This window comes from Panicum hallii, chromosome 9 (assembly GCF_002211085.1).
Source record: "Panicum hallii strain FIL2 chromosome 9, PHallii_v3.1, whole genome shotgun sequence".
Taxonomy (NCBI): Eukaryota; Viridiplantae; Streptophyta; class Magnoliopsida; order Poales; family Poaceae; genus Panicum; species Panicum hallii.
Window position 1 is genome coordinate 63,236,633 of NC_038050.1, and position 60,948 is coordinate 63,297,580.

General features: G+C 46.5%; 7 protein-coding genes, 1 long non-coding RNA gene and 1 pseudogene across 9 annotated transcripts; 5 read left to right on the forward strand and 4 right to left on the reverse strand.

The window, feature by feature from the left end:
* The first annotated feature begins 7,862 nt into the window (after positions 1–7,862).
* On the forward strand, positions 7,863–11,269 carry LOC112876675 (WUSCHEL-related homeobox 6-like). Its single transcript, XM_025940833.1, has 3 exons — positions 7,863–8,980; positions 10,252–10,427; positions 10,791–11,269. The coding sequence occupies exons 1-3, from the start codon at positions 8,029–8,031 to the stop codon at positions 10,806–10,808; spliced, it is 1,146 nt and encodes a 381-aa protein (XP_025796618.1). The 5' UTR covers positions 7,863–8,028; the 3' UTR covers positions 10,809–11,269.
* Positions 11,270–18,677: 7,408 nt separating this feature from the next.
* On the reverse strand, positions 18,678–21,855 carry LOC112876587 (myb-related protein 2). Of its 2 annotated transcripts, none has more exons than XM_025940731.1 (7): positions 21,154–21,367; positions 20,995–21,071; positions 20,856–20,913; positions 20,687–20,774; positions 20,549–20,618; positions 19,442–19,686; positions 18,678–19,360 (listed from the first exon to the last, which is right to left on the reverse strand). In XM_025940731.1, the coding sequence occupies exons 1-7, from the start codon at positions 21,365–21,367 to the stop codon at positions 19,138–19,140; spliced, it is 975 nt and encodes a 324-aa protein (XP_025796516.1). In that variant the 3' UTR covers positions 18,678–19,137. The 2 variants fall into 2 exon arrangements, with proteins under 2 accessions (XP_025796516.1, XP_025796515.1); XM_025940730.1 differs by adding an exon at positions 21,679–21,855 and having other exon boundaries at positions 18,714–19,686.
* LOC112876588 lies at positions 21,820–24,309 on the forward strand. The gene is made up of 3 exons (XR_003225339.1): positions 21,820–21,957; positions 22,647–22,766; positions 23,797–24,309. It is a non-coding gene; the product is annotated as an uncharacterized LOC112876588 (long non-coding RNA).
* Positions 24,310–26,119: 1,810 nt separating this feature from the next.
* LOC112878073 (pyruvate kinase, cytosolic isozyme-like) lies at positions 26,120–29,800 on the forward strand. The gene is made up of 3 exons (XM_025942473.1): positions 26,120–26,374; positions 28,201–28,662; positions 28,746–29,800. Exons 1-3 carry the CDS (start codon positions 26,120–26,122, stop codon positions 29,559–29,561), a joined length of 1,533 nt encoding a protein of 510 aa, XP_025798258.1. The 3' UTR covers positions 29,562–29,800.
* Positions 29,801–30,579: 779 nt separating this feature from the next.
* On the reverse strand, positions 30,580–32,437 carry LOC112873500 (E3 ubiquitin-protein ligase SIRP1-like). Its single transcript, XM_025936457.1, has 2 exons — positions 31,855–32,437; positions 30,580–31,763 (listed from the first exon to the last, which is right to left on the reverse strand). Exon 2 carries the CDS (start codon positions 31,715–31,717, stop codon positions 30,755–30,757), a length of 963 nt encoding a protein of 320 aa, XP_025792242.1. The 5' UTR covers positions 31,718–31,763; positions 31,855–32,437; the 3' UTR covers positions 30,580–30,754.
* A 1,624-nt stretch (positions 32,438–34,061) lies between these two features.
* On the forward strand, positions 34,062–37,121 carry LOC112876495 (RGS1-HXK1-interacting protein 1). The gene is made up of 8 exons (XM_025940618.1): positions 34,062–34,255; positions 34,668–34,734; positions 34,816–34,905; positions 35,904–35,956; positions 36,179–36,315; positions 36,401–36,465; positions 36,614–36,672; positions 36,756–37,121. The coding sequence occupies exons 1-8, from the start codon at positions 34,172–34,174 to the stop codon at positions 36,843–36,845; spliced, it is 645 nt and encodes a 214-aa protein (XP_025796403.1). The 5' UTR covers positions 34,062–34,171; the 3' UTR covers positions 36,846–37,121.
* Positions 37,122–37,991: 870 nt separating this feature from the next.
* On the reverse strand, positions 37,992–40,400 carry LOC112876494 (probable arabinosyltransferase ARAD1). Its single transcript, XM_025940617.1, has 2 exons — positions 39,372–40,400; positions 37,992–38,886 (listed from the first exon to the last, which is right to left on the reverse strand). The coding sequence occupies exons 1-2, from the start codon at positions 40,203–40,205 to the stop codon at positions 38,323–38,325; spliced, it is 1,398 nt and encodes a 465-aa protein (XP_025796402.1). The 5' UTR covers positions 40,206–40,400; the 3' UTR covers positions 37,992–38,322.
* Positions 40,401–41,248: 848 nt separating this feature from the next.
* LOC112873327 lies at positions 41,249–48,864 on the reverse strand (annotated as a pseudogene).
* Positions 48,865–51,261: 2,397 nt separating this feature from the next.
* Positions 51,262–53,913, forward strand: LOC112873328 (putative disease resistance protein RGA3). Its single transcript, XM_025936309.1, has one exon. It carries the CDS (start codon positions 51,262–51,264, stop codon positions 53,911–53,913), a length of 2,652 nt encoding a protein of 883 aa, XP_025792094.1.
* The last annotated feature ends 7,035 nt before the right edge of the window (positions 53,914–60,948 follow it).

The window sequence follows — 60,948 nt, forward strand, 5'->3', positions numbered from 1 at the left end:
TGAATGTATTTCAAGATTTCAATTCAGCTGATGATCTTTATCCACCAATTAGGTTATGAACTCGTGGATTGTGGAACGCAAAATTTACTACCACTAGATTCAAATTTGAAAGTACTTTCATGATGTTGATTCTATAGTAATTAGCTAATATAAGTAAAACAAGAAAAATTAACAACCCAAGTATAACCCTGGAGGCTACATTACGAAATGAACGGAATAATTCTTTGCTACATCGATCTTACATTATGTAAGAACACGTATCAAAGCTAGAGAGTATTTCGCTATTTTTCGGAAAACAAAAAAAAATAGGCAGTGGATTTTAGCATTTTCGTAAAAGTACTCGTATGAATAGGGCACTCATTTGAAATAATGATAAAAGCACATGGTTGTGATGGTTGCGGTCATATGTTCGAGTAGCCCATCTCCTTCCTTGCCAAAGTTTTAAACTTTCTTGATATCCGTGCCCTCCTTTTTCCTTTTATTTGTTGACATGGACCTGCACACGGACACTACCAGCATTATATTTTTTAGATAAAGAAAGCCTTATTTGGATAAAGAAATAAGAACACTATTGAAATTATTATATATCTAGCACGATCATTAGAAATGTAAAAAGGTTGACTCCGACAAGGAGCCAAAAGTTTACAATGACTCATGCTCCATTGTTCTCCTCTATCGTATTTTTCTCTCAGCTTATTGCTCGCGGAAAGTCCACGGCAAATGCACTTGTCGCGCCGTCGACGTGAAGCTCCTTTAAGAAAGAAAAATACTAGGTCAATTTAATCAGATCCTTTTTATAGTGTATGTATACTGTACATCATAATTAAGGATAAGTACGTGCTTTAGGTAAGTGACGTTCTCGACACTTCTCTTGGTTTGCCTTTACATGCATGATAACAATATTTTTTTTCAGGTGTGCAGTTGAGTGTGTATAACTTATAATTAGCTCCCCCACCCTGGTACAAATAAATAAATGCTATTTTTTCCCCATCAAATAGGCTTTCAAATTGTGACTTTTAAAAATATAGTACAAACACAAATGCTCATATACACGCACGCACAATCACCCCTATAAGCACATTCGATAGACTAAACCAATAAATTCTTGAGATTGATGAAGTCACCGTAGGTGTCGTCTACCGCTAAAAGGATAGCATCCTAAAATAAATATAGGAAAAATACGAACACCCATGCCAATGCAAGTCAAGAACTCGAACCTAGGTGGATAGATTCACCAGCTGAGCTATATTGTAACTTTTACCGTAAACTATTTTTCAAGATGTATTATTCACTAGCAAAATATAATATTTTGGAACAACTTTTCGAGGCAAATCTAACCATGCCCCTTGCAAATATCCAAGCTCAATACAGAAAAAGGACATCTACAACAAAAAATAGTTGGTACTAAATAGTATGGCTTCACACAAACCCTAATCCCACTTTTATGAGTGGCTCTGGCAAGCTCTAACTACAGGAGCCGGTGAATATCCATATTTATTTCTAAGAATTCTCAAAAGGAGATGCTGGGTATCCCTAGAATTAGGAGTATTTAGAAAACAAAATGAGAAATTATATAAACCGAAAGATGCTCACATACACATGTATGCACTAACAATATACGCCCCTTTGTCGTCATGCACATCACTAAATGTAAATGCTCGTGCCGAGTCAGAGACTCGAAATCCAGATGGACATGTTTCTCTATAAAGAACTTAAACCAAATAGTTCTGAACACATCCATTTTGGAACCTGAAAGAATGGAGGAGTTGGATCTTTTCCAACAGTACAAGACCCAGTAGATACAAAGCATAAAGAAAACTTTTGCAATCTTGACTTACTGGCTTGGTAGGAAAATGGATAATGGCGCATGCATCTCGATCATTCAGGCCTACCTCGTGCCCCCGTTTCTAGGGCTGTGTGGGTGAATAATCGATCATTATTACATTAGGCTAACCCTACCCACCAACTTTTGGAGCAAGATTCCGTCGTCACTGGATCCGGTAACAACTTTAGGAGCCCGGCCAGCCAGAAAGGTCAAGTGTGTTAGGCATGTTTGCATCATTGGTTCGGTCAGCCGGTCAGGGATTGGGACAGTGAGCAGCTGCAGCAACGGGTAGTACACGCGATGGAATTCCTGTCCTGGTCGCAGTCGGTTTGCCCACCTTGCACGGCCGAACTTTTGGGCCGTCGGTCATGCAGCATGCATGCGGCAGAGAGTTTGGAACTGTCAAGAATCTGAGTTCATTGACAAATCAAGGACTTGCTTGCATTGTGTCTCCCTGCAGGCAGTAACTTGATGTGTGTTGCATCGCATCAGAGTATGAAGACACGCGCACCATGAGAAAAAAAAAACCTGTAAAAATCTAAGCTGCTGCCAGTATGCTGATTGTGATCGACCAACGTAACTATCCTCCATGAGCAGCCGTGTGCATGGAACCCCACTTGTCAATACAATGTCAACATGAGCATTTACCTAGGTCATAGTGAAGGATATATTCCATTCATACCCTGGCCATGGGAAAAGTACGTGTAGCAAACATGCCTCGCGTCAAACTAGGAAGAGAAAAAAAATGCAAGCGTGTTTCCAGGGAAACGGATGTTGTGTAGCAGTGAAAAGGGCACGTTGCCACCGCCTGCATGTACGTAGCAGCTTGCATCACAGAACCAGCATCGTCGTACCGGAAGGCGACAGTCCAGGTTCTCGCAAACATTTCAGGTTGGAAAAGTAGCACCGGCCTGTAGCTACAATAGTGCGATCGTCATGCGTGCCGTCACGCCAGGAGACCTACCTCTCAATCTACTACCAGTACGAGTGAAATGCATGTATGCAGTGGAGTGGCACGGTGCAGTGCGGCTGGCAGCCGGTGGAGTAAAAATTCGTGCAGTGCAGGAGGAACCGAGGAAGCAAGCAAGGTGCAGTGGGGAATCGACGGGACGTGCCGGCTCTGGCGCATGCGCACGCATGATTGATGCCAGCGAGCATCGGGATCCCCACCACCTCATCGATCGACATGAGAATCCCAGCCAACGAGAGCACAAGCCGGAGTGCTACTGCTTCGTACTGCGGGTACAAACGCGGCGAGTGGTCAAACTCTCCTCGGCGCGGCGGCAGTAACTTTCGCTGGATCGATCGGCCGGCGGATCCCCATGCATGCAGGCGTGGGCAGCGGAGAGGCAGAGGCCGGCCTCGGCGGTCGGCGCCCCGCGCAGCCGTCGTCGGCTAGCCGGCGCGTCGGCCGAGGCCGGAGCCGACGAGAGCCGCGGGGGCAAGGAAGCGGCAGCGGGTGGCGACAGGCGTGACGCGGTGCCCCCCGGCGGACCCGCGCCCCCGCGCGCGCAGTCCCCGCGTCGTCGCCCTCCCGGGGCGGCACAGCATCCCTGGGCCTGCCTGCCTGCCTGCCGCACTGTCGCTTTCCCTCCCGCCCTGTGCGTCGTAGCTGATGCGCGGCGCGACCGACCCGGGAGGCCAACCCGCATGCGCACGCCGCTGCGCCCCTTGTCGCCTACCTCGGTCACTCGCTCGCCGTCGCGTCTGCGGCTGCGCATGCGCCCCCACTTTTTTTTTTGTTTGTTCGGCTTCTCGTTCGCTTTACGCGGCGAGAACGTGGACGGCGGCGGTGGCGGAATGGGCCGCGGGAGGGGGTCGATCGACCTCCGTCGATCGGTGCCTTCGCCGCGTTGCACTGCTGCTGCCGCCCGCCTGCAGGAACTGACCCTTCCGCCTGCTACTGCCAGGGCCGGCCAGGGTACTGTCACGTCCACTCCGCACCACGTCAGCCCTAGTCACTCTGACGGTGGGACCACACAGGCTTGGATCCTCTGTGCTTGCATTGGAGCTAGCTACTCCACGATCTCTAGGCTTCATACTATACTAGTATGGACTCCACTTCTATTGGCTAGGATGCTTCGGCTGCATTATACTTCGCCTGGCAGACTGTTAGATTGTTAATTACAGTCTGTAAGCTGGGGAGAATCAAAATTTTGGATCATAAAAAATATGGCCTGGATTGTTATAATTCAGGAACAATCAAACAGGTACTAAATTGGCCTTGATTGCGAACCTCCAAAGCATAATATTCGTCATCAAATTTTTTTCTTCTTCTAGGAAAAAATATGTATCCTTGGGTGCACCAATGATCAAAACCAACATAATGCACGCTTATTTTCAGAATAATGTTCCGCTAAAAAAGGTTTCGTTCTGCCCTCCCTTCTTTTTTATAGACTCTATAGTCAACAGCTCGCGATATTTTTAACCGGTCTAACCCATGATTACGCTATGAAGCAATGATTGTATCATCTCACCAGATGTCTCAACGCCGGTTGATGCTTGAGATGTACTTAAACAATGAATCCGCCGTCCAGAATAATATCGCGTAGGCGACCATGTCCATTGTGCCATAATCTGAGGCTTCCGTTCCACCTGAATTGAAGGCCGGCCACAGAGGCTCAATCCAACACCTGCAAAATAGTGTTGCACATGCACTCTAAAATTTAGCATCGGAACCGAACAATGGCAAAAGTTTGAAAAATTCGAATCTGACTGATCAAGCCTGGGCATTCTTAGCAAAAACATATTAATAGGCTCGGGCATCTTTTTCACCTCGCCTCCTGCTCATGGCCAGAGAGGAGGAGGCCAAAGGAACTTAGGCAAAGACTGGAGAGATACTGCCTATAAGGAGAAAAAAAAAAGCTTGCAGGGACCCAGCACCATCCCTAATAAGGTCAAGGCAAGCCAAATTGTGGGACCCAGCTGTCCCCTCCTGCCTTCTAACACCACATGTGATTTGGACTCTCTTTGAGGGTGACTGGTAGGGAGCATCTACCCTAAAGAATGTAGAGATGGGTAGTAAGAGAGAGGTCACTTTCCTTAACACGATGAGGATATATATATTATGGTGACACGCTGAAGCTAGATTTTTGCTATGTTGGATTCATATCCAGCAGTTAGTTTGAACAGCTTTAAAATATAGTGATAGACTGAATTTCGTAGACAAATACTGCCTGAAAGCTGGGGACTCCTGCTTGAAATTTATTTGTCTTACATCGGTTCGTAGACAAGTAGGGGTACTACTTATCTTCAAGTAACCCCAACCTGCAACATAACTAGCTTTTGCCTTCTGGCCGGTGACAAGGACACGACAGTTTTGGTCCATGTTGTATGGGAATTCGTTGTATGGTTGATGTAAACTAATCCAAATTGAAGAATATTTCTATTGTTGGTTGTCAGCAAATGACCAGCACATCTTTTAAAAACACTAGGGACAAGCTCAGCCCGTATGCATTGCAGTTAGCACCGAAAAACGGTTCAAACCAGTTTACATCATCATTTTGTTTGGCTATCCCCGCTTGCATCTTGGCAGGCATGCCACAAAACCCAATCTATCATCTGGATACCTCACATGCAGAACATAGCAACATATTTTTCTAATATGCTTATATCCAATATTAAAAATAATAGCACAGAGGATCACACCCCGCTTTGTTAGCCTTTGTGGAATTTGTACAACAGTAAAGGTAGGTTTGGTAAAGTTATAATGCTCATAACAGCGATGTCTAACACTTAACAAGTGGTGTGGTTGCATACTCTATATCAATAGAGTACTAGGGTACTAGCTGTTAATAATTGGGTTGCCCACAAATTACGATAAGACAATTTGGCAATGATAGTGGAAACTGAGGTGCTTCTCTTTCCATCGTTGAACGAGAAACGCAATCACGGATGTCTGTTCTTATTTGTTTACATATTGGCCGTGTGATTTGATGGCCGCGAACCGAGCTCTTTTTGTGATGTTGATCGATGCAACTCACCATGCCATTTGATTGGAGAGGAACCTAATCTGTCGTGCCATTAATCGTGGACGGTAGCTACAAAACTATACATGGCGTGTATGTATACAAAAATGAGCCAATATTTAAGGCGGGTGATGCATTACACACACACACACACACACACACACACACACACACACACACCCCTTACCCCCATCATCATGTATTTCTGTACGAGCTAGTAATTTTAAGAGATGCAAGTGTTAGAATATTAAGATAAATACGTGAACTGAGCTAGCGTAGTTCACAGTTAGCTAGATTTCTTGTGGTGAAACATGCTCATGCACTCACGTTAGAGTTTTTTTACTCAATAAGGGTGTTCCTATTTACAGCTAATTATTCTTATTGCGGTAGACAACATACTCGTTGATAATAAGAGCAAGATGCTTATGGTGACTTCGTTAATCTTGAGATGTACCTGCCCAAGTCTCTTGGGACAAAAAAAAAGTTCGTGAATAAACTTAAGGCCCAAAGGCCACAGTTAATCAAAATTTCTTATCTTTGCTTCCAATCATTTTGTTCATATTCTAACAATACTTACATGATACCTTGAAATATTTATCCTATATATTGTAATAACTTTGTATTCTTTTCCATCTCCATTTGTAGTTTACCCTTTTTGCATGGTACGCCCATGTGTGTTTAACATGTGTCTAGTTGGAACCTTAGCTTTAACTATGCGCTTAAATTAATATACACTTTGCATCGTGCACACATGTATACATGGCTTACATGGTGATAAATATAATGCATGTTTATATTGAGATGAAGTGGCTATCTAGAAGAATATGTAGAAGTACCCTTTTTTTTACACCAGCAGAGTTAGACAATTTAGATGCAGATTTTTAGTACAAAAGGTGGAATATACAAAGGGTTAATTTATATAGTTTTTTTTATAAAAGCATATATGTGGGTAATATAGATAAGTTGTAGGAGGTACTTTAGTTCATTAACATAATGGTAGAGGTGGATAATGTAGATATATATTTAAGTGTTACTTGAGACTGGGTAACCCTTTCCAGAAAATAGAATAGATCCAATGTCTAAAGTTGTCGATGATGATTAAAAGCTACTAAATTATGGTTGAATTTTTTTTCTATTTTTTCTGAGAAGTTTGACGGTTTATTTCTTTTTTTCTAATTTTTGTGAGAATGTTGACGGTTTATTTCTTTTTCTTGCATGTATCATGAGAATAATTAACATGAGGCCTGAGCATCTAATCAATAATAGTTATTACAACTTGTTAGCAACGGCTGTGGAGAGAGTCACTATAGCTAGAGACCAAATCATCCATGTAATTCAAATAAAGGAGGCACCAAGGTAATAACCCTGCAGGAAATTATTCTGCATCTAAAATATTTGCAGGCTTAGATTAAGTAGGTAGTAAGCAACAATTGAGTTCAGATGCAGAGCACACCAGGGAAAGGTTCTTTTTTTCCCCCCTTCATGTGCTATTTAGTCATCCTGACAATATATGTTGCTATCACTAGAAACATGGCACTATCCCATAAAACCAGCCAATAGTAATCAGTGGGCATCTTAGTCATCATGCCACCTACTCTCTCCTGGTCTTTCCTAAACTGTAAGGTCTAATCCAATTATACATCACCTCACAAGTACTCTAGCCAAGAGCACAATTAGCACTAGTTCAATCAAGCTACATATAGATCGATTGATGCGATCAAATTATGAGTAGTATCTATCTGCAGCAGACAGGCCAGTGGGTTCTCCACCAGTTAGTACCCTTGCAAAAGCAAGGAATTTCCACAACAATGCAAACATCAAGAAAGCTTCACATGGAATGTTCATAGTACATAATTATTCACCTCCCAAAGTGTCCACCTAGTGATCTTTCCTGAGATAGAACATGAGAATGTCAAATGTTCCTCAGTATTTCTCTTCTCTTAGTAAAAAAAAAATATATATGTACAGTGTTTGATTACTGGTCATCATACCAGACAAGTAGAGATGAATTCATTAAGCTGCTGGCACCTAACCAACACTAGCAAAGCGCTTCTTCTCCAGTTCTCCTAACGAACATTTGGACCTTTTTCTTTTACAAAGACAGCCTTGCAGTAAAAAAACAAAGGCCCTGCTCCACTCTCCACAGTAGATAGGCTCTACTACTACTCCAGGACATTCTTCCCTATCTAGCCTGCCTGGTTGCCCCTCCTATAAGTACAGCCCCTCAACAAAGACATGAGTGCGCAAGTGTGGTTGTCTCCTAAATTGGGCGCCTCTCTCCCTCAAGCTAGCCACTCCTCTGTCGATCGAAGCACAAACCTACTGCCCTTCACACGTAGTGTGTGTGCTAGTCGTGTGTCGCGCACACCCACAACCTTACAGAACCAAAGATTCCAATCAACCAACGTTCTTCGCCTAACCCAGTTCGATCGATCGATGGAGGGGAGCAGCAATAGCCCCGACAGGCAGTCGTCGGGCGGCAGCCCGGAGGAGCGCGGCAGCGGCAGCGGCAGCGGCAGCGGGGGCCGGGGCACCGGGGAGCCGGTGCGGTCGCGGTGGACGCCGAAGCCGGAGCAGATACTGATCCTCGAGTCCATCTTCAACAGCGGCATGGTCAACCCGCCCAAGGACGAGACCGTCCGCATCCGCAAGCTGCTCGAACGCTTCGGCGCCGTCGGCGACGCCAACGTCTTCTACTGGTTCCAGAACCGCCGCTCCCGCTCGCGGCGTCGCCAGCGCCAGATGCAGGCCGCGGCCGCGGCCGCGGCGGCAGCCGCCGCCTCCGCGGCCCAGAGCTCTCCGGTGGCTAGCCCCACCGTCGGCCTTCCGTCTGGCGCCGTACGATACCCCTTGGCCATGGGTGGGAGCGCGAGCGTCTGCCAGTATGAGCAGCAGGCGAGCTCCTCCTCTTCGTCGGGAAGCACGGGCGGCTCGTCGCTGGGGCTGTTCGCGCTCGGCCCGGGGGTGCCCGGTACCGGCGCTGGGTACTTCCAGGCGTCGTGCGGCGCTTCCTCGCCGCTGGCGCCCGGGCTGATGGGCGACGTGGACAGCGGCGGCGGCAGCGACGATCTCTTCGCCATCTCGCGGCAGATGGGGTTCGCGGAGAGCCCCGTCGCCTCGTCCTCCGTGGCGCCGAGCACCACCGCCGGCCACCAGCAGCAGTATTACTCATGCCAATCACCTGCAGGTCAGTACTACTGCACACTGATCCAGCTCAATTGTTATGAGTGTTCTTGCCTTCGAATTTTGGATCGGTTGGTTCGTCTATTTCATGCATGTGTTTCTCAAGGTGAAGAATTTCTTAATTTATTGTCTCGTTTTCATCCAAAAGTCTCCAATTTGGTAGCGTAATGGTTCATGTGCGGTTTTTGCTGCAGTGCATAGGAATCAATAACTGAATTAAGGAACTTAATTGTACAATTTTGTTCGTTGGTATTGAAGTGTAGTAATGAAATGATGCAGACTTCGAGGAGATCTAGCTTGGATCTTTTGGACGCATACTCTATGTTGGTCTTCCGATCCCTTGTTCTTTAGTTCTTCAGTATTGTTCACCTCTCCCAGTCTACTGGCGTTGCATAAGATCATACCACATGATACACTACATGTTGTCTAGTATGCATAAATACGTGATTGTTCTTTTCTTTTCAGAAATTAAATTGATCATCTTGACTGGTATGGGTGATATGCTTTTCAAATTACAACTGTAACTAGTAATAAAACTAAACCTGAACATTAGCACTCATGTACCGAGCATACAAGCATGCATCAACCTCTACTTAAATTTTTACTTTTCTATCTACTTAATTAACCCTGTCTCCATGCGACACATGCATGGAATTTAGCTTTTTGAGTACCATCCAACTATATATATTTGATGCCTACTATGTTGAATAACAAGTTCAATTTACATATGCCGCCAAAATAATCAGGGCCGAAATAATCAGCTGGCACATTACAATTTCCAGCCAAGGTAAATTAAGCGTCAGGAACCATATGCTTCTACGTACCCTACGTACATCTGCAGACAAGTTAGGATTACTTCCAGCTAGGTTAAAACAAGGAACGATATGGTGCAGAGCTAATGGTGCCGTAATCCAAGCATGCATGCAACTGACCTATTTTTCATGCATGCTATGTAGCCTTTTGTTCTATCTCAGGAGAAGAACACTTGGACCCAAAATGACTTGGCATGCTCATAGAGCAGGCCCTAATAAACGTGAGGAGAATGTGTCGGAGTAGTACTAGTGTATATCAACGACCAAATGGCATTATTAATCTTCTCAAATTTAGAAGTTCGTTTGGCCTCCACATCCATTTCTTTAATACTTTCGTCAATGAGAGCGGCTAGCTAGATATCAATTCTGAGATGCTGGTATATATATAACTTTCTTGAGTGGATTCTAAACTAACTGGCTCATCTGGCTGCGGATTGATTGGCGGATTGCCTGCTAATTCCAGCGACGATCACGGTGTTCATCAACGGAGTGCCAATGGAGGTTCCCCGGGGTCCAATAGACTTGCGAGCCATGTTCGGCCAGGACGTGATGCTCGTCCACTCCACCGGGGCCCTCCTACCCGTCAACGACTATGGAATTCTAACGCAGAACTTGCAAATGGGCGAAAGCTATTTCTTGGTAAGCCTCCATATAATAAGGTCTTATCTGTCTATATATATATATATATCTCATCATCATCTAATAACAAGAGATGGTTTAGACTTTATCCTCTCGAGCCCTCTGATTAATTAGATGCATGTTAGCTTACGTATATATGCGTATGCATGCATGCATGAATTTACTATGTATGAGATGTGGTTGAAATGTTAATGCATCTCCATTCCTGGTTGGTTATAGTTTTTTTTTTCTTCTAGCCATATATCTTTTGCCCCTGTACGCAGACGCTCACGTACACGCGCACTCACCCACGCACATCATTGTTTTGCTCAAGTACTTATATGATTACTTGACAACAATTATTTTGTTTGTTGATCCACACAGGTGGCAAGGCCAACTTAAAACTGCCCGTAGCAGCTAGATATGTAGAACAGTCTCTCTACTCACTATTCATTGGATCGGATGGGATGCAGTTAGGTCTTAATCAGTCAGGACGGGACTTTTGCACTCCATCGTCCATCGAGAAGAGAGAAGCTAGCTAGTATCAAGAAACATATATATACATATATGTATATTGCACCTCGATCAAGAAGTACCTGTATGCATGTCCTCAGAACATACGAAAGCGTGGGCGGTCGATTGATTTTCTCAATTGGATTATGAATTACAGAATGCATGTGCATGCATGAATCTCCTAGGCAGTCGAGCTATAAATGTATTCTTTTTAATTAGCCGCCAGACAGTTTCACCTTTGTACTGGTTTAGAATTGCGATGTAATGCCACATATGTCGGCTGGACGCGCTTGGAATGTCTGTCCTTAATCTAAGGCCGAATGGAGGTTTAAAATATGGTCTTATTTGTATGCCCTTTTGTCTTCTTTATTTGCGGATTTTCTCGTGTACGTGAGCTGATGGGCTTGATCCGAGGAAACAAATTTTAGACGGATCATGAACTTGTGAACTCTTCTTTTAGCAAGGTGTAGTTATATTGATTATTGTGTCGATTGTTTAAAACCATTTCGAAAAATCTGCATGGCCACGTTATTATTTGCATTACTGTCGAAGTCGTAGAGCACTTTTGTTTCATTATATGATGCAGCCAGGACTTTCCACGAAGCTTACTCCTATGTTCTTTTCCCCGCAGCGTCTAATAGTTAATTAAACCGGCCAAATATAATGCACCACCATTATTTTAGCATCTCTCGATCTTGTAAAGTCGCTCGGCTTCTAGGTGTCGAAATGTGGCGCCAAGCACATGCCCATTGCACATGAGCCCACATGCACGCAGGAGACAAAGGCACACCGTGCCTGCGCACGGCCGATTCGTCGCATGGCCAAAAGAAAATTCTCTCGGCATGTAGTAGCTAGTACTGCACAGCCCATCACAATACATAACACCAGATCAGACATGTATAGCGCCATGTAACAGCAAAGGGTGCATTGAACATTGCTCTCATTGCTTGCAAAGCAAAGCAAGAAGAGAATAATGATCGGCCGGCCGGCCGCGGCCGCTCGCTCGTGCAGAGGTTCCTGCCTGGGCTCGGCGCCGCTAGCTAGCTGTACCGGGCACGGACGTGTCAAGCGCGCCTGAAGCCGGCCGGCCCCGGCGCCGGCAGGCGGCACCTGCCCCCCGCCGCCCCATGTAGCCTATCCGGGAGAAAAGCGCGTCGCCCCCTCGTCATCTTCCCCGAAAAGCGCCCATTCTTACACGGTTTTTTTGGGGGCCGCCCTGCGTAAGCACACGGTTTGGAGCCTTGGATCCTGTAGCTAGCAATCTGCGATCCCTGCTGCATCGGCATCGCCATTGAGTAGGTGCTGTGGTTGATCAGGGGCTAAAGTATTTCGAGTCTGATCTGTGGACGTCGGCCAGCGACGGGTTGTTCGTGACAAGGCAGCTGGGAAGAAGATGCATGTCGGCGGGTGTCCCGTTCTGGCACGCACGTCGTCCCGATCGAGCGAGTGATCGGCGCGTCGTTCCATCGTTCCTTCTCCCCGTCTCACCAAACAAAGTTTGGCGTCACTCCAGACAAAAGGCACCTCCCGCTCGGCCCGGCGCGCGAGTCAAATTATTTAAGACTATACTCTCACTGATGATCACTTGCGTTGAGACTGAAGAGAAGACCATCCAGTAAACGTCCGTTCAGTGTTCACGCACTACCTCGCTAGCTGTAGCAACAAGTTCTTCGCCCCTGCCTAAATTGAACGTGGAGAACAGCGGACTGTGATCCGTCCAGCACGCAATCTGTGCGCATCCAGCGGCGATACGCACAGTACTATAGCCTAGTCTACATGTACGTGTTTAAGCTTGTTCGTGATTCGAATCGCTTACCCAAAAAAACCTCATGTTAGTACAGTATATGACCACCTTAGTTACGGACAATAACGGACATGCCCCCACCATTCAAACATTGCAGTGCCTTGCTCAATCTAGTTAATATCAGGTCTAATAGTTGGTTGATCCCCCTCTTGTACCATTCACCCTCCAATGTGTGTTGCCTTGCCTCCCTCTAAATTTGGGATCAAGCTCCACCGATCCCTTCAACATACCTGCGCTTAACAATCCATTCAGATTCCAGAGCGTGTACTATAAGTTTGGGTGATGGTGTCGAGCCCGGCCACCACTAATTAAAAAACGATTCGCAGGGATGTTCTGTTTTTATCCAGAAACGGGTCAAAAGGTAACCTGCTCCTATAAATAGAAAAATATTTCGAGGACGGGTGACGTCATGACCTGCCTCTAAAAATGGTTCCACATAAAAAAATTCATAACTTTTTTATGAGATCTCGGATGAAGTCAAATTTTATATTAAAATTGTAGAGAATGACGAGATCTAAAAACTTTATAGTTGATAACCTTTTTATTGAAAGTTATTTAATGGTCCAAAAAATTATTATAAACCTACGTATAGCTATGACTATATAGTTTCTCATATAACTCAAGTCATACTTTGAGATTTCAACAATCTTAACGTTTATATACACTAAAATATATTTGGTATATTTTTTTATCTACGGTTCACAATAACCAAAGCATAGAAGTTTTATTTTTTTGATTTGTTTTGCTATATGGAAAGATTTAAATGAATTTTTGGAATAAAATTGAAAAATATTTTTAGGGGCAGGTGGTGGCGTCACCCGCCCCTAAAAATAGATTTCTAGAGACGTGGGTCACCCGCCCCTAGAAACGGATTTCTAGGAACGGGTGATGGTTCACCCACCCCTTAATATAAAAGAATAGCATACCCAATAGTCACGTACGACTGTGTGGTGTGGTGGAGAGGAAGGTGCGCGTGAAGCTTGAGGTATGCGGTTCGAACCCCGGGTGACGCAAGTATGCTGGACCACGGCATATGATTTGCACCTAGAAATCGATTTATACGGGGGCGGGTCACGCCGTGACCCACTTCTACAAATTATTTTTAGAGGTGGGCGTGTTGCCCGCCCCTAAAAATTGCATTTTTTGCTGCGAGAACTAGAAGCGGGTGCAGGGTTGCGTGTGTGTGGGGTGGGGAGGGGGTAGATTCGAAGTATATGTATTTTTTTTAAAGCGTGAAGTATATGGTCCACTTCATATTTGATTGTCTCTATGTGAGGATGAAACTCTACGAGCCATATCAACCTACTGGCATCGTAATTTTAACATATTCATCAAAATAATATCCTAAACACACTCTTATTGTCATGTCAAAACGTATTTCTTTTCCAAATAGGACGACATGTGAATATTTATTATATTAGTCAATTTGTCTACCGCACACTAATTCTTTTCGTATAGGACAGTACAAACCAATCTGAATGGGACACCAAGTGTATTATACATATAGCAATTTGAGGTTTTTTAGGAAAATCCTTTACTATCTTACGAACAAAATAAAAAAAGACCATATTGCGCTCTAGACAAATTTCTAAGGTTTCTTCTATTTAAATCATACCAGATAACTATATCTTAGCTGGTTGGACACACCTAGCGGATAATGCCTGACTAAATTTCTTCTAGTTAGTTGGATAATAACTATCTAACTAGTTGGTCCAACCTAGCTAATCTAGCTAGCAAACTAATGGATCAGTTTGCTGGATGGATCCAAACAGATCTTATATAGGGGAGGGGACATGTGCCCCACTCTTTGGCGTTACATCAGTTTGCGCTCTGTTTAGTTATGTTCTATTAATACGGCTAACACAAAGCTATATAGTTTTCTAGATGATAAGGCACAACACATCTATCTATTATTAATAGAGTGTTAAAAGAAGTTACCACGTTCGTCGAGAGGATCTAGAAATTTTTATATTAATATAAAAAAGAGAAAGATTCGCACCATCGAAGATCTAACGATCTAAATTAATCAGAAGAGTCCATATCAAATACGTCTAATATAAATAGCATATATAAATTCAGAATTTTACAAAATAATAAAACTAGCATGTGATTCTACACCAATTGAGAAGCACAATAGCTAAATAAAGAGTCCATACCAAATATAATTAGTAGATACCTAATTTCATGATGAAAATAACGAAAAAAATATCATTATCAAGCTTTGGAACAAGGGAAAGATCTATACGGCAGATGAAGCTTGATTCATCTTAAATATGAGATAATTTGATAAAAGTCAATAGCAGAAATAAGATAAAGACGAGGAGCAGATCAATACGCTCCAAGCCATATATGCACTTATCTTTTTGCTGTCCGGGAAATGCAATGATGCCAAACGAATGTATGTCACCTCAGTTGATGGATTTGGGATTAAAACTTGTAACAATACCATGCACCTCCTCCTTCGTTGCCAAGCTGCACAGCGGATCCAATGGCTCATCGTGTGGGATTCAGCCTCACACCTTGCATCGTTTAGAGACCTTTGAACTATATATACCATATCTTGATTCATCTTAAATATGAGATAATTCAGTAAAAGTCAATAGCAGAAACAAGATAAAGATGAGGAGCAGATCAATACGCTCCTAGCCATGTATGCACTTATCCTTTTGCTGCACAGAAAATGCAACCATGCAAAACGAATGTACGTCACCTCAGTTGATGGATTTGGGATTAGAATCCGTAACAATACCATGCACCTTCTCCTTCGTTGCCAAGCTGCCCAGTGGGTCCGATGGCTCATCATGTGGGATTCAGCCTCGCACCTTGCATCGTTCAGTGACCTTTGGATTATATACGCCGCAGCTCGACTTTAAGAAGTGTTAAAATAAGTCAGCATATTTGTTGAGAGAGTGTATAAATTCAATTAGTAAATAGATAAATTTGAAATTGGAAAAATAAGGAAATCCAAGAGTCCATATCAAATACAATTAAGTAGTTATTTTTGGTTTTTAAAAAATAAGAAAACTAGGATATGACTAAGGTATCCATGCCGGATGTGATTAGTAAATAGATAAATTTGCGATGAGCTATATTGATCTGCGTTTAATAAAAACTTTAATAAAAAATTTAAGGTTAAACAACATGTAATTATTGCAAAGTATAATTAGGTGACAGGTAAAGCATAACCGGAAGACATTAGATATGTCCGGCACAATCTCACCAGACAGTGATAAGAAATTGATGAAGATGTGGATTGGCTGCATAAAAAATTGATGAAGATATGGATAGGCTGCACTAAGCTATTTTTTTAAAAAATAAACTTATAACATATATTATAGAGGCAACAATCTTACAGAAATACCCCTAAAGAGGAGCCAATTACAAACTAGATCCAAATAGCCATACACACGTGAACACCTCCACGCATCGCAGAAGCGAGAATCCGGATGAATCCACGGGCAAGCTACAAAACACTATTATCACTGCCGTGAAGCTCGCCTACGAAGGCCACTAAAGGGACCTATAATAATGCTTGGAGTTAATAATGCTTGGAGTCGAGACGGAGAAGCCTTGCTAGGAGTTTTGAAGAGAAAGAAGAATCTATTGATGAAGACCAACATCAAGACCAAAGAATGCACATGAAAGTGGTGCCAGCGAGTAGAAAAGTAGAGTCCTCAAATCCGGAGGAAAACTTGCAACACAATAAACGACGGAGATCTATAGGGACCTAGAGAGAAAGAAGCTCAATGCTGCTTCAATAGAAAAGGCGTCAGAGGAAGAGAAGAAGCAAACTGGAATCACGATAAAAATCAGCAAGCAAAGATCGTACAAATCCACTTCTGTGAAGAACATAAGCAAATTCGCAGCACAAGCAAGTAAATCTACCGTGACTCTAACCAAAACAAAAACTAAAACAAGTAGATCTAGGTAGAAACCTGGAAGCAAGATAAAGGAGGGAGAAAAGAGGTAGGAGGAATGAGGAGGTAGGAGGAATGAGGAGGAAGAGGAGTCGAACTATGGGGCTGAGAAAATAGAGGAAAGAGGAGGAGATTCGGTTGAGCATAGCAAAAATAAAAACAAGAGGGAGGGAAGGAACCTTTATTCGGGTCTGCACTGTAGCCACCACAGCAAGCCAAAGCAACGGAGAAGGCAACGCTGGTGGCACCGGCAGTGGCCACAACATCAGGAGAGAGGCGACGCAACCGCCGAGCACCCATCTGGGCATAACAAACCACATATAATATACCATAATATACACTAGAAGAAGGGGCCATCCTATCTCCCTCTCACCACTGGCGAGATGCCAGAGGAGGAGAGGGAGGGAGCCAGAAGTGATGGGATCTCGGTGAGCTACAGTAGAAAGGGGATGGGAGAGGATAAAAATAGGAGAAGCTTCTCGTGTGAGGGTTGCGAACCTGCACTATTCTATTTAGATAGGCACCGGTAAGGCATTGCCTGCAAATGAATGGTGGTTTAGTGATGAGAAAAATTTAGGATCATACAATATCTATATTTTTTTTATGCAATTACTTATAGACACTTCGATCGATACGATGATCTATGAGAAAATATTTAGGTTGATTAGATCTTAAAATTAGAAATATATGAACTACAAATAGATCTATTGATTGTGTGAACTTAGACTGTACATGATTTGGCAAAAATAGAGCATGCGGACGAGACCTTCATTGAGTACAACAAATAAATATAAATAAGTTTTAAATATTTAAAGGGTTTAAAAATTACCACAAAAGAATTTACTTAAAGTGGAAACAACGAAAAAAATCATTTGAATAAATTTATTTTTCAAGTTAAAAAAATTAAATGTTAATCTGAAAAGTTAGATACCCGCGTTATTTGAGCAGACCATCTTTCCTTGCTAGTTGATATAGAAAAGAGACGCGCGAGCTGCCAACAACATTTCTTCCAATATCATCTCTACGCAAACTAATGCTAGTCCAGTACCACGTATAATAGTGTTGGTGAGTCATAAAGAAGGGAACTTTACGACTTCAGCAAGCAGTGGATAAAAAGAGATGCTGATAGAAAAGTGGCCGGGCGACCGAACTGAGATAAGAGCAGCTGACGTACGGACTTGATCACGATGCGGGCCTTAGTCAAGCATGTGGGATTACTCTATGCAGGTAGCACTTGGGAAAAAAAATGAGAAGCGTCAGGTTATCTTGTGAGGCACGAGCGGGAGTGCAGAATTAGGCAGCCGAATCCTTCAGTGGCTGACTTTGCAGGACACGGCCAGCTCGCTAGCTAAAGAGGGCCATAGGCTGGTAGGACAAGTAGCAGGAGGGCACGCGGCGGCAATGGCATCAAGGATCGCTTGCGGGTTGCGGCCTTGGAAAATGGCAGGGCACGGCCGCATGGGCTTTCTCTGGCCAGGTCGGCATAGATAGTTTGATGGGCTGCGGTGCTACAATTTTCGGCTACATGGGCCGCCAGCGCCTGTGCCCGTATCACGCGCAGAAACTTCCAGCAGCCCAGCCGAGGAAACTGAACCCTATCACTATCAGATCATTGTTCCGTTGCAAATTAGCAACCTTTCAAATCAAATTTGACGAAATTGCCGAGAGTAGGCAAAACCATTTCCCGAATCCTTAAATGGTCAAATGGATCGGAATCCCCGATGCTCGCTCCACTTCTCCAAGTCGGCCAGATTCGGGCTGAGTTTCATTGAGGGGAAGACTGGAAGAGGCGGCGACTTTCAGCAGGGGAAGGTCCTTCCTCTTCCGCAAGACCGCCGAGATCGATCTGGAGGTTAGGTACGAGTTATTTGGCCCCGCGGCTGCTAGATTCGTCGCTTCCTTTTAATCGGGGGTTGTCGTTTTGTCGATAGCCCCGATCGCCTCCTGGATTTGTGCGTTGGGGGCTGCCCTATCCGATTTGCCACTTCGTTAAACCTCCTGAAACCCACTATGCATGATCCCAACATGAAGAATTGAAGATGTAATGTTTACTGTATTACGGGATCCCTACTCTTTGTTCTATGCAACAGGAAGCCGAAGTATGGTCATTCTTGTAGATCCAGTACACCAATGCTATTGAGTGATACGGTTTTGCAACATAAATCGTTGAATTTCTATGTTGGTACAGAGTCACGATAAGGAATATGAGGAGAAAACCGAGTTCTCTCGTACACTACTAACCTACATGCCCCTACTTATTGTTAATTTCATTACTTATTTCACTGAATTATGATGGCCGAGAGCACCGTTGGTCTGAGTATCACCTTCATCCTGCCATGGAGGATACATCGATGCCGCTGATCTTTGGAAGAAGAACTCATTGAATTTCACTTCCTCCCGTTGCTACTAGCTTGGCACAGAGAGCCAAAGCTTATATGCTCGTCACTCTTGATGAAGCAAGTCAGATACAATCCTCAAACTCTTTCGCTAGCTCTTCCTAGGTCCAATTGAATCCATTCAAGTCAAATTTCTTACAGTTCTGAGGCCCATCATTTGTGTCATTGATATTCAGGTCCAACTTTGCTGCCATAATAAAACTGTCTCTCTCACGTCTCTCTTGGTGACTTGGAGGTGTCCTGCTTAGCTTGTCAAGAAACAAATCCTCACTTCCTCTTTCTTTTGCTTGTATATCAAAGGCCATGCCTCCTATCTCCTTTCCTCTGTGAGCAGAAAGGCTGATTGATAAGATATCTTGATCTTTTTGTGAGCCATCACAAGCAGTTAAGCAGCTGTCAACTGACCCGTCGCCAAGTTGCATGGTGTGCCCTTGTGCCATTTGTGAACCATCCATCTCCTCGAAGCCTGTAAATGCATGCTGGAGGCATTCTGTCGATACCTTTGAGACTAATTCTGACAGTTGCATCTTCGCAGTTTCTAGGCCAACTGACCCTGCATTCTGCTTTGCAAGTGTCTCCTGTGCCTTTTCTAGCACAGATTGTAGGTACTTCCCTTGTGCTTCAATGCGGAGTTGCAAATGTCTTTGCACCTGTTGAAAGACATCGTACATTATCAGTACTTGAACATTAATGAAGAACTCCTACCAGACCTATGCATCATTTTCCATAACAAATTATGTACAAGCAGCACAATGGGGCATGTGCTCCAATTTCCCGATAGCTTGATACATGGAAAGAATAAATTCTGGATTTATAATTGGTTAGCTCTCCTGAACTCTTCTTAAGCATCACCATTTTTGCATGTTCTTATTTAAACTGGGTTCATTCAAATGCGCAACAATACTATATCTCCTTAGACCCTAGATGACCATGACAAGATAAAGGAGCTAATTCATCGTGTGCAGGACAAACTTTGTGGATGCTCTGGAGCTAACTTTATGCAAACATCTCATACATTTTTTTCCCTTAGATGTTTTAGAAATATAGAAAATAGACGAAATTAGTTCTTGGCTAAAAGAATTGAGGTGACACTAAAATAATATTTTTCTTAATGGAATGGTGATCGTGATGTACTTTTATTGACATATGCAATTATAAATGACTTGAATGTCCCTGAAGTTTACTAAATGGTGATTAAGCTATGTATATTTTTCTTATTTGGGTGCTAGTATGTACTTAAATTCTGGTTTGGATACATGGAAAGAATAAAATCTGGTTTTCCATAGCAATTTTCTGATAGATCCAATTTTAAGTACATACTAGAGCAGTAATCACAGTAAATCTGGTGTTGGATCCATTTTGCTAAATGTTCTGCCACACATCCTACTGTAGTGTTCTACTCTATATATCTCCTACAGATGCATCAGCTAACAAAATGTGCTATATATTTGTAAGGAATGTAGATGTGGTAATTTAGCTGGTGATGTGATTTATTTTCTTCTGCTTCTGTACCTCTAGTTGCTCATGTAGTCGGCGCTGTACTTCAATTTGCATCTGAAGGGCTTCACCTATGTGCACAGATCTGAAAAAAATGCAAAGCCATGTTATCTTCTGCCAACATGCTGAAGCAAACATTTATTCATCTCTTACTTGTTTGTCTGGGTGCCAAGGTTTAGGTGGCCAGCTGGTGATCCATTTCCTTCAGGTGGCTTCTCCATTGCCATGGTGCAGCCAACCACTGAAGAGCAGAAAGGACGTTCATCATTAAGCTTAATAGGAGGCTGATAACTGCTAGGTAATCTGAGAATGTTATACTTACCATTTTTTGCATTTCCACCATTAGCTTGAGTGTGAACATTTTTGCTTAGTCTGTATTTCTAGTAAGAGACAAATCAACTTAGTTTCTTGCCACAAGGCATGTACAAGGGAATACTCTATACTAGGAATTCCATGTCTACCTGAAGATGACTCTTAAGGTGATATAGTGTTAGTCCAGGGACGCCCATGAGTCTCATGATCGTCTTTGGTGTAGCTTCTGCATATTATTACAGAACTTAGATGGTAATCTTCCTTGTGTTAGCTTGTATGATAGATAGAGGGTTTAAGCATGTACTTACTATCAGGTCCACCAAGTTGATTTACCGCGTCCACAAAGCGCTCATGTAGTTCAGGTGTCCATTTTAACCTAGGCTTAGCATCAGTCGAAAGCACAAGCCCTGGCTCTGCTGGAATACTCCCTCCTTGCAGAAGCAAGTGCCTTTCTGGAGGGAATGTCTGCCTAGAAGACAGGAAATGGCTGTGGCTCTGGAGCTGTTGTTGATGATGATACATCTGCAACGAAGATATTGCAGCCTTAAGGTTAGGTCCTACTAGTGGAAGATATGGCACCAAAAGTAGTAGAGCTGGTCGTCTTTCATATCGAGCCATTGAAGCAGCGCGTCGGGCTACAATCGGACAATTCCATCGTGCTATGAGCGGACAATTCCGAAGAAATTGTAAGATATGGGTAAGAGTTCTCGCAGATCTTCCTATTACGGGGAAACCCGCAGAAGTTCGAATGGGAAGAGGAAAAGGAAGAGATTTCCTCCTTTTTTTCCTTTGTTTGAGCAAACCAAATAGCACACACATGACGCATCTCGTACCTCTTCAATTCTGTTTTGTACTGATATCTTGTTGCAGCTCCAGAATCTTGATTGGAACTGACTCTTGCAGTTATGAGCCCTTCGTTTTTGGTGAACTGAGGGGTGTTTATCGCACAATGGAGTTATATTCTTTGGGAGTCTGCTCTAACAAACTAGGACTACTCATGCCAAGATGTTATGCGGAGACTGGTTTTATAAGGAAGGCAAGTGAGGAGCGAATTTCGAATAGTTGGAACAAACACTCAAGCCTGACCCAATCTTCGCAGCAACTGAAAAGAGGTATAGAGATATTATCCTTATTCCTTAAGGTACCTGTGGACCTATGCGCATCAATCTTTTTATTTGTCAATTCTGCGAACACATTTGCATTCTGATTCCAACACTAACAAATATGGTTGATATTTCTTTAACCGGCACAAAGGGAGGGAGGGGGTTACAGGCATACATATATTTGTCAAGTTTATTCTTCTTGCAGATAAATGTGGAACCTTGTTCTCAGGAAGAACTTTTGAGATGTAGTTTATAATGCTGTCTTTGAGCTTGTAGGGCTGCTAAATTCTTGGACTATATCTTACACATTAAGAATTAATTCCGCTCTCCACTGCATTTGTATTATGAAATCAAAGGGGAACATCTGTGCATAGTCGGCATCGATTAGGATTCTGTATGTTTCGCAACCACAGATGCTGTGGCCAATGTACGCGTTCAGTGTATACAAGCATGGTATATAGTCGATTAGAGAATAATTATTTATCATTCATACGAGAGCAAGGTTTAAATTTCTTTTTGACCAGATGCATCCAGAAGAAGAATTCAATAAAGTTTTGCATATAAATAAAGTGAAAGGAACTCATTCCATTAGTGATGCCTTCCTTGGGACTGCACAAAAGCAAAGCATGGAATATTGGAATAAGCATATGGTTCCCTTTTGTCTCCTCATGTAAGTTTTGTACTTGTTCGGCTATCAGGGAAAAGGAAAAGTGGATAGGCGAATCTAATGGGGCTGTGCATCTGTATGGAGGAGTCCTCTGAGTTTGGTTGCTACCTGTTCTACATAAGACGCAGAAAGTAGGGGCTTAAAAATGACGGTTAGTTCCTTTATTTCACTGCTCTTTGTTGCTTTCGCTTTGTAAGCACGCCCTATCCAAACCGATATGGTTAGTCTTGTTTATTCGTCTTCCATACTTCAAAGGAACTGTCTCAGGTTCATTGTTTGATACCTCTAACTGACAAGAAGTCCAGTCATCTGGAATAGCCGAATAGGTGGCGCTTACCATTGTCTTATATAGAGTATATTTTTGTCTATAACTTGGGAGGTGCTATAATTTTCGGCGCGCCCCTTCCTGTTGATTTCTCTGTAGTCCAGCTTTTCCATTTAAGGGAATAGTCCAGTTCATTTTTGCCCAGATTCCATTTGTTCTGGTTATCGTAAGTCGCCAATGCAAGATGTGCCACCTTGTACCCAAATCTTGCCGTGGTAAATCAAATACAATTGATTGCATTCAGATCCTCTCAGGCTTTGCAAAAATGAAAAACTTGGCAGGCATAATCTTTCGAAAGCAACTGGTACGAGTGGTCCAAACCAGTAGCATCGTTCTTTGTACCTTGCTATTTTGCGAGGCTTGCTTGTTGCCATTTCGTGGATCGGGCAGTCCTCTCCCAGGTTGTTTCAGGGAATCCCTGCACTTACAGGTCACCAGTTTCCCTTGTTCCATCCATTATGATAAGAAAACCCGTCCATCCTGAGTTCCTGACATGATATCTGTAGCCCCCATTCCTGTTCAAGCGAGGCATGCTGGTGCATTTCCGTCCCGCTCCGAGCCGAGCCCGCTCCACGCATGATTCCACGAGCGTCGGCCGGGGTATTGTGTTGAATGATGGCCGGTCATCAGGAGCATAAAACCCCGGCCGCTGCCGCATTAGGACATGGAATAAGCTCTTTCTGGCCGTAGCTTTTATCTTTGGGGTCTTTGGGTGCTGAATCCAACGAAAGGGAGCAAGGGGAGGGGGAGAACTTTGGGGCTTTTATCTTTGCATTCAGCTGTTGCCTGCTAAGTGCTCGGAATCGTATGCTCCCGCTTTTTCTGTAAGCCCTCTTGACAATTATCGTTTTCGCAGGCAGGCGGGCGCGGGCACGCGATCCCGCGGCAGGGAAGGGAATAACGAAAAGCGATGTTGACAAAGCTGGAGGCGGGGAATCCCGCGCTTTTTTTTTTCTTCCTCCGGGGCCAGAGATGAGAAGGAATATATCGCCTGCCTGTGTCGACCTCGCCTGCCTGATTCTTGTGTTCCGTGGCCTGGTTGTGCTCCGCGCGCGGGCAGAGCGGGGCGCCGTCAGGATGAGCACGTGTGAACCTGTGGCGCGGGTATATCGTTGGTAGTTTGGTACTGTAAGTGTGAGTGCTTTGCTCAGTTGCTGAGTGCTCGTTGCTTGCTGTATGAACCCAACCCAACTAGCCACTCCTCGTTGCTGGAAGAAGGGGGTGACTTGAAATTGATGCCAGTTGATGGGTGTTCCTCTGTTGTTTTGATGTAACGAGCTAATAATGGTCGTGTTTTCTTTCGAAGACGCTATTGATAGTATTTGTCATAACTTGTAACAACCCTTTGGAGTTGGAGATATTCGTTTCTGTCCTCATCAGAAAAAGATGTGGGTGCTCCGCACTGTCAGTGCCAGAAGTTTCGATCATCCCTTTCTCTCGAGAAAAAGAAGGGAAGAAGGTTTCGATCCGGTGATGTTCATGGGTGGGTTGACATTGTAGGGTGTAGTTGGAGAGAGGTCGCTGGAGCATTTTGTTTGAGGGCTGTCAGGCTGCGTGTATCCCCAGTAACGACGAGCTGGACAGGCAGCTTTGAGCGCCGGGATGCTAGGAAAAGGCCAGCGGCATGGCAGCTCACCTGCGGCCCAGCCCATCTGAACAAGTGGGAACCGGCCGCCGCCTCGGCCCGTGTTGCGTGGCCCGCGCCCGCTGCGAAGGCGTGTTTCCGCGGATTTTTGGGAGCGCGCGGCGCGGGTGGGCGGGGCAGATGGGAGGAGAACTGAATGCGCGCAGGCTCTCCGATCTGCGGGATCTCGCAGGCGTAGCAGAGCGTTCTTGCATCGGGTGACGGAACACTAGCACGGCAGAGCATCGCTGCCCCTGCCCGAGCTGGCCGAGTGCCCGGCGCCACGATCCATGCCGCGGCAAGGACAAGGAACAGAACAGGTGAACAGGACACCTGCCGGGTACTGCCCGGCTGGATTGGAGGCAGGACACGGGACACAAGAAAAAAGGCTACGCGCCACTTCGCGTCGCCGCCAGCTGTAGACCTGTAGTGCTGCGCGTCTTTTCAGTCTTCACCACGGCAGGCCCCAGGCCGTGACAGCTTCTGTTGACCGGACCCCTCGGTGGAGGCGCCACGCCGCGCACGCGTCGTTCTGCCTCTCTCCACCATCAACCAGCATCACCATTCGTACTCTCACTCATTGAGCAAGGACCTTGGAGGTTTATGTCACAGACGAAAACCAAAAGGTACGGCACGTTGCATTGGCAGTTTGGCACCCTTCCGCCTTCGAGGGGCGATGGCGGATGCGTGCACGCGTGGAGCATGTCGCAGCAGGCTTGCGGCGGGAAACCCCAAGCCGAACCAGCTACGACCGAATCCTTGGGATGCCGCCGGGCCCCGCTCCATCGACGCAACGCAAGCCTCTTGAATGGGCCGGCCAAACAAGGTGGCCGAGGGTCCTCTTCCCAGCATCATGCACGGTCACGTGGATTTTGCTCCTGCAGGGCCTGGCATCTTGATTTGCAGGGGATTGTACACTCAGCGCCCTTTTGGGGGGTGTTCTGTCGGAGCCGCCCTCAAATGCAGAAGACTTTAATATTTTATTAGATCGGAACATATATTTTCAAACGGAAACTATTGCATGGGCGCTAATATTGGTTGAATGCGCCATGCCTAGTGGCTTTTTGCAGCATGTAAACGTCAATTTGGATCGCACCTATAAAAATCAGCAAGAAATTTGGTGAGAAGGCTAGAACTATCTAATTAGGAAAATAAATGTATATGTAACTTTCTCTTCATGAACAAGAAAAAATTGTACATATGACTATTCTGCACGTATAACTTTCTCTTCGTGAACAAGAAAGGGTTTTCTTGAAGAAAAATAAAACCCTGATTTCAAAATTCAAATACCACGCCAGAATACTTGGCATATACGAGCATTCATGCCATATACCCGCGGGTTAGTTATAACCTAGCCGAACTGCGGGAGAGCCCACGACGCGTACGGCGCACACTTTTCCGCCCTTCATATATTCGCTCCCCCTCCCGACCCATCCGCCTCGCCTCTACTCCTCCGCCCCTCGCCGCGCCGCCTGATCGATCGCGCGCGCCCGCGCCCCCGCCCGTCCGCCCGATCGCCCAACCCTAGGCGGCTCCCCCAACCTCCCGCGCTGCAATGGCGGACGTGGAGTGCGTCGCCGCGGGGCCGGAGGAGATATGGCGGCGCCGGCCCAAGACCAAGATCGTCTGCACCCTCGGCCCGGCCTCGCGCTCCGTCGAGATGTGCGCGCGCCTGCTGCGCGCCGGCATGTGCGTCGCGCGCTTCAACTTCTCCCACGGCTCCCACGAGTACCACCAGGAGACCCTCGACAACCTCCGCAAGGCCATGGACCTCACCGGCCTCCTCTGCGCCGTCATGCTCGACACCAAGGTCCGACCTTTAACTAGCCTCTCGCGCCCGCTCCCTCCTCGCCCTTGCGCGCCGTCGTTCATATCGTCCACCTATTTTTTTAACCGCACCGTTTAGGTTTCCGATGTGGGCGCTTGATCCGATCTGTGTGTTGTTTCCGTTCTGTTACGATTATGTTGTGTCTCACGCGTTAACGAGTTGAGATGAACGGCAAAAACTTTTCCATTTGTTGTAATGCCCACCGCACCAAAAGTAGGATTTTGGGAGTTTAGCTTCTGGCTGATGTCGTGTGTTGTTTGTTTTTTTTTATTATTTGACTTATGCATTGTCAGGATTGGTTGAGACAAAGGCAAGATTGCGGCCTCTGCTAGATTGGCATTAGCACGTTTATTGGGGCTGCTGGGTACCAAAATTTTAATTATTGGCAGATGGGCAGCACTCGTTGGGCATGTCCGGGATATGGTTTCAATGGACTTGGAATAAACATTAAAATTTGTTGTTAGTTGTTTACATCTAATTTGTTTTTGTAAATCAAGGTGGACCCTAGTTAGGGAATTAGGTATGTGTATGTGGTTGGCATTTGTGGCGTGGCTCGTTGGAATTCACATGACGAATGCCAAAGACTCATTATGTCGCCATTGTCTGTGCGCCTTATCAAGGAAACCATAGCAAGCAGCATGTGAATTTTGGACCTGATGCTACATTCTGTTATTTTATTAGTTGATAGCTCTTGAGTACCTGGAAGGTCCTCCAGTTGGCATGTGGGTTCTGTTGTATTTGTCTGGTCTACTGAATCTGAATGGGTGTAGATTGCTGTCGATGTCATTGGCTATGTGAATTTAACTTCTTGATCACGTCTCTTGCGTGGTAGCTTTGTATTGTGACCCTTGACTCTTTCGTAACAAATTAATACTCTTATTATTATATCCATCAAACTCACTTATATATATATATATATGTATATATATGTTACATTCTTGCACCCATAGGCAACAGCTTTCAACAAAATTGATTACTCATAGTTGGCGTGACGTTTGAAAGCTGGCTCTTTCTGATCTACAAAGGGTTTTTCAGTTCACTTATGGGCCTTGTTAATGTAGTTGCTTTTCTTCGCTTAGAATAGGCAGTACATGGAGGGGATTGACAGTATATATTAATCATGTTGAGACGTGCTAGTATTTGTAACCATCGCTACCTACATTATTCTATGTTTTTTCCTGTTTACTTAGTAATATAATATTCTCTAATAATTAGATAGTAGATGACTTCCCTGTCAGCCAGCCAGAGCCACAAAGTGAACTTAATATCTAATATGCATTATCTGTTGTGGTTTAGTCGATCTTATTAAGATGTTTCCAAAGGCATCTTGTATTTCAGTATTTGTAATGTTACATTTGGTCGCATATATATAACCTGAAGTCCTGAACTGTTAGATACCGTGTCTGTCTGCCTACCTTTACTGATACCCATGTTGGTTTTGAGCATACACAATGTTATTGCACAAATCTTGGCCTGGAATTTTTAGTACTTGGTAAATGTAATCATATTTTATATATGGTAAATACACAACATGCGTGTCATCCATGTATATACCCTTTTGTTTTAATTGATTTACAGGATCGATGCAAAATGCATTATTTTTTATGATTGTTAGAGGTGATTCATTATCTTTTTGTAGCTTTTAATGGATTAATATCTGCAGCATGCTGCTCGTTGCAGATTTGTGCAAGAATTCATGCATATACCTGACAGACTATATGAATATCTTGGAATGCAATTCCAAAGTTGAAGAATGCGTCTACTGTTTTGTTTGTGTGTTGAACCTTATGATTTTCCTGTTTGTGCAGGGACCAGAGATTCGCACGGGCTTTTTGAAAGATGGCAAGCCTGTTAAGTTGACACAGGGAAAAGAGATTACGATCACCACTGATTATTCCATAAAGGGTGATGAGAACATGATTTCTATGAGCTACCAAAGGATTGCTGTAGACCTGAAGCCTGGGAGCACTATACTTTGCGCTGATGGCACCATTACACTCACTGTGCTTTCATGTGATCCTGCACAAGGCTTGGTTCGTTGCCGTTGTGAGAACTCTGCTCTCCTTGGGGAACGAAAAAACGTCAACCTTCCTGGGGTCATTGTGGATCTTCCAACATTAACAGAAAAAGACAAAGAGGATATCTTGAAGTGGGGTGTACCAAACAAAATAGACATGATCGCCTTGTCCTTCGTACGCAAAGGATCAGATCTTCAGTTGGTCCGGAGTGTGCTTGGTGAGCATGCCAAGTCAATCCTACTAATGTCCAAGGTATGCTCATCTCTCCAATGAATTTGCATTCGATGTTTGCCTTTTGCTGTTTGTTTTCTTATGCAATTGATATCTCTGTTCAGGTTGAGAATCAAGAAGGTGTTGCCAATTTTGATGAGATTCTTGCAAACTCAGATGCTTTCATGGTTGCCAGAGGGGATTTGGGAATGGAGATACCTATTGAGAAGATATTCTATGCGCAGAAGGTGATGATCTTCAAATGCAATGTGCAAGGAAAGCCTGTTGTTACCGCAACCCAGATGCTGGAGTCTATGATCAAATCTCCTCGCCCTACACGAGCAGAAGCAACGGATGTTGCCAATGCTGTCCTGGATGGCACTGATTGTGTGATGCTTAGTGGTGAGACTGCAGCTGGGGCGTATCCAGAGCTAGCAGTGCAGACAATGTCTAGAATTTGCTTACAAGCAGAGTCACATACAGACTACGGAGCCATTTTCAAGTTAATTAGTAATGCCGCCCCAATCCCTATGAGCCCACTGGAGAGTTTGGCATCATCAGCTGTTCGAACTGCCAATATCACCAAGGCATCGCTCATTTTGGTCCTCACCAGGGGAGGCACTACCGCAAGGCTTGTGGCAAAGTACAGGCCAGCCATGCCAGTGATATCTGCCGTGGTCCCAGAAATGAAGACAGATGATAATTTCAACTGGACTTGCAGTGACGAACGCCCTGCCAGGCACAGCATGATTGTTAGGGGCCTGATCCCGATGCTGAGTGCTGCTACGTCAAAGGCTTCTGATACGGAGGCAACTGAGGAAGCCATCAACTTTGCCATAGATCATGCGAAGAAGCTCAAGATATGTAAATCTGGAGATTCAGTTGTCGCGTTGCATCGCATTGGAGCATCATCTGTCATCAAGATCTTGACAGTCAATTAGTGTTGATGATGTGGGGTGAGTATCCGTGAGGTCAAATTTTGTTAGGCTGTGATTGGACCCTTTGCTAGAATCATTTTGCTGGCTCACTGCTTGTCTTGAGCTTCGATGGTTGTCTTTTTAGGAACTAAAAGGATGGTGTCTTCTGCTATAGGGAACTGCGCCACGCGTTTGCTGAGCATTTTGATACGTTTGAAAACTCAATAATACATGACTTATGCTAATGTGTTGTGCTTCCTGTTGATCTGGTCTTTTAAGTTATTCTATCTATTCGGTGGTTCTTATGTTGTTACGCAGTGTCTGCCACGATCTCTGTTGATCCAGTTGCTTCATTGCCGCAGTTTCTGTTCCGTGAGTGCTCGATCTCCGATCTGAGAATTCTGCTTTCTTCAACAGGTTTAGCAACTGTGCAATGACTGCCATTTTTGCAAAGAATGATTAGGGGTAGAGGATTTCCATGGACACTTTCATGCCATTCCAGATAGCTTCGCGAGAATAGAGAAGGGGCCAAGTAGTTGATGGAATGATGGAGACGTACAACTCCATTAAGTAGCTATTGAAGCTCCCAAATCATACGAGAACAAACCAGAAAAAAGAAGACACCGACCGAATCAACCACCGGAGGACATGGCATTCTTGAGCTTGTCGCCAGGTCACACACCGTGTTGACCATACGAACAAGAGAGTATGGGCACATGGAACTTTCAATCAGGCATCTGTTTTTCCTGAACACGATCGTAACACGTCTCTGAAACGAAACAACAAGAAAACAGAAAACTTTAGATTATGATCGAACGCGTTAAGAGATGGTCGTAAAAAACACGACACTAACAGACAAAACTTTAGATAGGAGCAGTATGATCGAACGCGTTATCTAGAGATTGTTGCTCGTAAGTTCTGACAGGGCCATGGTACCTAACGACATGGAAATATCGCATGAATTGTGACACTGAAACCATCTGGCACAATTTCAGGAAGCAAAATTCGAGCAGAAATTTTAGTTTTGGTTGCACAGATGCTCTGACAGCGTTGATAGATGCATTCTCCAATAATCTCCATCCACCTGAACAGGAGCAAAACTAGTGCAAATCAACCTAAGGACAAATGCAGCTTTACAATGGCCAATGTTAACCCAATCATCACGTAGAAATTAAGAACGAACTTCTACAAGATTTTCCTTATTCTGTTCATCGCCATCACGACGACGACGACGACGATGAGCTCCCGTTCGATCTTTGCGAGAACAGCCCGCCAAAAGGCCACGAGAACCAGTGCCTCCTGCCGCTGCTTCCCCCGTCGCCGCCGCGCGCGTTACCACTGGCCACATCGCCAGCGCGCCCGCCGCTGCCGGCCGGCTCCTCCGCGGGCAGCTGGTGCCTGCACACGGGGCAGGAGCTGTGCATCTCCAGCCACGGCACGATGCACGGGTCGTGGAACCGGTGCTTGCACGGCATCTCCCGCGCCTCGCAGCCGGCCGCGACCTCGTCCAGGCACACGGGGCAGGTGAAGGCCTCGCGCACCCGGACCGCCGGCAGCGCGGCGATGGCCTCCTTCCTGGCCGGCGGCGTGCCCTGCCGGCTCGGGTCGGTCTCGGCCAGGTACTCCAGCAGCAGGTCCAGCCCGGGGCCGAGGAACAGGTCCCCGAGCATCAGCCCGCCGCGGCCCAGGGCGGCGCCGTCCCCTCGCTCTTGTCCCATGAGCATGGTGCGCGCGTCCGCGGGGCTGACGACCACGACCCGCTCGCGCCCCGCGTCGGCGGTGTCGCCTTCCTGGAGCGCGTTGAGCAGCTGCAGGAGAGCGATGTTGCGGTACTGCCTTCGCGCGAAAGCCGCGAGGTCCCCTCCACCGGCGGTGGCGTCGAGGCCGTGGCCGTGGCCCTGGCGGCCGGACGACGCGGCGAGGAAGTCCATGAGCACGGGCGCCCAGAGCGAGACCTCGCGCTCCAACGCGGCGTCCGGTGCGTTCACGATCGCCTCGCCGGCAGCACGGCCTCGGATGGCCGCGCCGTCGCCGCCGCGCCGGTCGACGGCCATCTCCTCCACGAAGCCGGTGTGGCAGTGGGGGCACTTGACCTCCTCGATGCCCAGCTCCGGCCATATGATGAGCGAGCACATGTGGCAGAAGTACCTGGAAGCTGCTGCGCCGGATTCCTCGTCCATGTCTTCCCCTGCCTGCGCTCTGTTCCTCCGCCTTCTTGATCAAGAACTACACCCAAGATCAGAATTCTATCAGAGCAATATTCTAGTTGCCGAACTGAAAAGGTGATCTAAACCCAAATCCATAGATAGAACTTTACCAGCCAAGAGATCGCGGAGCCTCTGCTTCTTCTGCGCGATCACCAAGCCTGAATCTGCTTCCTCGGTCAGGGCAGGGAACCAGAGCAAGCAACCAGCGTAAAAAACAAGCGAGAACAATGATCCAGAACAGCAGGGAAACCGGGTTTATCCGGAGTTCCGGACCCGGAGCGGCGACGACCTAGCAAGAGGAGGATGACGACGCACGCGACGCGGCCCGGGTATTAGTAAAACTCGTGGGCGCGCCTTGGGATCATTGGCCGTTTCTTGGTTCGCATCAACCGCAGCGTCGCCTGGCCAACGGAGAGCTCGATCCGCGGAGACTCTCAAGCCTGGGTTTTTCTACGGATTGCTGTCGTGGGCGACGGGCCGCAAGGATCCAAGTCAGGTCGTGCGATGCAAGAAGGGTAGCGGGATGGAATTGGAGATGGTGTGAGGACAGTGGTCTGTACAAAAATTCCTTGGCGTATCCGAGACGGACTCTGTGATGCTAGTCCATATGATCGGATCAGCAAACTGGAGAGTTACTGCGACAGGTGATGCATATCAAACCAATTTTGTTTGATTAGTTGAACGGATTAGGCCAGTCTGATATTTCATCAAGAGTTTTATAGCATTAAATTCTATACCATACCATTAATTTTGCTGACATGACATGAAGAGAGAAGGAGAGAGTTTTACTAAATATGAGAGAAGTTTCGTCACCAGAAAACTCATCAAGTACATCTATCTGATTCCCAATCTTAATAACTGTACAATAAAATCGTGCAACCATTTTTTCTGCAACAATGACACCACGAATCGAGATGCTGCTAGAGAAAAACCTACGGAGTAATTACGAGCGAATGATTTTTTATGTCGCTATCAGCTGCGAATTGGGCGTGTAGCTTAGCTGGTTAGTATCTTTATTGCAACCGGTACTGTATTTAAAACTGATGGCCATTGGCATTCTGGCTACTTTCATGCAACCGGTAGTGTATTCACACTTTCGCTATTCCTTCTTCATACTTTTGTTACAGAAGAGACAACAAATAGAAATGATCGTTGGCTTTACGTATTCATGATGACCATGCTTGTTACACGTTGCGCAGAGACAAAAGTTCTCCTAAAATCACTTTTTTGTCAAAACAATATTTCTTGTTGGCAACATAACAAGTGATAAAGAGTATTATTTTGATGGATTACAAAAATAATATTAATGTTTACATCTAGATGATCGTAGAATTCATTTATTCTGGGGACTTTTGTACATCCTTCAAAATAGTTACCTTTAGATTCCCCTAAAAATTACCTCTCAAATTAATTTTCGGAATTTCTAGCCGTTATTCGAGTAATTTTCATTTTGCTCATCAGTCAATTTTTTGTTCTGTTAATGATGTTGGCGATGGCGTTCGTGGTCCGTTTGTGTGTTTGAAGGTGTTCATGGGCTGTTTGTTTTTGTTCTTGTCATACTCTCGAGTTCAGCTCGGCCCATTACTATCTTGTTACCGTCCGCGCCAGTCTCCCGCATGACCTGGCGGTACTGGTGAGGGGTGGATTTGTTCCTGCGAAAGTCAACCATTAATTGATCTGGAACTTGGCTTCCCAAGCCGTACGCCATGGCCTCCAATGGCCACGGCGGCGGCGGCCTCCGCCATACCAGGTAGCTGCCTCTCGTCGCGCATATCATATTCTACTCTGCGCGAGGGCAACTACAGCGTCAGCCGTCAAGGCAGCACCGGCGACACCCCGGGACCTGACCTTCTCGCCCAGCTTGCGTAGCAGTGCGTCTCCAATTCGCTCTTCCCTGTCGGCTTCACACGGCCACCCCATGAACAAGGTGCCATTGGCTGGGGCGGAACATATACGAGGGACGGCAACTTCTGCCTGCTCTAAAAAATCGATTGGTTTTCCCCACTCAAATTTCCTTCATCAAATACTGCTACATGGCATGATTTTTTGGGGAAAACTCGACTGATACAAAAACCAAAAATCACTCGAATGTTATGTGGTCACTCCCAAAATTCTCCGCAGTACGCCTGTCAGCGCTAATTTTGTAGTACAAAATAAATGAACGGAATTCCTATAGATGAAATGAAACAAGCCGAATGGTGGGCAATGCATCTGTCCATGGGCCACCTAGCAAACCTCTATTTGGCCCATCTAAAATGGGGCAAGAATCCACTAAGAGAATAAATTAGAAACGGGCCCAGAACAGGCTACGGCGGAGGAAGGAAGGAAGGGGAGAGAGAGACAGAGAGAGAGAGAGAGAGAGACGAGAGGTCCGCTAGCGCCCCTAACCCGTCTCCGTCGCCGTAGAACGAGCGGCAGCCCCAGTCGATGGCTTCGCCGGATCCCGGCCGCACACCGGCGCAAGGCGACGAAGCCGCCTCCACATCCCCGTGGCCTCTCCGCAAGCTCCAGGTCTGGCTCCCTCCTGATTATCCCCCTTTAGGAAAAGTCCCAATCTTGGTTGCAAATCCTTGATGGATTCGTGTTCAGGGCCACCCTTCTTCATCTCAGATGCATAATTAGCTATCGTTTAATTTGGTTGAACTGACCTGTCTTTAGCATTGCGGGTTTGCTTCATACACGTTAGAACTTCTGTTATGTTTTGGGCATTCTATAGCTTTTTACTAAGTTAATCCTATTCCATTCACTGTGAGAAAATCATAGAACCTAACCATTGATGCGTCCTTTATCTGTATAATATCTGAGAAGTTCCACAAGCATTAATCTTACGTTTTTGTTGGATTAACGAGGAAGAAATTTGCATTCGTCGTTAGATCCACGCTTTTATTCTTTTGTTGTCACATTCTTCCTGTTGCATATGTAGAGTTTTGCACCAGGGCTGTGGTCACAATACAAAGTTTATGAGGATGCGGTCGTGGAGAGCACTAAAGGTGAGAGTCAGATATAGCCCTGGATGCATTAGTCCCTTAGTGTCGTTCTGAAATTGCGATTTGGTCTTATTTTCATTCTAGGAACTATTGCGGATACTCTGGTCCTTGTGAAAGAGCATCAGGTGGAGGCAATTGGATGTGCCACTGTTGCAGGATTCATTCTGTTCAGAGGTATACTTCTGGTTTTTGTTTGGAACCTTATTGCTATTTGTTTGTTGTGTGCCAGTGTGGGAAATGGTCAGGAGAAGCTATGGTTCACGAATTATATATATTTTTAAATGTCTCATGTGTGAAAAGCCACAATTCTATTTCGTGTTTTAAGTAGGAAGTTGAATGGAAAAATGGGGATTGATACAGTCATATATTGAATGAGAATAACAAGGTGCCTGTTTTGGCATCCTAGTTTGGCACCCTGGTCCTCCATGGACCATGGGTGTCCGGGCACTACTACAAGTACAATACCACTATGTCTATGCGAATCTCTAACATAAAGAGAGAAAGAGAGAAAAAGAGGTAGCTGAGAGGAGACAGTTAATACCAATTACTACAAGATTCAGCAGATGATATTTACATAAAAATTCCATATTCCTAGAATAGTTACTAATCCTAAATTGATATTGAACAAGACAATGAGTAACAGTGATGTTGATTGCGAATTCATGGCAACTACTACTACATCCATTATGCACGCCTATCCATTTCCATTGTCACATCTTTAGCTTTAAGAGATGAAATAGATGGGTTGCGATCTTAGCAAGCAACAATCTTGAAACAAGCATGCTTCCCAGGAAGTTGATTGTCAGTTTCACTATATGAAGTAAAGTAGTAAACTGAATTTAATAACACATCTTTGATTTCAACAACTCTGATTATGCAATTATGCCATTGACAGTAGGCACTTCAGGCAGATTGTAAGAATCCACACTGGCCGTCGCAATTACGAGCATTTGACAAAAGTACCAGCCAAAACACGCTTATCAACAGCAATTACTAACAGGCACTGTAATTATGAACAATCAATTTTTGTAACTCTACATGTCTGTATGTATAGCATTTCCATGTGAATAGTTCCTCTAATAATTACACAAAGGTGGCATCGATTTGGCAATGATGTGGGTACTTTTTTCTGTTGGCTCTCAAATCTTTATACTGATAGATTTTGACATCAGGTCCTCGGAGATTTTTATACCGCAATACCTTTGGCCGTTTCAAGACTGAGAAGGTATAATCCTTATAAATGCAATTGTATTAATTTTGAAGCTTTTGTTCACATATGTAACATTCATTAGATTGATTTGCAATTCCAAAGTTCTTTATAGTCATCAAGGCAACTTTTCTTGGTCCAATCAGATCATAATTACAAGAACCAAGGAAGACAAATTTGCTATTCTTTCATGGAATGGATATATGAGTGCATCTGATGTTTCTACCAAAATGTTGCCAGGATTTACTTAATGATGCTGAGGAAAGTATGATGGAGTACAAAACATCTATTCAGAAATTGAAGAAAGAATCGAAATATACTCTTGACAAAGTAGTCATTGGTGAAAGTGATCTGAAGCGTGGACAAACTGATTTGAGGTATTTTACATGTCTCCATTGCTGTTTCATTGAATAATAGTTTGTCACCAACACATTATAACTTTATGCTCATGCCTCTCTCCAGGTCTACCGGGAAGCAGATCCAATCTCTCATAGGTTCCATATACAAGGCAGAATCCACAGCTGCAGGTATTAGTCATATTTCAAGTCTTTTTTATTGTTTTAGTTGTTTTGTAACTTAATTTGGAACTTGGTCTATCCAGAATCGGCTATGCTGAACCTTCTGATTGCTCATTTTACATCTTATAACTGCATAGCTATTACTTTCTGGCTGTAGGTCTGATGGATAGACTAAGAACCATTCCAACTAGGCAATCTCTTGAGCTGCGAGCGGAGGCGAGTACATGATTAGTACACAGAAAATTTTCGCTGTTGCATGAAGTGCTGATTAAAATACTTTGCTTCTTTTTACCCTTCAGGTGGCTTCCATGGCCTCGGTTTTGAAGAGCCAGAGATGTGCCTTGCAGGAAAGAATCAACAAAATATCTGAATATGGTGTCCGTGTCTGAACTGCACCGTCTATACACTTCCCCTTAGGTCATTTCATACAATAAACTGTGAATCCACCGTGAGAGGTGTGTTTGTTGATCAGAGAAGTTCCATCTCCAGATTCTAACCTTTTATTCTTGTCAGCATTTTAAATGCTAGGACAGACAAGATCACCCATCAGAATCATGAAATGTTCCTGTCAGTGTACTGTTGAGCATTTCTTGTTTGTGGCCTTGTGGGAAAACTTTGGATACTCCCCATTTATATGCAATTGCAAGGAAAGCTATGTTCCATCATGTGTCCAGTGTTTTGGTTTTCTGCAAACAATTCTTCCCGTCCCGATTCGGAAATATTACCAACAAATGTAAGATGCTGCTGCAGTAGGTGATAGACTGATAGGAATATGTTTTATGCATGGCCTGCTTAAAAGAAAATGTGACGCTGTTCGTAGCTCGCTCTTTCTTTCAAGAAGATCACAAATTTAGGTCAAAATAAATTTACATGAAATTTATCCGTTACCAATCCTACATTTCTGGAGAAACCGTGCCGTGGGCATTTCCGAACAAGCTGGCTGCGTCACGCTGAAAGGACCAGTATAAACGAAACTGAGTTTTGGCCTTTTGGGCCTGAATAGACTGGCAAAGATACAAATTCGGCACGGCCACACTTGCCATGCAGAGCAGAGCAGACGAGCAGTGGCAAATTGCAATGCTCGTCACGATCCATGACGGCATGGCGCCACAAACTGTCTTCTGCAGATAATGGTGATAGAATTCAGCAAGGTGCAAAAATTCTTTGTTCTATTAATGCCAAGTTACGGTGTCACACCTGTGGACTTCAGTGGACGTGAACCGAAAGCGCCAAGGAACTGTAACTGATTAGCAATAATGCTTGTCAAGCCAGCACAAAGGGCTGCACCGTACGCGATTAATCCCCAAATTCCGGTGAATTTGGTGATTGGTTATGTTCATGAGAAATGTGTGGTTGTTCATTGATTCTCTTTTTCGACAGGAATCTTGTACTGGTGCGCCCTTGTCTGTCTCGGCACGGTGCTTGGAGCAGGCAGCCCGCATCAACGGGATTCAGTGATTCAGTAGAGAGCTCTTAGCTCTAAGCTCCGAGCCTCCAACAGGACGACCCGGCCCTGGTAAACTTACGAGTTCAAGTAGTCTGCAGTTCCGAGTTCCATTAGCTTGCAATTTAGTGCCTCATATATCAATAAATCTGCTACCCCCTAGAATATACATCTTCTCATACAAAATTTATTGGCCCTGATCTGCAGCCGAGGGCAGTTTAGCTGAATGACTGAATCATAAGTAAAAGAATAGATTGGACCAAAAATGATATGCCATGGGATATGTAAATCCTGTGATTCTAACATCTATCAATTTTAGTCCGTTAATCTCGGCAGCCGTAACATCTGTCCCCATCCAGCGGTTCAGGTCAGTCTTTTTCCACAGGATCGAAACCAGCGAGCTTGAGTTTTCTAGTTCAAAATCAAGGACCCTGATTCTGTAGCCAAGAAGAAGAATGAAGTGGACTCTCATCTGTCTTGTTAGTTTCAAACCAAGGAAACCTTCGCAATCTGTTGATCTTCAGTCGGATTGAGGGCACCTTTCGAGCAATGGTCTTCCAGATCATCTGGACAGCATCATCGGTCTGAGACGGATACTGGTACTCAAAGTGCTTTTCTACTTCCTTCAACCTGTTCCACATGAGCGTCCACTCTTCTCGGCCGATCCCTCTGATCAGGTTCATTAGAAATCCCTTCTTGACCGCATCCGCGCCACGGACTATGACGCTGAACTTGGAATAGACGAGGACATCCTCGAACGGGAGCTCAATCTCGTCACTGATGATGACCGGAACACAGTGGCTGACTATGGAGTCAAAAAGGCGATTGGAGGATGGCGTGTCGCCTGCAATGTTGAGGCAGAACTTGGAAGCCCGCATCCCTTGGGTCGCTTGCTCAATCCCGTTACCGGCAACACTTCCAAATGAGAAATGCACATCTTTCTCGTCTTTCAGAAGGTAATACAGCTCCTGCCTGATGGATCCACCCTGCAACATTGTTCAGTGAAAATGCGAGTAGAATAGCACAGCATTTATGTGGATTGTATATATTTTCCACAGTTCATCTATTCCAAGAACCTCATGTCTTGGGCCAATTAATATACTCTACATCCTGGTCGGTAAATCATATATTGACTGTCAATGAAAATGTTTGCAGACGCATAAATCACAATGTTGATTCCAATTCGTAAAGCAACAATCAATTTCAAACAGTGGCATCTTTACTGCCCAGAATTAGTGCAACTTGAGGTTAGTGGCACATGGAGGGGAAGGGCCATGATAGCCATTCCTAGGTGCTACAGAATGAAAAGGAGTGTCCATGTCACATGGCAAACATTCTCAATTCTTTTTGGGAAAGAACACATGGGCAACAATGTTGTTTAAGCAAAAGAGGCATGGTGAGATTATTAAATTAGAAGCGACTAATCCAACAAAAGTTCAATTCCATGATGAGTAAGTCGCAAGGTACTCACATCCTTCCTGTAGATGGCACCTTGGAAGTAGAGCAGCGTCGGGCGATCGTCGTACCCGGCGGTGTCGTTGGCGAAGTTGGCGACGACGTGCCGGTATGGCGCGATGACGTCCTTGTCGAGGTTGGCGACGCTGGGCGGGTACCTCCCGAAGTCGCAGAGCACGAAGACGCAGGGCCAGAGCCTGTAGCGCGCGTCGAGCATCCCGTTGGGGTGGTGCGCGAGCACGACGTGGTCCCGGCCGCCGGTCCTCCGCCACTCAGGGCGCGCGGCGAGGAACTCGAGGAGCCTCCGCTGCAGCGCGCGGTCCTCGCTGTCCCGCGCGGGCGGCACGACCCGGGAGTGTCGGTTGAAGCTGAGGGAGGCGAAGAAGGGCACGAAGACGACGTCGGCGTCGGCGTGGCGGCGCACCCGCACGGCGGCGCAGGGCGTGGGCGCGCCCTGCTCGGAGGCGAGGAGATCGAGGGTGAGCCAGTACTCGATGCTGTGCTGCAGGTTGAGGCCCCCCGGGTACTCCGGCACGGCGCCCCTGACGTCAGGCCACACGCCGCCGCCGAAGCCGGGGGGCTTCCAGTCGAGCAGGCCGAAGTGGAACTCGGGGGGCAGGTCGTACATGTACACCCGCAGCAGCGCCCGCGCCGGATCGCATTTCCTCCCGGGGCCCGGGCGGCGGCCGCCGCTGACGCCGAGGCGGAGGCCCTGGTAGGCTCGGGCGGCGGCGGCCGGGCCCGCGGTGGAGTCGAGGAGGAGGTACCAGGACGCGAAGAAGAGCGCGGCGGCGAGCGCGAAGAGCCAGGCGAGCGGGCTCCGGCAGGACGCGGCGCCGGCGGCGGCCATGGCGCTAGCAATGGCGACGCGGGCGGGGCGCGGCGGCCATGGCCGGGAGGGATCTGGGGATCTGAGGGAATGCGCGGGCCGGGGCGGGTGGGTCAGTCCGTCGCGGCGGGGTGGCTGCGGCCGCCTGGGCTGGTCTCGGTGGGTGGCTCCCGTCCCGAGCGAGGCGGTCGGATCTGGGGTTGAAGGGAACTCAACCAGGAAAATGCCAAACGGTTGGTTTGGGTTGGGTGCGGTGCGGGGGGTGGGTGCTCGTGACTACGGACCAGACGGGCGTTATCCAAATCCACGCATCGCAACTCGCAAGCGCTCACGGCTACAAGGAGTAACTCATATAGTAGTACGCTATTTAAATGAATACTATTTCTTCATCTCATATTGAAACTTAGGTTATTATTGTATATAACTACTCCTAACCAGTATTATATTATTATAGGTAGATAGATGCATAGATTTTTTTAAACAATATTTATGTTCTTATGTCAGGTAGCCAGTATTATTATACTTTCATCTCAGATCATCATCATTAAATTTTATATTCGAGGTTAAAAAACAACACAACACAACAAACAGTTCTCAGGCTCGTGCACGGAGTGTAAATATGCAAATCTCTTGTACAAGGAGACACAATCCTACGGCATCAGAACCTAAGGATGAAATATTCAAGAAATCGCAACACGTGCGCAATTAGTTTATTTGGAGAAAAGTATATAAGCGTGGATGCCTTGAGTCCCTTGCTTCCAGGTTGTAATATATTTCCCTATCTATTTCATCAATCAACAATACAATGAATTAGAGAAGAAACATGTGCTCAGAAGCAAATAATGAAACAAGGGCACAAGGGTATTAATATGTGTGCCCCAAAACCAAGTAAAATGGGGCAAGTTAAAAACAATGAATCAGATGAAGCTCGGTTCTATGTTATATAACAGTACAATGGCAAACACTATGGGAGGTCAATAAACCAGATTAATAATGATAAGATCCAATTAACCATATAATTATAACAGAAACTTCTGATCAGGATTATAATTTGCATACGAGAACTAATAACTACAGTTGTTCTTAGGAGAATCTACCTTGTCCTTCAGGCTCACAATTCTATCACATGTCAGAGCGTATTCTGCATCAATAATTTCCTCCTCCAGCTTGAATCTTCTCAAAGATTCTATCTAGACAAAAGTTAACTAATTTTACAAATTGATAAGGCAAGATATTTTTTCTAGAGTTAATAGTTCTACTCGAAAGATTCAGAGGAAATACTGTATCTGTTGTGCGGAATAAGGACAAAGAACAAATGTAAGTTGATTGCTTACTTCATCAACCGTAGGGGTGCTTGCCTTTTGTATCTTTGCTGGCTTTCTTTTGTATTCTGTTCATGGAATAATAACAAAGGTCACATACTGAAAAGAAATAGATGTTGAGGCCAAAAACAATTGCATTCAATAAAACCAAAAATCTCATACTTAAGTCAGTTCAAAAAGACAAGAACATGAATCAGCTTAATATACCATTGGCATTAAAATTAAATTAGAGTGCTACTAAAAAACAGAGAGCCCCATAAGAAAATCATTGTCAACTTACTGTCTACGGCAAGCGTCTTTGTTTCAATTTCCTCTCCAAGCTGGGCAACTTGATCTACCAAGTCAAATACCAAGAATAAACAGTTTTGAAATTATTGACAGCGCACTCTGTTACTTGTAAAACATTTATGAAGTATGAATCCCATTCAACTCATTATTAGAAGTTATTATGTTAAGGACCCATCCAGTAACAGGAAGGCAACAATATATAGCAAATTGCATTGTGCGCAGAACTCTAGCCTAACCTATTATTCTAATTCCATAGGGTACCAAGTATGTCCAGTGGTAGAATTTTGGAGCAGATGCTGCCATCCTATTTATTATGCACAGTGCACTTTCTCCAAGTTTAGAGGGGAAGAATAAAGCTTCAATGTTCAACTATCTATGCACCCACATCTGTTTTACCATAGAACAGGACTGTCGACATATTTTTCATTGTTTCTTGAGCGTAAAAACACAATGCACGAAAATGAAGGAAAAAAGAAGACATACTTGAACTTAACGATTCCATTGTTCCCTGGCAAGCGATTTTGCAAGCTCTGCCTTTGTGACCTGCGAAATCCTTCGGTAAGAGCATTGCTAAGACTTGTGACAGCAGAAAAACTATTTTCCACCACAGCAGTCAAAGGCTCCGTATAATGCACTATCTGCAGAGTATAACATAAAAATGGCAAGGGGGGAGGGGGGCAGAGTCGGTAGACAGCAATATACCTCAAGTCTAGCCAAACGTGCAAGGGCTTCCATTCTAGTGCTATGATGTCTCTGTTTCTCCGTCTCCACTGCTTCCATTGTTGCAATCATACTAGTCTGCAACTCTGAAGCCTAAAAATGTTAGAGCAAAATTCTTTTAAAGAATCATCACTTTCTGAACCATCTCACCAGAATAGAAATGATTTTGCATATGAACACTGAGCAGCTGACTCTGCCTCGCAAGAGACAATTGTGGACTGCATTGTCAGGCCTCAAGGTCAACATAAAGTTCAATACTTCAATAGCCAGTGGAATAATCGAGCTGTTGAAAGTGCATTTAGCCCCCTAAGTGGATTTTGGTGTTGATGACATATAAAATTAAGGAACTAATGAGTTTATCGAGTTTTGGACAGGTTAAAATTAAATAAAATAAAATAGAGCAAGAAAAGATGCTAAAATTGCTTAAAGGATGGTGTCGGTCTTAAAATAAGATCCTTATTTTATATTTTGAATTTGAGTTTAGGAAACACTTTAAAGAGGGATGTGAATGGATATCATGAAGGTGTCAAAGTGATTATTTGAGATGCTAACTATCAAGGAGAGATATAAAATCACACACCTGTACACTTAGTTTTCTGTCTGTTTGTGTGCCGGAAGAAGCTGGATTCTTCTGAGAAGGGGTCCTCGGCCAGCTATTTTAAAATTATCGGAAGATCCGACCCTGTGTCGGAAGTTCCGACAATCACTTAACCAGTGCACTAACGGCTCGTTTTTTGGGCTTGGGTATTTATACCCCCTCAGCTCCCCTTCACTTGCTACTGACCTAACCCGAGACAAACACCTCCAAGAGCATTTACTGCTCCTCCCCACTCCCTCTTTGAGCTAATCCTTTAGTTGATTTGAGTTAGGGCTTGAGTGAGAGCAAGATTGAGGTGTGAGACTCAACCTTTTACAGTGAAAGGGTAGCCAAGTTCATCTTAAGAGCACTTGAAGCATGTACATCCTTCGATTCACCTTTCCTACTCTTGAAACTTATTTCTAGACGGCTTGGTGTCGCCTGTGGAGCGTCATCTCCTGTGTGTGTACGTTTCGAAAAGTTTGTATTGCCCTATCCTTCGTGAATTTATAGTAAGTGATTTAATCCTACTTTATAGTTGATTGAGTAAGGTAAAGGGTTAGTGGAAGATCCAGCTCCTTGTGAGCTCCTCAACGGAGACGTAACTTCCTCAGTGGAAGTTTCGGGAACAAATCTCTTATATCTTGTGGTTATTGCATTTATTTAGTTCCTATTGACCTAGAGTTTGTTTTGTGCCGATCTACGTACTCGAGTTGTTGTGCTTGCAAAGATCACCTGCAGAAGTCTCCTAGTATCGTTGTGCAACTTTTGATTCAGCCAGGTTCTGCAGTTTCAAGTTTAATTTTGAATTTCGTATAAGAACTTTAGTTTTATCAGAAGTTCTGGTCCAGATTTTCAAATTTTTCATATACATCTATTCACCCCCGCTCTAGGCATCACCAGTATACTTTGAGCTGTAGGATTTTAAGCTCAAATGCAGCATTGGAAACACATCAAAGCAAAGGATAATATACTTTACATAACAAACAGATAGCATGCAATGCATTACTAACTCAACCGTCATGTAAATCACAAGAATTGAGTTTCTCTCGTTCTGTTCGCAGCTGCACAGAGTATGTTATAAATTTAGCAACCTCTCAAATCTCAAGCAACATAAAATCGTATCGACATGGCGCAGACTCACCTCCTGGGCTTGCTCCTTCTCACGCTCGGCGAGCAGCTTCTCAAGCCCGGCCTTCTCCCATTCAAGCCTCGCAACAGCCTCCTCTCGCACGGCGATCGCGCGTGCAACTGTGGCCACGAGCCGCTCAGCCCGCCGCCGCCTCCTCTCCTCCTACCTCCGTTTCTCCTCCTCCGAATCCTCCGAGTCATCGCTCCCCGACCCATCCAATTCGTCATCACTCCCGCTCCCGCTCCAACTCGCCCTCTCAGACGCGCCGCCCTTGCCGCCCCCGCGATCCCCACGATCCCCTTTTGGCTTCACCTCGGCCCCACCTCTGCCGGCGGTCCACCACTGGCTTGATCCTGCAATGCGAGCACCACAGCGGCGGCCGCTCCGCGCCGCCTGCGGCGGCAACGGCGGGCTGAGCTGAGCGAAGCCGCCGAAGGGGTAGGCGCTGAGCGAGCACCGGTGCCCGCCCTTCCTGCGCAGCAGCCCAAGCAGCTGGGTTGCAGGGAGATGAAGCGCGCGTGGTGGGCCCCGCCGCCTGTGCGGGGATCTGGCTCTAGGGCGACGGGAGGCGTGCCTGCGGGGACGCCGGCAGCCGCAGCAAAGGCAACAGGCGGCGGTACACGAACGCCGCGGCGGCGGTGGAGTCCAGGATCGAGGTCAGGGGAGCGCGGCACGGGCGGCTGTTGCACGGACAGGCTGTTCGGGCCGGAATGCAACTCGCCGCGGCGCGATCGAGGAGGGAGACGACGCGGTGGAGCAAGAGAGCGTGCGGGTGGCCATTGGGCAGTGAGGGCCGTCAGAGTTCTTATAGACGAGGCCACGGGCAACGCCGCCTCGGCCCCGCGCGGCGCCGATGCCCCCATGACTCTGGCGACAACCGCTTGCCACGCAGGCGCGAGCTGCCGTGGTGGGCTGAGCAGCGACGACGGCGGCGGCGGCAGACCCGGACGGTGAGCCAATGGGAAAAAAGAAGAGGAAGGGGAAAATGGGAGACAGGACGGATGCGATCCGCGGCTGGAGCGAGTGCGAGAAGGGTGTTTCCGCAAAAGCGGCGGGCGAGCGGTTTTCTACAAAACCGGCGTGATTTTCGAATTTTCTCTTCTTCGTGTTGAAATATTTTCGACCACAGGGGTCTGTACGTGAAAAATACGAGCGCGTTTACTGTATGTGAAGGGCCTCCCTGGACCGCATGTTGATTTTTATAAATATAAGGGTTTGATTGCAAATTTCCACGCACATGGTCGACGGCCGGAGCAGTCACGATCGGACGGCCGGGAAACAGGGGCGACGTAGCCACCCTCCTCAGGCGCGATTTCGCGCACGAATAGAGAGTGGGATATATTCCTCAAATTTAAAGAAGTGCAAATATATATTATGGGCGTCTGTTCAAGCGACGAAAATATAGATTTTTTTGAAAATTGGATATTGCTTGTTCAGGTGTTAAGAAAAGGCTCAAATATTGTTTTCACATATTAAAAAAATAAACAGCTTTATTTCACCCGGTTGCAGGTTCAGTAATGATTATTTCATGTATAGAGTGTACGGAAATACGCTTTATAATTCGGCAAATTTTCCTTACGTGCTCATACTTGTGTACAACATGAATCTCTCTAGTGCATAAGTGAAACAATCAAGAATTTTTTAAAGAAGATTCTAGTCCTCGTATATCTGCTGTAGTCTTTGGATACATTGGCTATCGCATGCAATACCCCTCTCACAAGATATCACATCACATCCATAGATGACGAAATCATGGCATGAATTTCTCTTAATTATTTGGATACATCATTTGGCATACTGTATAAGAAAAAAAATGATATGTCGTAGAGGAATTCGAGGTAGCTCTTCACCTCATCTCTATAAGCATTTTGTACAAGCATTGCGCAACAACCCTTACCTCAATTCTACCACCCTATCTTAATGGCACCACCCATTGTTCTGGAAGCCGTAATCGGGTTTAAGACATGCTAATGACACATCTGCTGAACCCTTCACAACTCATCCTACCACGGCACCCAGCCTTTGAACCTCTCCTCCGCCACCGGCTCGGGCCGCCGGTCTCCGACGACACCGCAGGGCTCGGCATCTTTGCCGGCACCGTGCTCTCGGGCTCCATCATGCACGAGTTGGCTGTAGTCCTCACGGCAAAGCCTTTCGGCGCGCAGGCCTTCGCAAGTTCGCATCGGCATAACAGGCTGATGTTTCATGGAGGGTTCAGAGAAATATAAAAGCTATACATGGAGGGCTCAGAGAAAGATAAAACAGAGCAGGTGATGTTTCATATCAGGTATTCAGATTGACAATACATAGCAACTAAAAACACTTCAGATCTATTCAGTTCCGTTGCTTGTTCCATTGCAGGCCAGGTACGCTGTTGGTGGAATTATCTAACGGTCAACTAGTCAAAGAGCATCAGATCTTGCTGAATATGTCAAAACCTGAAGAATTGTTGCGCCGTCTATGATCAAATGTTCAATCAAATGGAGATCAAATCCTGACAGCTACACTGCAGGGCATCAGTCAAGCTAGTTCTTGTATAAGGTTTCAGGTTGCCATGCCGAGATCAGCAGTATTGCCAGATTTTCGGGGAAAAGCAAGATTACTGTTGCCAAGGTTCCGAGTTGCCATCCCATCAGTCTAGTTCACAGAACTAGTACTTCGCAGAACTGAATTTGCGTAGATAGTAGATACATCCAGTCGATGTTACTCTGTCTTTTCAATTCAACGTACAAACTTGGGCATTCTGCATTCATATCTAGAAGAAATACATATCCATGGAAAAGAAAACTAAAAAGAATCTAAAGGTAAAAAACAAGATCATGTTTCTTTAGTAGATTCTTCAAAGTTTCCTGGACGCGCACTAGCCGCAGTGTCCTTCAACTACGCATATAACTGCCTGAGGGTATCATGTGCTCCTGGCCTATTTTAGAACAATCTGATCATCAAGACTACATCACTAAAACAAGACAAGACAAGACACTTCAGATTCCTCTTAGCAAATCCAAAAGTAGTACTGGTTCTTCTTCATGATCGAAAGATGGAGAAGCTGTCAGTCCATCCTGCCATGGTGCCGAATACTTCAAGTTTCGGCGCCTCCTCCACCACCGGCTTCGGCCGCCGGTCTCCGATGACGCCGTATGGGTTCTGCTTCTTCGTCGGCATCGTGATCTCTAAATCCATCCTCTGGGTCGCAGTCGGGGCGACGAGGTTTCCCGGCGCACAGACGACACGCTGCGGCGCTGGCTTGCAAGGAGGAGAGCGAAACACCACGGGGCACGCGAAGGTGTCGATCAGCACAAGGACGCGCGCGCCGCCGCGGACGATGCGCTGGTCGTCGCAGGCGGCCGCCACGTACGTGCATATCTCATTCCGGGCCGCGACCACGGCGCCGCGGTCGAACGGGTGCGCCACCAGCGCGAGCACTTCGTCCGCCAGAGCTCGCTCCACGCTCTCGGGCAAGCGCAGCTTGCGCGACGGGCGCCTCCGGAGGGCGATGTCCACGGCGACCTTCTCGGCGATCCGGGTGCCGCCGGGGCCGACGACCGGGAACTGCCTGCGGATGACGACTCGCACGTCGGCCGTCATTGCCGGGGGCGGTCCTCTCGAACCCCGTCGAGCGCCGCGCGGCGCCGGCCCTGCGCCGAAGGTGGTGGCCAGCTGCAGGCGGCTGGAGAGACGAACCGCCGGAACGGCGCGGGGAAGACGATGATCCATCTTGTGAGCTCTCTTGCTGCTCCTTTGCTTGAACGGATCGAGTCGGTGGATGATCAACAGGGGGAGCGGAGGAGGTCGATGAGGAATCGATGCCCGACGATCCAGTTTTATAGTTATGGCCGGAAATCCTTGTTCGATTTGGAAGTCGGAGCCAATTCCGACTCGCGGCACCGGCACCAGTGCACCATTGGCGAATGGCGGCGATTCGGAGTCCGGTATTTGGCTCGGAACAGGCGTTTGCGTGATAGCCGCCTCTGCTCGTGGTCCCTGCAGCTGGAAGCGCAGGAACAAAACGGACATGGCGGCGGGGTGGCGTTGGCGTCGGGGAAGCCTGGCGGGGAGGGTGAGTTCGAGACGATCCAGGGATGCAGGTGCAGTGCAGCTCGTCGGCGGCGAGTGCGAATCGTATGCGGGACTCTGCAAACGGCATCGACGAGCGGGTGGCTGGCCACCGCGGCATCGTCCGACGGGCACTGGAGGGAGGAGAAAAGGTGAGAACGGGTGCAGTTATGGCCGCGGTGTCGCACTGGGTTGGGGAAAGACGAGAGGCTGCTCGGAGCGGTGAGAATTTTCGCCGGCGACGGCAGCGTAGCGGCCCCGCGAGGAAAGTGGAGCCGGCGCCGTGGCCGCTGCCGCGGCCATCGCCACTGCTAGCGCGATGGCGTATTGACGTGGCGCTGCTCCTCAGTGACGACCGGGTGAGCAACGGCGGCGCAGGTGCAGACGCAGGAAGCGGGGCCGGGGACACGGACTGCCGGAACAGGCGAACAGCCATCTGCGGCGCTCCCGCTTGCCCGGAGGACGACCTCATCAGGGATAATTTCTTGATGAGATGCCTCGGTGGCACTCATACGCTTTGTAGCGGTTCCGGTAGCCTCGAGAAATTTCTGTATTTAACTAAATACCTAGATCTCACGTATTCTGATTCAAAATATAACATCTCGCAAATTCTTAATTTTATTCTCTTCCTCTATTTCTATAATTTTTTCTTTTTCATTTTACAGCCCCATAAAAAGATTATATTATCCTCACCTTATCCTCTACCACCGATTAGATCCAATCAGCCCTCTACTCATCTCTCTCCCGTGCGCCTCTCTCCTCCCTATCTCTTCTCTCACTCGCCTCTCTCGCTCGTAAGAACAGCACGGCGCCACCGCTAGAGTTTTCTATACTAGATTGGACCAACTGGTTCGGACGTCGGGGCTAAATGGACTCCATAATCCCTTTGAGATCCTTCCTGAGTAAGCTCTCTCACTAACCCCGATCTCTCTCATATTATAGACATGGTTGGTTTGGGGAAGAATAAATATAAAAGAAAAGACGATTTTTCACACGAGTTAGCCTATACTAGACTAATGCATATGCTTGTTTATTTTTTCTTGAAACTGGGTAGGGTAAACTCGGATGCAACATTTAGAGTGTCTTTTCAGTTCACCACCTACCTTGATGATGGTTGTTCTATTAATATGCCGTGTAAGTACCATGAAGAGGTAATGGACTCGCGGTGCTATTATTCAAGGATCTAGAAAAGAATATTGTAACTACTGTGAATTATAGCAGCAACCAGCAAATCATAGTATATAATTTTGATGCAGACAATGGTGGAAAAATGGAATTGTGTGATGATAGAACTTTATCACTATGTTTCTCGAAAATCAGTACTAAGAAGCTACTGTTGTTTGTTGAGGTGACTATACAATTGCTTTCAAGCTCAGTTGTGGCTGAAGTAGTGAGTAACATGGTGATGGATAGTACAACACTTGTTAGTGCAGCAGTAGATGCGAGCAATGAGCTAGCTGTTAGACATGTAGTTAATTGGGATAGTCTAGAAATACTTTCAATTGCAGAGGATCAGAAAGGTGCTGCTGTTGCTGTAATGGATAAAGATATAATGTATGAATTTCTAGATCTTAGATGAAAGGATGAGAGAGCATAGAAAGAAAGGCTTGCAGCTGAACAGGAGAAGCAAATTGATATTGGTTATGTGGATTTAGAGGATGTAGAGTTGCTAGTTGATGATTGTATTCCTGGTGAGGAGTCTGCTTTTTGTGATAAGGAAGATCCATCTATGGTGGTTGCATTTATTTTTTCTCTTTCTTCATTCTTCAACTCAACCAATTGCAAATTTATCTTGGCCAACTCGTCCTGTATGTCAAGCAATCCTCCCTTCACTTGTCAATTTCTTCCATCACTAAATTAAGAATAGCATCCATCGCCTCAGAGCTAGCATCCATCGCAAGCTCAGTCCTAGCATACTCCATATAGCCTTTGGTCCTAAGGTACCACGCATGCTTGTCCATATTTGTTCCGAAACATGTAAATATGCTTTTTGCCCCAGCAAAATTTGAAACAAATAATAAGTAATGCATCAAAACGATAGCAATCAAGATAAATTTCAGAGAACCCTCACCGATTCATTGTATTTCAGGCACTTGAAAAATCACTTGCCACGATTTTTAGCCCACCTATAAGTGAAAGCAACGAGCCTCAAATCCTTACAGCTCAGACAGAAGATAAGCGGAAATCCGATATCGTCCATCACAGGCGGTGGGATGACCTCCAGTGGGGACGGTGCGCCAAGCAGCACAGACGGCGGGGCTCGGCAAACCCTAGCAGGTGGTCTCCTGGCTCTACCCGCGGACGAGCGGGACGCCTGCAATATGGGGTGCATGGACGGTGTTGGAAACGGAGGGATATCGGATGCTTGTGGAGGATGATAGCGGCAATGGAGGGCTCTCGGCGGCGGCGTGGTGCTGGTTCTTGCAGAGGAGGCGGTAGCAGCATGCTAGAGATGAGCGAGAGAACAGAGAGGGAGGAGAGAGGCGTGCAGGGAAGAGATGAGCAGAGGGCCGTGGATCTAATCGGTAGTAAAGAATAAGGTGAAGGAAGTGGTCTTTTCGTAGGGGTTGTAAAATAAAAAAGAAAAAAATCAGAGAAATAGAGAAAAAAGATAAAATCTCTTAAATCGAATTTTGATGAAATATTATATTTTAAAAAGCTTGCGAATTGGATGTACTTATTGATTGTCAAATATGGAAATTTCTCGGTAGGCTCAGCACAGTCGTTCGTTCGTTTTCCTGAGCGGAGCAGGCTGCTGCTACCCTCCTTTCCGCGCCTCCTTCCCACAGTCGCCATTGCCAATAACCTTCCGGGAAGCGGCCAGTGAACTTCCTACCCATTCCCGAGCCAACAACCCGCGGCCACTCCACAAGAAGCGAGCTTTCCATTCGCCGGCTCTTTCGTCACTCAAGATCTCTCCTTTCGTTTTGCCCCCTTCCCGTTACAAGTCAACCCCCGTCTTGTCAACGGCACCCACTCGTCGCCATGGATCGGCTAAAGGACCTGCTGGGGGATCGACCGCTAAAGGGCATCTTCACCGCGCTCGGCCTGCCGGAGAAGATCGGCGGCGCGGTCCTCGACGTCCTGTGCTCCCGTGGGGCCCGCCTGTGGAACGTCGAGGAGGAGGCCAACAAGCTGCGCCGCACCAAGGAGCGCATCCGCGCCCTGCTCGAGGACGCCGAGCAGCGCCGCTTCATCGACCACGACTCCGTCAAGCTCTGGCTCCGGGAGCTCCGGGCCGCCGCCTACGACGTTGACTCCCTGCTCGACCGCCTGGGCACCCTTACGGCCGCGTCCAGGCTGGCGGCCGCCGAGCAGTCGCGGAAGCGGAAGCGGCCGTGGCCCAGCATCGAGCTCAGCCCGTGGCGACGGTGGGAGCTGGATGAGAAGATCGCCCAGATCAACGAACGCCTGGGCAATATCGACAGGGACAGGAAAAGGTACAGGTTGCAGGCCGGGGACGGGAGGAGGACTGCGGCTCAGCCGACGCAGCGCCCACGGTTCCTTGAAGCTGCCGCGCATCGCAACGAGAGGCCCATTGGCCGCAACGAGGAGAAGGAGCAGATCGTCCGTGCTCTGGTTTCTGACAATGCAGGCATGGACCTCCCTGTGGTTTCCATCTGGGGAACGGCAGGCATTGGGAAGACAGCACTGGCACGGTTAGTCCATGACGATCTTGAGGTAGAAAACTTCTTCACTGACAGGATTTGGGTTTGGTTACCAGATACGTGTGATGTGAGGACTGCCACCAAGATGATCATCGAAGCTGTGACCAGTAAAAAATGTGAGCTTCTAAGCTTGGACATATTGCAGCAAAGGCTGCACAACCACCTGCGCAAAAAACGGTTCTTGTTGGTGATTGATAACCTTTGGGCAGATGGATTTCAGTTCTGGGAATTTCTGAGGCCCTCACTGACCGCTGGAGAGAAAGGAAGCAAGGTTCTGATCACTACTCAACACGAAAGGGTGTCTAGGATGAATTCCACCATTTTAAGCATCCCTTTAAAGCCCTTGGAAGATGAAGAATGCTGGCAAATCCTCAAAGTCTATGCATTGTCAGGGCGGAGTAGCAGAGATCAGCATGATCTGGAGTCCATTGGGCGGAGCATTGCTGCAAACTGCCAAGGCTCCCCATTAGCTGCTAAGTCTCTTGGGGTGCTTTTGTCCGACACTCATGGAGGCAGAGAACAGTGGAAAAACATACTGAGTGAAATGCGAATTCTTGAAGATGACAAAAGCACAAACAATATCTTACCAAGTTTGCAGATAAGTTATCAACACTTGCCATATCATCTCAAACAGTGTTTTGCCTTTTGTTCTGTACTTCCTCTTGGTGTTGAGTTTGAGAAGGACGAACTGGTTAGACTCTGGATCGCCGATGGTCTTGTTAAGAGCAGTGGAAGGAGAAGAGTCGAGATGGAAGCAGGAAGATGCTTTGATGAGCTCCTATGGAGGTCATTCTTTGAAACTTCTGACACCTTCCCTATACGAAAATTTAGGGTGCCAAGTTTGATGCTGGAGCTAGCACAACTTGTTTCTAAACATGAATCTTTAACTCTCGGCCCTGACAATTCACATATTGCTGACCACCCTGAATGGATTCGTTATGCAACTATCTTGTGCCCAAAAGATAAGCCTCTTGCATTCGATAAGATTTATCACTATGAAAATTCTAGGCTCTTGAAATTATTCCCCAAGACAAAACTACCCTCAAATCAGGTTCCACCAGAACTTTTCTCAAAGCTGACTTGTCTGCGTGCACTAGATCTGAGTTACACTGAGCTAGATCTCCTGCCAGATTCTATTGGTTTCTGTATACACCTCAGATACCTCAACCTTCGGAATACTCTGATAAAGACTCTTCCAGAAACAGTCTGCAACCTATTCAATTTGCAGACACTTGACCTCAGGGACTGCTTCTGGCTCATGGATTTGCCTGAAGGCATGAGCCGCTTAGTTAACATGAGACACCTCTGTTTACATCTTGATTGGGATAGAGTTACTGCTTTCAGATCCATGCCAAGCGGCATTGACAAGTTACTATCACTTCAGACTCTTTCTAGGTTTGTTACAGTCTCCAAAGATGGGGGTAAATGCAACATTACTGAGTTAAAGAACTTGAAGATCCGTGGAGAGCTTTGTATTCTTAATTTGGAAGCTGCCACACATAGTGGTGCCAGGGAGGCCAATTTGAGTGGGAAAGAGTATTTGCACAAATTGATGCTGAAATGGAGTGATAACACCTGCAAGGATGAGCAGCAGCTGGACATAGAGAATAGTGAGAGAGTCCTTGAGGCACTCTGTGCACATAGCAGCCTCAAGCATCTACGCGTGGACAACTACCCTGGAAGAAAACTCCCTTCTTGGGTAGAGAAGCTCTCATCTCTGGACACTCTTGAGATATTTTCTTGCCCCAGGCTCACTCAATTTTCCGTGGAGGCGCTGCGGTCTCTCAGAAATTTCAGGATTCGTAAATGTGCTGATCTTGCAGTTCTTCCCAGAGGCTTATGCAGCCTGGAATCCCTTGATTGTCTGGAAATCCATGGCACTTCAAATCTGAGAATAAGTGCAGTGGACGTATTGCCAAGAAACATCTCTCAGCTGACTGTAAGTGGATGCGACGCCCTGGAGGAATAGTGCCGGCAAGAAGGTGCTGAGAGAGTGCAGCAAATTCATGATCCAAGGATTCAATTTAGTAATTGATGTGACACATGATGGTGATCAATTCTCTTCAGATGGTTGTAGCTGGTTTGTTTCTTTTGAACTAGTACTAATTTTCGTTCTAACTGTCGATGTTGCCATTACAATTTTCTATTGTTCTGTAAATAATTTTTCATGTTTGTCTATGGATTTGCATACCTCATGCACCCTTTGACGCTCCTCTGAATCTTTGTATTAACTTTTTTACAAGCTCAGTTGCTGAATTACAATTTACTGTTGCAGCTTCTGATCTGTTGCTGTGAGATATATGAATATGTATCTGACATTTTTTTGAGACCTATATATCAGACATTTAAGTGGCTCTTGCAATGACATATATGCTCCCCATTAAAATATATTTTTATGATAATATGTGGAGCTTTGGCTTTTATCTGATGGCACTGTGCTACTGAATTTGATTGTGAATACACAGTATGATTAGTTCGTCATGTATATGATGTGCCTGACAATGTATTGGATCTGGATCCTTTTTTTTTCTGAAATCTGAACTGAATGTATTGGATCCTTGAATGTGGCACCTCCTCATGAATTGGTAGTATGTCCACATCATTTCTTATCAGGTATTTTGGATTGTCATTACTCATTAGCAACTAGTACTCATGAAAGTTTCAGTAAAGTATATGTGCGTTCAACAGGCGCTTATATCATCGGGTTTGCTGCTTGTTTCATTTCTGGTCTGGTTCATTGGTGGAGGAGTTTTATACCATCAGCCAGTCGAGCATCAGAGCTACGATGTAAGATCTCCATTCCTTTTCTCCAATCCAAACTTGAGAATCAAATTTAGAAAAAGCTGGAATCCAATGAAAACGCAAAAAAATCTTTTTGCTGGCTCCTGGCTGCCTGTGCAAATAATTGCCTCTTGGTGGACAATCTTCCAAAAAAGAAACTGACCGGTGACCCAGTCTGCGCGCTGTGCGGGATCCATGACGGAACAGCACACCATGTACTTGCAGGATGCATGCACTCTTGAGTGTTTGTTCAGAGACCTGTGCAGTTGGCTATACAAGATTCAATCCTCGCTGAGTCGCTGTGCTGACCCTTGCGGTTGCAGGTGAAACGACTGCTGCAGATCGCAATCGAATAAGCATTCCGTTGCGGACACCCTTTGCCAATGGCAATCGAATATGAATTCCGTTGCCTTTTCCTCGAAAAGAGGAGAAAATCGTGGGTAGCAAAGCCTGTCGCCAAACGAAGAAGAATGCAGGCAACCTGAAAGCTACTGCTGCAAGTAGAAAGCAGGCCGGATTAAGGCCCATCGCTGAGGGAGGCCGAAAGAGCCCAACACCGTGAGGCCGCGGCGGGATGGACAGAAACGCGCAGAGAAAACAATCAGCGTGTGCAGCAGGTTCGCAGCACTCTCCGTTTGTGCCCCTGTTGTTTCCTTGTCAGTGCATGTCGTGGAGCTGCAAGTCGCAGATGTGACGCTGCAATTTGTCAGCTCTGCACGGCGACGCCTTGTTCATACGCCACCGAAAAGAAAACGAAGAGCTCTCCGTACTGAAAGTCGAGGAGCGGCCGGCGGCGCGATACTATCTGGACTAGAGAAACTGGTAGCGGCTGCAATTCTGGAGGCAGCCACTTGCAGTTTCAGATGACGACTCCAACGCAACGCCTCGCAGAACCGGCACCTCCCGACAAAATCCACTGAATACGAGCGATGGATGTGGGGGGCCTCGTCTCGTCTCCGTGGATAGCCATCCTTCCTTCCTATGCTGCGTACGGCCGCGCCGTGCAAATGGACGACGAGACTCATGCCCACACTTCGGTCAGAGTGGATTGCTGCTAACCGGGATCAGGATACTATCACGACAGCACGGAGCGGCGTGTGCGATAACCCCTCGCGCGCGTGATTTCTCCCCGGATTTTAGCAGAAATTCTCTGGCCGCCACGCGACGGTGCCAAGGGTTAAAAAACATTGCAGCACGTCGATCGTATGAACCGGAGCAGCCACCCCTCTTCTTTTCCCGGTGCCGTGAGATCAGCAGTCTCCCCCCTTCAGGACGCGGACCGAGTTGTTGGTAAGGAGGACTGGAGGAGGGACCCAGCAGGCCGCGAGGTGGCGCCGACTCTAGGCTCGTAGAGTCGGCGACTTGGTGGTGGGCATGTGCCGAACCCGCGCTCGTCACGCCCGCCGGGGCCTGGGGAATCCAGACGCTCCCTCGCCGCCTCGCCACGGAATATGCCGCGCCGGTGCTAAAGTTGACGGGGTCGCTCGCTCGCTCGCCCGGGCCTGCCAGCTGCAGCACGCCACGCGGCTAGCAGTCGGCCCCCCAAGGGTATAGATGTCCAACAGTGCGGGCCGTGCCGGCACGGCCCATGGCGGGCCAGGCACGGCACGAATCATTTATCAGGCCGTGCCGTGCCAACCCGCGTGCCGCTGCCTGTGCCCAAGCTCGGCACGACCTGGGCCAAATCGGGCCATGCCGTGCCGGTGGCCCGGCCGGCCCTATAGTACCGTGCCGCCCGCCGGCCTAATTACAGCTATATTCAGCTATGACCAACATTTTCCCAGGCTATTGATTAAGGACCAAAGAGATATTACTATGACATTCTAAGCAGAGACACAAACTTCCTTGTAATGCAAGGTATTTTTAAGGATGTGCATTACTAGAAAAGCATGTTAATAAACACTGCGACAACATTACAAAATTACCCAAACTATACATTGCCATGAGGATGTGAACAACTCAAAGCCAATTCCCAAATAACAGCAGAACTCCACAGTATATAAGCATAAGCATATGAATTAACTTAGGCAACCAACACATGTCAATTACAAAAATCAAAGGGATAATTACAAGTCAACTAGAGGACATACATAGTTGTAACCTGCATTTTCCTAGAACTACATAGTTGTAATCAAAGCGATAATTACAGCACCTTCAAACCACCTCAAATTGCATGTTTCAGTACAAGGATGCCAAAAATAACAGAATTTAACACAATTGCATGTTTCAATCAAGGATTCCAAAAATAACAGAATTTAACACAAAGTCACAAACACGACAGAAATGACAAACCAATATTATTAGAGCCATAGTGCAATGCTGCCTCATTAAAGCCTTCCTAGGTAAAAACTCACACCTCGTGAGAAAACCCTAGAAAGGAAAAGAGTACAGCTAGCTCCTAGAAAGAAAAGATCTTCCACCCCCTCTTTCTTGCTTCTCTTTGTCCCTATTATTGTTGACATCTTCATCCACCAGGTATATTGCTTCAAAGGTGGCTTCAAACTCCTTGGTCTCTTTCTCCACAGTGTGCTGATTTCGCATATCAGCGAGCTCCCAATCCTTTATGCAGGACAAGACTTCAACCATATCGGGAGTTAGCCGCCGCCGCCGGTCCTCAAGCACCCTGCTAGCTAAACTAAAAGTTGACTCTGATGATACAGTAGAAGCAGGCATAGTTAAAATATCTTTAGCAAGTATAGAAAGCACAGGATATGTCAACTTGTGCCGTTGCCACCAGTTTAGAACAATGAAAGTATCAATATCAAGATATGAAGACAACTCAGATATACGTAGATGATATAGATACAGGAGTACCTGCTGGCCTTCCAGGCAAGACATCATCCTTCATAGATATCATCCCATGCCTTTGAAACATTACCTGCGCTTCCAGTGGATTTATGTTGTTGTGCACTCAAGAGTGCAGCACCAAATTTTATTTCATATATCTGAAAAATCTTAATTATCCTGGAACGAATAGATGTAGAATATCTTGAATAATCTGTGCCCGTTAGTCCAAATAACTTCACAAGAAGCTTATTGAACCCCCTCATTTTAGCTCCAGCATCCAATACAAAAGCAAAGCAATATAGGATGGGTATGTTCCTCCAATATTTCAAAATTTTTGTTTTCATAGCAATAACAGCATCTCTTAGCAGTCTATCATTCTCAAAAGCAGTTAGATGTCTAGCAATTTTAAGTATATGATGTAGCATTAATGTTGAAGTGGGGTAATAAATTACAGACAATGCAATAGACGTATCATAGAACAATTTGAGGAATGATAATACCTTTTCAGCAACATCCCAGTGGTCATCAGTCAATAAAAAAGAGTCATCTTTCTTAACTCGATAGTTAGTTTGGATAAAGACAGAAAAGGTGCTTCGATAAGGAACAAGATGCTTAAGCATTAAGTAAGTAGAATTCCACCTAATATCCACATCCATACCAAATTTGCGAGGGGGCACTCCTAAACTCAAACAAAAGCTTTTAAATGTAGCAATACGCTGGTTTGAAGAATTTAAAAATGTAATTGCAGTTCTAAAATTATCAAGATAATGCTTCAGTCGTTTCAAACCAGATTTAACAATAAGATTAACAATGTGGCAATTACAGCGCTGATGCAAGAAAATAGCAGATAAGTCATCTTCTTTATCCTCAGAAGGAATTAAATGGCTAATGTACTTAGAAAACACAGGTTTTAGAACAGATACTGCAGTTTTATTAGCTGAGGCATTGTCAAGAACAATAGAAAATATTTCATCAGCAATGCTATAATCATCTACCACCATAGCAACTCTGTCAGCAATGTTCCTGCCAGTATATGCCACTTCAATTGGCCTTAAACCAAGCAACCTCTTTTCTAACCCCCAATCAGAATTGACAAAATGAGCAATCACACTAATGTAGTCCTCTTTAGCCTTACCACACCATATATCAGAAGTAATAGCAACAGATGAAACTGAATTTTTTAAGATTTCAGTAAATTTCTCCATACGTTCATTAAAAAGTTTGATCAAATCTCTAACAGTAATTTGCCTAGATGTCTTAACAAATCTAGGATTATGAGCATTCACAATATATTCTTGAAATGCATCAGATTCAGCAAAACAAAGAGGCAGATCAGTTCTAACAATCAAACGGCATAATTCAGTACGTGCTACTGCATCAGAGTACTCCCAACGCACAAGAGAACCATCAGGATTATATTTAAGAACAGATTGAATTCTACCGGTACGTTCCTTTTTTTTCTTAGCGGGGCAATTATGGCGGAGCAAATGTCCAGTGCCAGAAGAGGATTTAGCGGACAGGGTTTGCTTGCAGTGATTGCAGATGGCAGCGATTCTTACCTTTTTCCCTTTCTCAATGGTGGTGACCTCTGTGAAGTCGTCCCACGCTTTGGACCTTTTCTTAGATCCTCCTCCTCCCCTAGCCGCCGAAGCCGTGCTTGCGTCAGTCGGGCTCGAGGATCCCGTTCCCATCCCTGTTCCCGCATCGGCGTCCACATCGATAGCAGCATGCGTGCCGCTACCGAGAATGAAGCGCCTAGTATCCTCTGCGTCGTTCTGGTCTTGAAGCATCAACTCCTCATCCTCGGCGGCCCGATCTAGTTCCATGACCGCCACCTCCTCTGCGCCTCCGGTTCCTCAACGGCGCACGCGGCACACCCTCGATGCAAGCATCGAGCAGCACCTACGAGAGACAGATAGAGGATTAGGGTTAGGGTTACAAGCCATGACGAACATAGAAGCTTAGAGACGAAGAGCACGTTACTTGCACAACCGTCGGAGCACCAGAGTCGCCGACGAGGGGACAATGGAGAGATCTTGACTAGAACGACGGACAGATGGAGGATTAGGGTTAGGGTTAGGCGAGAGGAGGAACGCCAGGGAGAGGACGAGAAGAGGAGAGGCAGGATAGGGAAGGTCGGAAGGAGATCCACGAGGAGTTGTGCGGCGCCGCCGTGCCGAGGCGACTAATGGGAGAGGGCCAGAGGGCGAGCGGCTGCGGCTGCGGTCGGGAGAGGGGAGAAATGAGCGCTAGGGTTAGGGCGTGAGAGGGGGGGACGGACGGGAGGGTATTTATACCCTGGCAGCTAGGTGGGCTGGGCCTTATTTCTTACCGAGCTGAGGCCGTGCCTGCTGTTGGCACCGTGCCGGGCTCGTGCCAGCGCGGCGTGCCGGCCTTCGCGTCTAGGCACGGCACGCCGGTCGCGTCGGGCCGGCCTGGGCACGGTGCAGGATGGGCCGTGCCGGGGTCGTGCCGGGCCTCGGGGCAAACGGCGGCCCGCACTGTTTGGACATCTATACCCAAGGGCCAGGCCAAGGCGAAGCGCGTCTCGCGAGTTGCAACGGGAGGGGCGAGGGAGGCCGCAACCGCAACGCGCCGGGCCAGGCCGACCTCGTCTTCCCTGTCTCTCGGCCATCTGATGTGGAGGCCCATCTGTGACCCGTCATCGGCATCAGTCCCGGCTCACCGCGCCGACGACTTCGGGATGAACCGACGACCTGATGTCGTCGATCTCCGGGTCCTTTTTTTTTACTTTCTTTCAAGAAACCGATCGCGCCGGGGCCAAGCCCCGACGCCGTCGAGTCGAGCCAGGCTGGACGCATCGGGCGCCGACGCGGACGTCCGTCCCGTGGTCGGCGTGGCGGCGTGGGTCCCTCCTCGTCTTCAGCTTCCAAGTCTCATCTCGGCAGGGCAGCTGCCCGGCCCCACTCCGGCGGCAGCTCTCCAGTCTCTCGCCATCGCGTTCGCGTCCACCCGTTGCTTTCGGGCAGCCTGGCAGGCGGCCAACCCAGCCACCGCCACTTGCCATCTCCCGCCGTGCAAAATGCTTCCTGTGCTAGTAACAAACACACCTGTGACGCCGTGAGTCCGTGACTGCTGTGGTTTCGATCAAAACCCTCGGAGACCCATCTCCAACTCGAACCAAAAGTAGCAAGATCCTAAGGATCGCCAGAACAACCCTCCCCGTCCAGTCACCAATCCAGACGCGCAGCAAATGCTTTGCTCCCAACTGTACGCCCAACCCGATCCTACAGTTCCAGTCTTCCAGATGCCCACCTCACGGTCGTACGCTGCACCTGGCCAGGCCTGAACCGCAGTGGCCAGCGAAGCGGCGGCCTCGCTTTCAGTCCAGTCGCCAGCGAGCTTCCACGTCACACGCATCACCACCGGCGCGCCATGCCATCGCGCGCGCATCATCGCCGGTCACGGCGAGGCA

Bases quoted from the DNA above. Each gene is read 5' to 3' on its own strand.
- LOC112876494 (XM_025940617.1), bottom strand. From the start codon at position 40,205: ATGGCCGCCGCCGGCGCCGCGTCCTGCCGGAGCCCGCTCGCCTGGCTC. The intron at 38,887-39,371 runs GTGAGTACCTTG...ACAATGTTGCAG, and splicing joins GTGCCATCTACAGGAAGGAT to GGTGGATCCATCAGGCAGGA.
- LOC112876495 (XM_025940618.1), top strand. From the start codon at position 34,172: ATGGCTTCGCCGGATCCCGGCCGCACACCGGCGCAAGGCGACGAAGCC. The intron at 34,256-34,667 runs GTCTGGCTCCCT...TTGCATATGTAG, and splicing joins GGCCTCTCCGCAAGCTCCAG to AGTTTTGCACCAGGGCTGTG. The intron at 35,957-36,178 runs GTATAATCCTTA...AAATGTTGCCAG, and splicing joins GCCGTTTCAAGACTGAGAAG to GATTTACTTAATGATGCTGA.
- LOC112873500 (XM_025936457.1), bottom strand. From the start codon at position 31,717: ATGGACGAGGAATCCGGCGCAGCAGCTTCCAGGTACTTCTGCCACATG.
- LOC112876587 (XM_025940730.1), bottom strand. From the start codon at position 21,367: ATGTATCATCATCAACAACAGCTCCAGAGCCACAGCCATTTCCTGTCT. The intron at 20,619-20,686 runs GTAAGAGATGAA...CATTTTTTTCAG, and splicing joins CTTGGCACCCAGACAAACAA to ATCTGTGCACATAGGTGAAG. The intron at 19,687-20,548 runs GTACAGAAGCAG...GTCTTTCAACAG, and splicing joins GACTACATGAGCAACTAGAG to GTGCAAAGACATTTGCAACT.
- LOC112873328 (XM_025936309.1), top strand. From the start codon at position 51,262: ATGGATCGGCTAAAGGACCTGCTGGGGGATCGACCGCTAAAGGGCATC.
- LOC112876675 (XM_025940833.1), top strand. From the start codon at position 8,029: ATGAGTGCGCAAGTGTGGTTGTCTCCTAAATTGGGCGCCTCTCTCCCT. The intron at 8,981-10,251 runs GTCAGTACTACT...TGCTAATTCCAG, and splicing joins CTCATGCCAATCACCTGCAG to CGACGATCACGGTGTTCATC.
- LOC112878073 (XM_025942473.1), top strand. From the start codon at position 26,120: ATGGCGGACGTGGAGTGCGTCGCCGCGGGGCCGGAGGAGATATGGCGG. The intron at 26,375-28,200 runs GTCCGACCTTTA...CTGTTTGTGCAG, and splicing joins CCGTCATGCTCGACACCAAG to GGACCAGAGATTCGCACGGG. The intron at 28,663-28,745 runs GTATGCTCATCT...ATCTCTGTTCAG, and splicing joins CAATCCTACTAATGTCCAAG to GTTGAGAATCAAGAAGGTGT.